The sequence below is a fragment of the Aulostomus chinensis genome, chromosome 1, assembly GCF_037954235.1.
Source record: "Aulostomus chinensis isolate RoL2024-O1b breed Wild chromosome 1, RoL_Achi_v1.0, whole genome shotgun sequence".
NCBI lineage: Eukaryota > Metazoa > Chordata > Actinopteri > Syngnathiformes > Aulostomidae > Aulostomus > Aulostomus chinensis.
In genome coordinates, this window is record NC_141320.1 from 30,969,651 (window position 1) to 31,041,739 (window position 72,089).

General features: G+C 43.1%; 13 non-coding genes across 13 annotated transcripts; 1 reads left to right on the top strand and 12 right to left on the bottom strand.

Moving 5' to 3' along the window:
• Positions 1-24,206: 24,206 nt before the first annotated feature.
• trnae-cuc (transfer RNA glutamic acid (anticodon CUC)) lies at positions 24,207-24,278 on the top strand. Its single transcript has one exon. It is a non-coding gene; the product is annotated as a tRNA-Glu (tRNA).
• An 8,195-nt stretch (positions 24,279-32,473) lies between these two features.
• LOC147271164 (U1 spliceosomal RNA) lies at positions 32,474-32,637 on the bottom strand. The gene has a single exon (XR_015116898.1). It is a non-coding gene; the product is annotated as a U1 spliceosomal RNA (small nuclear RNA).
• Positions 32,638-33,179: 542 nt separating this feature from the next.
• On the bottom strand, positions 33,180-33,370 carry LOC147271165 (U2 spliceosomal RNA). Its single transcript, XR_015117312.1, has one exon. It is a non-coding gene; the product is annotated as a U2 spliceosomal RNA (small nuclear RNA).
• A 586-nt stretch (positions 33,371-33,956) lies between these two features.
• LOC147271166 (U1 spliceosomal RNA) lies at positions 33,957-34,120 on the bottom strand. Its single transcript, XR_015116526.1, has one exon. It is a non-coding gene; the product is annotated as a U1 spliceosomal RNA (small nuclear RNA).
• A 542-nt stretch (positions 34,121-34,662) lies between these two features.
• Positions 34,663-34,853, bottom strand: LOC147271167 (U2 spliceosomal RNA). The gene has a single exon (XR_015117416.1). It is a non-coding gene; the product is annotated as a U2 spliceosomal RNA (small nuclear RNA).
• Positions 34,854-35,439: 586 nt separating this feature from the next.
• LOC147271168 (U1 spliceosomal RNA) lies at positions 35,440-35,603 on the bottom strand. Its single transcript, XR_015116527.1, has one exon. It is a non-coding gene; the product is annotated as a U1 spliceosomal RNA (small nuclear RNA).
• Positions 35,604-36,145: 542 nt separating this feature from the next.
• LOC147271169 (U2 spliceosomal RNA) lies at positions 36,146-36,337 on the bottom strand. Its single transcript, XR_015117329.1, has one exon. It is a non-coding gene; the product is annotated as a U2 spliceosomal RNA (small nuclear RNA).
• A 586-nt stretch (positions 36,338-36,923) lies between these two features.
• LOC147271170 (U1 spliceosomal RNA) lies at positions 36,924-37,087 on the bottom strand. Its single transcript, XR_015116529.1, has one exon. It is a non-coding gene; the product is annotated as a U1 spliceosomal RNA (small nuclear RNA).
• A 542-nt stretch (positions 37,088-37,629) lies between these two features.
• On the bottom strand, positions 37,630-37,820 carry LOC147271171 (U2 spliceosomal RNA). Its single transcript, XR_015117124.1, has one exon. It is a non-coding gene; the product is annotated as a U2 spliceosomal RNA (small nuclear RNA).
• A 126-nt stretch (positions 37,821-37,946) lies between these two features.
• LOC147271172 (U2 spliceosomal RNA) lies at positions 37,947-38,137 on the bottom strand. Its single transcript, XR_015117125.1, has one exon. It is a non-coding gene; the product is annotated as a U2 spliceosomal RNA (small nuclear RNA).
• Positions 38,138-38,723: 586 nt separating this feature from the next.
• Positions 38,724-38,887, bottom strand: LOC147271173 (U1 spliceosomal RNA). Its single transcript, XR_015116530.1, has one exon. It is a non-coding gene; the product is annotated as a U1 spliceosomal RNA (small nuclear RNA).
• A 542-nt stretch (positions 38,888-39,429) lies between these two features.
• On the bottom strand, positions 39,430-39,620 carry LOC147271174 (U2 spliceosomal RNA). The gene has a single exon (XR_015116477.1). It is a non-coding gene; the product is annotated as a U2 spliceosomal RNA (small nuclear RNA).
• Positions 39,621-40,206: 586 nt separating this feature from the next.
• On the bottom strand, positions 40,207-40,370 carry LOC147271175 (U1 spliceosomal RNA). Its single transcript, XR_015116693.1, has one exon. It is a non-coding gene; the product is annotated as a U1 spliceosomal RNA (small nuclear RNA).
• Positions 40,371-72,089: the final 31,719 nt, after the last annotated feature.

The following is a 72,089-nucleotide window of genomic DNA, read 5'->3' on the forward strand; positions in this document are numbered from 1 at the left end:
GCCAAGCCGCTAGGGTGTGTGGCTTTGTCTTTGTATTGTTTACGGGGCTCTGGTCGGATTCCTTGGTTTTCTTCCGGTCACAGACAACAATTGTTGGCAATTTGTTAGTCTTTGTAGTGCCGCGAATACACCTTTCTTCGTCTTGGTCCATTTTTTCTTGACGCTGTCACCTCAGAAACTTTGAAAATGGCGGTGTTGTTGTGCTGCGACTGAACCGGAAATGACGTTTTGAGCGGACCAATTACAGTCCTCGACGGTTACGTCACCCCGCGGCGACGCGTTGCGGAGGCAGGATATTTTGGAGGCGCGTTTAAGGCTTCGGCGTAGGTACGAATACTACTCGACACAGAAGCATAAATCAGGCTTAAATCAGGCTTTATAGTCCAACAGGAAGTTAGCATGTCAGGGATGAGACACCCTGATAGTCCAACAGGAAGTTAGCATGTCAGGGATGAGACACCCTGATAGTCCAACAGGAAGTTAGCATCTCCATGGTTCCCTTGACCAGAAGCCAGTGGGATCGTTCCATTCTGACATCTTGATTGACATTTGTCCTTCTCTTAGCTAAATAGCAGGCAATCATTTGAAAAAAAAAACCTTGATTTACTTTTTGTATTTTGATCTTCAGCTCATTTGCATACTTTTGTTAAAATTCTCCCCTTTTTGTGTTTGTTTGTTTTTTGCTGCTTTTTTTAGCACAAAGTCCACCTGGTGCCTAAAGACCAGTTCAGCATGGACTACGTTGAACCTTCAGTCCGCTGCATCAGCACCCATGGACGTTTCCCCCTTGACAGGTGGGTTCTTGTGAGGAATATTAGTGGGACAGCACTCTTGTTAGAACGGTTCTGATCCACCTCCCCCCCCCCCCTGTAGCTCCTCCTGTGTCCCCTCAGCGCTCTTGTTAGAATGGTTCTGATCCACCTCCCCCCCCCCCCTGTAGCTCCTCCTGTGTCCCCTCAGCGCTCTTGTTAGAACGGTTCTGATCCACCTTCCCTCCCCCTGTAGCTCCTCCTGTGTCCCCTCAGCGGTCTTGTTAGAACGGTTCTGATCCACCTTCCCTCCCGCTGTAGCTCCTCCTGTGTCCCCTCAGCGCTCTTGTCAGAACGGTTCTGATCCACCTTCCCTCCCCCTGTAGCTCCTCCTGTGTCCCCTCAGCGCTCTTGTCAGAACGGTTCTGATCCACCTTCCCTCCCCCTGTAGCTCCTCCTGTGTCCCCTCAGCGCTCTTGTTAGAACGGTTCTGATCCACCTTCCCTCCCCCTGTAGCTCCTCCTGTGTCCCCTCAGCGCTCTTGTTAGAACGGTTCTGATCCACCTTCCCTCCCCCTGTAGCTCCTCCTGTGTCCCCTCAGCGCTCTTGTTAGAACGGTTCTGATCCACCTTCCCTCCCCCTGTAGCTCCTCCTGTGTCCCCTCAGGCTCTTGTTAGAACGGTTCTGATCCACCTTCCCTCCCCCGTAGCTCCTCCTGTGTCCCCTCAGCGCTCTTGTTAGAACGGTTCTGATCCACCTTCCCTCCCCCTGTAGCTCCTCCTGTGTCCCCTCAGCGCTCTTGTTAGAACGGTTCTGATCCACCTTCCCTCCCCCTGAAGCTCCTCCTGTGTCCCCTCAGCGCTCTTGTTAGAAGGGTTCTGATCCACCTTCCCTCCCCCTGTAGCTCCTCCTGTGTCCCCTCAGAGCTCTTGTTAGAACGGTTCTGATCCACCTTCCCTCCCCCTGTAGCTCCTCCTGTGTCCCCTCAGAGCTCTTGTTAGAACGGTTCTGATCCACCTTCCCTCCCCCTGAAGCTCCTCCTGTGTCCCCTCAGCGCTCTTGTTAGAAGGGTTCTGATCCACCTTCCCTCCCCCTGTAGCTCCTCCTGTGTCCCCTCAGCGCTCTTGTTAGAACGGTTCTGATCCACCTTTCCTCCCCCTGTAGCTCCTCCTGTGTCCCCTCAGAGCTCTTGTTAGAACGGTTCTTATCCACCTTCCCTCCCCCTGTAGCTCCTCCTGTGTCCCCTCAGGTTTCCAAACTCCCTCCCACTGGCTGGTGCTGAAGGAGGGCCAGAGCTCCTCCTCCAGGAGCCCATCCTGGCCTCCCCCGCTGCAGCTCCTCCACTGACCTCCCACCAGAGAGATGAGCCCCCTGGTTCAGAGGTGACAGACCACCTCTGGGAGCAGACAACAGAGACCACATCAGGCTGGACTCCGTGCAGGTACGGAGGCTGACGGCTGCTGAGTGAGTGAGTTTACGACGCTCCCACCACTGCTGCTGGATTGATTTAACACATCTGGAATATTTAGATTTATTCTGGGTCAACATCTGCATCTGTTGAAGTCCTCAGTCTCCATGCAGGTGGTGTTGTTCCAGATAAAAGGTCTCAATAACAGCATCACTCCAGGTGAAACCATTCCAAAGAAGGCTAAGTGGAGCTGGCATATCAGCCCCCAATGGAAGCCTGCTGCTGCTGCCAAGCTCTCCATGTCATCATGGAAAAGTTGATTGTTCAACTCAATGTTTTTCCCATTGGGAGGAGATTTGTTGTTCCACCATGAAGTCTTTTCTGGTGATGAGTTTGTGTGTTGTAGTAGCATGAAGATATCTTGTTATCATGATCAACTCATCTGGCCTGGTGGAAGAACGCTGCTGTGTTTGGATTCAGACGAGTCAAATCTGAACCAGGGACTTGTAGTTTTATCCTCGGTCTCCGGACTCATAAAATGGAGACCGGCCCAGTTTGACACTTTTGAACTCCTTCATGATGTTCAAATCTCATGACTGAGATTCGTGATTGGAAACATCGGCGGTTCAGGAAAGAAAACATGTACCATTGAACATCGCTCTCATCCTTCTACTCAGAACGCTGCGGTGGACTCCACCGTGTCCAGGCTTTGGGCAGATACGTCTTCATCCTCCACCACCACCAGCCGCTCCACCCCACCCACCCTGTGCAGGTCTACATTACCAGGGTCGGATCTGGCAGGGTGGAGGATCTTTGATTCATCTTAGCTTTCCTGCTCCGGCTGATTGAGAAACATTAAAATGGAGATGGTTGTTTGCGTCTTTCAGGCCACGCCAACGCCTCCTTCTGTCCCCACGCTTACGGCTGCCGAAATGTGCCGGTGTCTGAAAACCAGATCATTCTGGATGTGCCGGACCACCAGGTCCTCCTCACCTGCAGGTTCCTGCAGGCAGAGCCCTGTGGTGGTAGGTTTCCTGCTCCTCTGCTGGACTGATACCCTCTCCCTTTCCCCACACGTATCTGCTGTTTCTACTCTGTGCCTCCTTCTCCTCTGTCAGGCCTGGACTTCTTCCTTCTGTCTCTCCAGGATCACGTCCTGGTGGTGCCTGAGAGCAGCTCCAGCTCCAGCTCCCTGAACCAAGAACCACTGGAGAAATCTGACCACTTCATCAGCAACTGTGGCCTCAACAGCTTTCATGTCAAGTCGGTGTCTCTCAGCCTGAGTTGGTCCCTGTTCTGTATCCCTGAATGTTCTCGAGGAACTAAACTGGGCCTGACTGGGACGCTTCTGTCTGCTCAGATTTGGGTTGTGAATGCATTCAGATGTCATTTACAAGCATTGGAACTAAAGACCTGAGCCTCAAGAGTATTTAGTTCTTGATTTACTTTCTCTTGCAGGGTTTCATTTTGTGCTAATTTTCTTTTGAAGATCTTTGTTTTTTTGTTGTCCTTCCATTTAGCAAGTTTGGCTAAGAACCGTTTCCCCACTAAACTAATTTTCCTAAAATGTCTCGCTAACGTTTCCTTTTTCTCTGTCGTCCCTCCTGTCCTTCGTCTCCATTCTGTCTCAGCTCAGCTGTGTCTCTTGGGCTCTCTTCAACAACGGCGCCCTGCCATGAGGTTGGAGCTGAGAGTGACACCTGCGAGTCATTTGGTGGTCGGTGCCGCTGCAGGCCCCACGTGATTGGCCGAGACTGCTCCATGTGGGCCGCGGGTTGCTGGGGATTCCCCACTGCAGACGTGAGTGTCAGATTGGATGAATGATGAGTAATAAGGGCTTTTAATGATGAGTGAGAGGACGGACCAAACCAACCTGTCCAACCATCAGAGGACAGTTTGTTGTTCTAGTTTCAACTCTTACTACATTTCTGTAAGCATCATTTCGAGTTTATTAGCAACTATCACTATATTACTGTTAGCATCATTTTGAGATCATTCGCAATTCTTCTGACATCACTGTCGCATTATTTTGAGGTTCGTAGCAACTCGTACTACATGACTGTCAGCATCACTTTGAGGTTGTTCAAAACACTTACTACATTACTGTCAGCATCACTTTGAGTTTATTAGCAACTATCACTACATTACTGTTAGCATCATTTTGAGATGTTGAGCAATTCTCACGACATCACTGTAGCATTAAATTGCGTTCATTCGCAACTCTTACTCAATTACTGTCAGCATCACTTTGAGGTTGTTCGAAACTCTTACTACATTACTGTAAGCATCACTGAGTTTCTTAGCAACTATCACTACATTACTGTTAGCATCATCTTGAGTTCATTAGCAATTCTTCCGACATCACTGTCACATTATTTTGAGGTTCGTAGCAACTTTTACTACATTACTGTCAGCATCACTTTGAGGTTATTCGAAACACTTACTACATTACTGTTAGCATCATTTTGAGTTCATTAGCAATTCTTACTAAATCACCGTCGCATCATTTTGAGATCTTTAGCAATTCTTCCGACATCACTGTCGCATTATTTTGAGGTTCGTAAAACTCTTACTACATGACTGTCAGCATCACTTTGAGGTTGTTCGAAACTCTTTCTACATTACTTGAAGCATCACTGAGTTTCTTAGCAACTATCACTACATTACTGTTAGCATCATCTTGAGTTCATTAGCAATTCTTCCGACATCACTGTCGCAATATTTTGAGGTTCGTAGCAACTTTTACTACATTACTGTCGCATTATTTTGAGGTTCGTAGCAACTTTTACTACATGACTGTCAGCATCACTTTGAGGTTATTCGAAACGTTCACTCCATTACTGTTAGCATCATTTTGAGATCATTTCCAATTCTTCCGACATCACTGTCGCAATATTTTGAGGTTCGTAGCAACTCTTACTACATTACTGTTTCATTATTTTAAGGTTCGTAGCAACTCTTGCTACATTACTGTCAGCATCACTTTGAGTTCATTAGCAACTATCACTACATTACTGTTAGCATCATTTTGAGTTGTTGAGCAATTCTCACGACATCACTGTAGCATTAAATTGCGTTCATTCGCAACTCTTACTCAATTACTGTCAGCATCACTTTGAGGTTGTTCGAAACTCTTACTACATTACTGTAAGCATCACTGAGTTTCTTAGCAACTATCACTACATTACTGTTAGCATCATCTTGAGTCTTTAGCAATTCTTCCGACATCACTGTCGCAATATTTTGAGGTTCGTAGCAACACTTACTACATTACTGTCAGCATCACTATGCGGTTATTCTAAACGTTCACTCCATTACTGTTAGCATCATTTTGATATCATTACCAATTTTTCTGACATCACTGTCGCATCATTTTGAGATCATTAGCAATTCTTCTGACATCACTATCACATTATTTTGAGGTTCGTAGCAACTCTTACTACATTACTGTCAGCATCACTTTGAGTTTATTTGCAACTATCACTACATAACTGTTAGCATCATTTTGAGTTTATGAGCAATTCTCACGACATCACTGTCGCATTGAATTGAGTTCATTAGCAACTCTTACTCAATGACTGTCAGCATCACTTTGAGGTTGTTCGAAACTCTTCCTACATTACTGTAAGCATCACTGACTTGATTAGCAACTACCCCTACATTACTGTTCGCATCATCTTGAGTTCATTAGCAATTCTTCCGACATCACTGTCACATTATTTTGAGGTTCGTAGCAACTTTTACTACATTACTGTCAGCATCACTTTGAGGTTATTCGAAACACTTACTACATTACTGTTAGCATCATTTTGAGTTCATTAGCAATTCTTACTAAATCACCGTCGCATCATTTTGAGATCTTTAGCAATTCTTCCGACATCACTGTCGCATTATTTTGAGCTTCGTAAAACTCTTACTACATGACTGTCAGCATCACTTTGAGGTTGTTCGAAACTCTTTCTACATTACTTGAAGCATCACTGAGTTTCTTAGCAACTATCACTACATTACTGTTAGCATCATCTTGAGTTCATTAGCAATTCTTCCGACATCACTGTCGCAATATTTTGAGGTTCGTAGCAACTTTTACTACATTACTGTCGCATTATTTTGAGGTTCGTAGCAACTTTTACTACATGACTGTCAGCATCACTTTGAGGTTATTCGAAACGTTCACTCCATTACTGTTAGCATCATTTTGAGATCATTTCCAATTCTTCCGACATCACTGTCGCAATATTTTGAGGTTCGTAGCAACTCTTACTACATTACTGTTTCATTATTTTAAGGTTCGTAGCAACTCTTGCTACATTACTGTCAGCATCACTTTGAGTTCATTAGCAACTATCACTACATTACTGTTAGCATCATTTTGAGTTGTTGAGCAATTCTCACGACATCACTGTAGCATTAAATTGCGTTCATTCGCAACTCTTACTCAATTACTGTCAGCATCACTTTGAGGTTGTTCGAAACTCTTACTACATTACTGTAAGCATCACTGAGTTTCTTAGCAACTATCACTACATTACTGTTAGCATCATCTTGAGTCTTTAGCAATTCTTCCGACATCACTGTCGCAATATTTTGAGGTTCGTAGCAACACTTACTACATTACTGTCAGCATCACTTTGCGGTTATTCTAAACGTTCACTCCATTACTGTTAGCATCATTTTGATATCATTACCAATTTTTCTGACATCACTGTCGCATCATTTTGAGGTTCGTAGCAACACTTAGTACATGACTGTCAGCATCACTTTGAGGTTATTCGAAACATTTACTACATTACTGTAAGCATCACTGACTTGATTAGCAACTACCACTCCATTACTGTTAGCATCATTTTGAGTTCATTAGCAATTCTTCTGACATCACTGTCGCATTATTTTGAGGTTCGGAGCAACTCTTAGTACATGACTGTCAGCATCACTTTGAGGTTATTCGAAACGTTCACTCCATTACTGTTAGCATCATTTTGAGTTCATTAGCAATTCTTCTGACATCACTGTCGCAATATTTTGAGGTTCGTAGCAACTTTTACTACATTACTGTCGCATTATTTTGAGGTTCATAGCAACACTTACTACATGACTGTCAGCATCACTTTGAGGTTATTCGAAAGTTTCACTCCATTACTGTTAGCATCATCTTGAGTTCATTAGCATTTCTTCCGACATCACTGTCGCAATATTTTGAGGTTCGTAGCAACTCTTACTACATGACTGTCAGCATCACTTTGAGGTTCTTCGAAACACTTACTACATTACTGCAAGCATCACTGACTTGATTAGCAACTACCACTACATTACTGTTAGCATCATTTTGAGTTCATTAGCAATTCTTCCGACATCACTGTCGCATTATTTTGAGGTTCATAGCAACTCTTACTACATTACTGTCGCATTATTTTGAGGTTCGTAGCAACTCTTACTACATTACTGTCAGCATCACTTTGAGGTTATTCGAAAGTTTCACTCCATTACTGTTAGCATCATTTTGAGTTCATTAGCAATTCTTACTACATCACTGTCGCATCATTTTGAGATCATTAGCAATTCTTCTGACATCACTGTCGCAATATTTTGAGGTTCGTAGCAACTCTTACTACATTACTGTTGCATTATTTTAAGATTCGTAGCAAGTCTTAGTACATGACTGTCAGCATCACTTTGAGGTTATTCGAAACGTTCACTCCATTGCTGTTAGCATCATTTTGAGATCATTACCAATTCTTCTGACATCACTGTCGCATCATTTTGAGATCTTTAGCAATTCTTCCGACATCACTGTCGCATTATTTTGAGGTTCGTAGCAACTTTTACTACATTACTGTCAGCATCACTTTGAGGTTATTCGAAACACTTACTACATTACTGTTAGCATCATTTTGAGTTCATTAGCAATTCTTACTAAATCACCGTCGCATCATTTTGAGATCTTTAGCAATTCTTCCGACATCACTGTCGCATTATTTTGAGGTTCGTAAAACTCTTACTACATGACTGTCAGCATCACTTTGAGGTTGTTCGAAACTCTTTCTACATTACTTGAAGCATCACTGAGTTTCTTAGCAACTATCACTACATTACTGTTAGCATCATCTTGAGTTCATTAGCAATTCTTCCGACATCACTGTCGCAATATTTTGAGGTTCGTAGCAACTTTTACTACATTACTGTCGCATTATTTTGAGGTTCGTAGCAACTTTTACTACATGACTGTCAGCATCACTTTGAGGTTATTCGAAACGTTCACTCCATTACTGTTAGCATCATTTTGAGATCATTTCCAATTCTTCCGACATCACTGTCGCAATATTTTGAGGTTCGTAGCAACTCTTACTACATTACTGTTTCATTATTTTAAGGTTCGTAGCAACTCTTGCTACATTACTGTCAGCATCACTTTGAGTTCATTAGCAACTATCACTACATTACTGTTAGCATCATTTTGAGTTGTTGAGCAATTCTCACGACATCACTGTAGCATTAAATTGCGTTCATTCGCAACTCTTACTCAATTACTGTCAGCATCACTTTGAGGTTGTTCGAAACTCTTACTACATTACTGTAAGCATCACTGAGTTTCTTAGCAACTATCACTACATTACTGTTAGCATCATCTTGAGTCTTTAGCAATTCTTCCGACATCACTGTCGCAATATTTTGAGGTTCGTAGCAACTTTTACTCCATTACTGTCGCATTATTTTGAGGTTCGTAGCAACACTTACTACATTACTGTCAGCATCACTTTGCGGTTATTCTAAACGTTCACTCCATTACTGTTAGCATCATTTTGATATCATTACCAATTTTTCTGACATCACTGTCGCATCATTTTGAGGTTCGTAGCAACACTTAGTACATGACTGTCAGCATCACTTTGAGGTTATTCGAAACATTTACTACATTACTGTAAGCATCACTGACTTGATTAGCAACTACCACTCCATTACTGTTAGCATCATTTTGAGTTCATTAGCAATTCTTCTGACATCACTGTCGCATTATTTTGAGGTTCGGAGCAACTCTTAGTACATGACTGTCAGCATCACTTTGAGGTTATTCGAAACGTTCACTCCATTACTGTTAGCATCATTTTGAGTTCATTAGCAATTCTTCTGACATCACTGTCGCAATATTTTGAGGTTCGTAGCAACTTTTACTACATTACTGTCGCATTATTTTGAGGTTCATAGCAACACTTACTACATGACTGTCAGCATCACTTTGAGGTTATTCGAAAGTTTCACTCCATTACTGTTAGCATCATCTTGAGTTCATTAGCATTTCTTCCGACATCACTGTCGCAATATTTTGAGGTTCGTAGCAACTCTTACTACATGACTGTCAGCATCACTTTGAGGTTCTTCGAAACACTTACTACATTACTGTAAGCATCACTGACTTGATTAGCAACTACCACTACATTACTGTTAGCATCATTTTGAGTTCATTAGCAATTCTTCCGACATCACTGTCGCATTATTTTGAGGTTCATAGCAACTCTTACTACATTACTGTCGCATTATTTTGAGGTTCGTAGCAACTCTTACTACATTACTGTCAGCATCACTTTGAGGTTATTCGAAAGTTTCACTCCATTACTGTTAGCATCATTTTGAGTTCATTAGCAATTCTTACTACATCACTGTCGCATCATTTTGAGATCATTAGCAATTCTTCTGACATCACTGTCGCAATATTTTGAGGTTCGTAGCAACTCTTACTACATTACTGTTGCATTATTTTAAGATTCGTAGCAACTCTTAGTACATGACTGTCAGCATCACTTTGAGGTTATTCGAAACGTTCACTCCATTGCTGTTAGCATCATTTTGAGATCATTACCAATTCTTCTGACATCACTGTCGCATCATTTTGAGATCTTTAGCAATTCTTCCGACATCACTGTCGCATTATTTTGAGGTTCGTAGCAACTCTTACTACATGACTGTCAGCATCATTTTGAGGTTCTTCGAAACACTTACTACATTACTGTAAGCATCACTGACTTGATTAGCAACAACCACTACATTACTGTTAGCATCATCTTGAGATCATTAGCAATTCTTACTACATAACTGTCAGCATCACTTTGAGTTTTTTAGCAACTATCACTAGATTACTGTTAGCATCATTTTGAGTTGTTGAGCAATTCTCACGACATCACTGTCGCATTAAATTGACTTCATTAGCAACTCTTACTCAATGACTGTCAGCATCACTTTGAGGTTATTCGAAACTCTGTCTACATTATTTTAAGCGTCACTGAGTTTCTTAGCAACTATCACTACATTACTGTTAGCATCATCTTGAGATCATGAGCAATTCTTACTACATAACTGTCAGCATCACTTTGAGTTCATTAGCAACTATCACTACATTACTATTAGCATCATTTTGAGGTTAGTAGCAACTCTTACTACATGACTGTCAGCATCACTTTGAGGTTGTTCGAAACACTTACTACATTACTGTAAGCATCACTAAGTTTATTAGCAACTATCACTAAATTACTGTTCGCATCATTTTGAGTTCATTAGCAATTCTTCCGACATCACTTACGCATTATTTTTAGGTTCGCAGCAACTCTTACTACATGACTGTCAGCATCATTTTGAGGTTCTTCGAAACACTTACTACATTACTGTAAGCATCACTGACTTGATTAGCAACAACCACTACATTACTGTTAGCATCATCTTGAGATCATTAGCAATTCTTACTACATAACTGTCAGCATCACTTTGAGTTTTTTAGCAACTATCACTAGATTACTGTTAGCATCATTTTGAGTTGTTGAGCAATTCTCACGACATCACTGTCGCATTAAATTGAGTTCATTAGCAACTCTTACTCAATGACTGTCAGCATCACTTTGAGGTTATTCGAAACTCTGTCTACATTATTTTAAGCGTCACTGAGTTTCTTAGCAACTATCACTACATTACTGTTAGCATCATCTTGAGATCATTAGCAATTCTTACTACATAACTGTCAGCATCACTTTGAGTTCATTAGCAACTATCACTACATTACTATTAGCATCATTTTGAGGTTAGTAGCAACTCTTACTACAAGACTGTCAGCATCACTTTGAGGTTGTTCGAAACACTTACTACATTACTGTAAGCATCACTGACTTGATTCGCAACTATCACTACATTACTGTTAGCATCATTTTGAGTTCATTAGCAATTCTTCCGACATCACTTACGCATTATTTTTAGGTTCGCAGCAACTCTTACTACATGACTGTTAGCATCACTTTGAGGTTATTCGAAACTTTCACTCCATTACTGTTAGCATCATTTTGAGTTCTTTAGCAATTCTTACTACATCACTGTCGCATCATTTTCAGATCATTAGCAATTCTTCCGACATCACTGTCGAATTATTTTGAGGTTCGTAGCAACTCTTACTACATGACTGTTTGCATCACTTTGAGGTTATTCGAAACTTTCACTCCATTACTGTTAGCATCATTTTGAGTTCATTAGCAATTCTTCCGTCATCACTGTCGCAATATTTTGAGGTTCGTAGCAACTCTTACTACATTACTGTCGCATTATTTTGAGGTTCGTAGCAACTCTTACTACATGACTGTCAGCATCATTTTGAGGTTATTCGAAACTTTCACTACATCACTGTCGCATTATTTTCAGATCGTTAGCAATTCTTCTGACATCACTGTCACATTATTTTGAGGTTCGTAGCAACTCTTACTACATGACTGTCAGCATCACTTTGACTTTATTAGCAACTATCACTACATTACTGTTAGCATCATTTTTAGTTGTTGAGCAATTCTCACGACATCACTGTAGCAGTAAATTGAGTTCATTAGCAACTCTTACTAAATGACTGTCAGCATCACTTTGAGGTTGTTCGAAACTCTTACTACATTACTGTAAGCATCACTGAGTTTCTTTGCAACTATCACTACATTACTGTTTGCATCATTTTGAGTTCATTAGCAATTCTTACTACATGACTGTCGCATCATTTTCAGATCATTAGCAATTCTTCCGACATCACTGTCGCAATATTTTGAGGTTCGTAGCAACTTTTACTACATTACTGACGCATTATATTGAGTTTCGTGGCAACTCTTACTACATTATTGTTGCATTATTTTAAGGTTCGTAGCAACTCTTTCTACATTACTTTCAGCATCACTGAGTTTCTTTGCAACTATCACTACATTAATGTTGGCATCATCTTGAGTTCATTAGCAATTCTTCCGACATTACTGTCGCAATATTTTGAGGTTCGTAGCCACTTTTATTACATAACTGTCGCATTATTTTGAGGTTTGTAGCAACTCTCAGTACATGACTGTCAGCATCACTTTGAGGTTATTCGAAACGTTCACTCCATTACTGTTAGCATCATTTTGAGTTCATTAGCAATTCTTAATAAATCACTGTCGCATCATTTTGAGATCTTTAGCAATTCTTCTGACATCACTGTCGCATTATTTTGAGGTTCGTAGCAACTCTTAGTACATGACTGTCAGCATCACTTTGAGGTTATTCGAAACTTTCACTCCATTACTGTTAGCATCATTTTGAGTTCATTAGCAATTCTTCCGACATCACTGTCGCAATATTTTGAGGTTCGTAGCAACTCTTACGACATTACTGTCGCATTTTTTTGAGGTTCGTAGCAACTCTTACTACATGACTGTCAGCATAACTTTGAGGTTATTCGAAACTTTCACTCCATTACTGTTAGCATCATTTTGAGTTCATTAGCAATTCTTCCGACATGACTGTCGCAATATTTTGAGGTTCGTAGTAACTTTTACTACATCACTGTCGCATCATTTTCAGATCATTAGCAATTCTTCTGACATCACTGTCACATTATTTTGAGGTTCGTAGCAACTCTTACTACATTATTGTTGCATTATTCTAAGGTTCGTAGCAACTCTTACTACATTACTGTCAGCATCACTGAGTTTCTTCGCAACTATCACTACATTACTGTTAGCATCATTTTAAGTTCATTAGCAATTCTTCCGACATCACTGTCGCAATATTTTGAGGTTCGTAGCAACTTTTACTACATTACTGTCGCATTATATTGAGGTTCGTAGCAACTCTTACTACATGACTGTCAGCATCACTTTGAGGTTATTCGAAACACTTCCTACATTACTGTAAGCATTACTGACTTGATTAGCAACTATCACTACATTACTGTTAGCATCATTTTGAGTTCATTAGCAATTCTTCCGACATCACTGTCGCATCATTTTGAGATCATTAGCAATTCTTCTGACATCACTGTCACATCATTTTGAGGTTCATAGCAACTCTTACTACATTATTGTTGCATTATTTTAAGGTTCGTAGCAACTCTTCCTACATTACTGTCAGCATCACTTTGAGATCATTAGCAATTCTTCCGACATCACTCTCGCATTATTTGTGTTGTTGAGATATTCTCATGACATCACTGTAGCATTAAATTGAGTTCATTAGCAACTCTTACGAAATGACTGTCAGCATCACTTTGAGGTTGTTCGAAACTCTTACTACATTACTGTAAGCATCACTGAGTTTCTTAGCAACTATCACTTCTTTACTGTTAGCATCATCTTGAGTTCATTTGCAATTCTTCCGAAATCACTGTCGCAATATTTTGAGGTTCGTAGCAACTTTTACTACATTACTGTCGCATTATTTTGAGGTTCGTAGCAACACTTATTACATTACTGTCAGCATCACTTTGAGGTTATTCGAAAGTTTCACTCCATTACTGTTAGCATCATTTTGAGTTCATTAGCAATTCTTACCACATCACTGTCGCATCATTTTGAGATCATTAGCAATTCTTCCGACATCACTGTCGCATTATTTTGAGGTTCGTAGCAACTCTTACTACATTATTGTTGCTTTATTACTACATTATTATTATTATTACTATATGTCTCTCAGCATCACTTTGAGGTTGTTCGAAACACTTACTACATTACTGTAAGCATCACTGAGTTGATTAACAACTATGACTACATTACTGTTAGCATCATTTTTAGTTCATTAGCAATTCTTAATAAATCACTGTTGCATCATTTTGAGATCTTTAGCAATTCTTCCGACATCACTGTCGCAATATTTTGAGGTTCGGAGCAACTCTTACTACATGACTGTCACCATCACTTTGAGGTTATTCGAAACTTTCACCCTATTACTGTTAGCATCATTTTGACATCATTAGCAATTCTTACTACATCACTGTCGCATCATTTTGAAATCATTAGCAATTCTTACTACATAACTGTCAGCATCACTTTCAGTTTATTAGCAACTATCACTACATTACTATTAGCATCATTTTGAGGTTAGTAGCAACTCTTACTACATGACTGTCAGCATCACTTTGAGGTTGTTCGAAACACATACTACATTACTGTAAGCATCACTGAGTTTTTTAGCATCTATCACTACGTTACATTTAGCATCATTTTGAGATCATTACCACTTCTTCTGACATCACTGTCGCATCATTTTGAGATCTTTAGCAATTCTTCTGACATCACTGTCGCATTATTTTGAGGTTCGGAGCAACTCTTCCTACATGACTGTCATCATCACTTTGAGGTTATTCGAAACTTTCACTCCATTACTGTTAGCATCATTTTGAGTTCATTCGCAATTCTTACTACATCACTGTCGCATCATTTTCAAATCATTAGCAATTCTTCTGACATCACTGTCACATTATTTTGAGGTTCGTAGCAACTCTTACTACATTATTGTTGCATTATTTTAAGGTTCGTAGCAACTCTTACTACATGACTGTCAGCACCACTTTGAGTTTAATAGCAACTATCACTACATTACTGTTAGCATCATTTTGAGTTTCATGAGCAATTCTCACGACATCACTGTAGCAATGAATTGAGTTCATTAGCAACTCTTACTAAATGACTGTCAGCATCACTTTGAGGTTGTTCGAAACTCTTACTACATTACTGTAAGCATCACTGAGTTTCTTAGCAACTATCACTACATTACTGTTAGCATCATCTTGAGTTCATTAGCAATTCTTCCGACATCACTGTCGCAATATTTTGAGGTTCGTAGCAACTTTTATTACATTACTGTCACTTTATTTTGAGGTTCGTAGCAACTCTTAGTACATGACTGTCAGCATCACTTTGAGGTTATTCGAAACGTTCACTTCATTACTGTTAGCATCATTTTGAGTTCATTAGCAATTCTTAATAAATCACTGTCGCATCATTTTGAGATCTTTAGCAATTCTTCTGACATCACTGTCGCATTATTTTGAGGTTCATAGCAACTCTTAGTACATGACTGTCAGCATCACTTTGAGGGTATTCGAAACTTTCACTCCATTACTGTTAGCATCATTTTGAGTTCATTAGCAATTCTTCCGACATCACTGTCGCAATATTTTGAGGTTCGTAATAACTTTTACTACATTACTGACGCATTATATTGAGTTTTGTGGCAACTCTTACTACATCATTGTTGCATTATTTTAAGGTTCGTAGCAACTCTTACTACATTACTGTCAGCATCACTGAGTTTCTTCGCAACTATCACTACATTACTGTTGGCATCATCTTGAGTTCATTAGCAATTCTTCCGACATCACTGTCGCAATATTTTGAGGTTCGTAGCAACTTTTATGACATAACTGTCAGCATCACTTTGAGGTTATTCGAAACCTTCACTCCATTACTGTTAGCATCATTTTGAGTTCATTAGCAATTCTTAATAAATCACTGTCGCATCATTTTGAGATCTTTAGCAATTCTTCTGACATCACTGTCGCATTATTTTGAGGTTCGTAGCAACTCTTACTACATGACTGTCAGCATCACTTTGAGGTTCTTCGAAACACTTACTACATTACTGTAAGCATCACTGACTTGATTAGCAACTACCACTACATGACTTTTAGCATCATCTTGAGATCATTAGAAATTCTTACTACATAACTGTCAGCATCACTTTGAGTTCATTAGCAACTATCAGTACATTACTGTTAGCAGTTGTTGAGCAATTCTCAAGACATCACTTTAGCATTAAATTGAGTTCATTAGCAACTCTTACAACATGACGTTCAGCATCACTTTGAGGTTATTCGAAACTTTCACTACATCACTGTCGCATCATTTTCAGATCATTAGCAATTCTTCTGACATCACTGTCACATTATTTTGAGGTTCGTAGCAACTCTTACTAAATGACTGTCAGCATCACTTTGAGGTTGTTTGAAACTCTTACTACATTACTGTAAGCATCACTGAGTTTCTTTGCAACTAACAGTACATTACTGTTAGCATCATCTTGAGATCATTAGCAATTCTTACTACATAACTGTCAGCATCACTTTGAATTTATCAGCAACTTTCACTCCATTACCATTAGCATCATTTTGAGGTTAGTAGCAACTCTTACTACATGACTGTCAGCATCACTTGGAGGTTGTTCGAAACACTTACTACATTACTGTAAGCATCACTGAGTTGATTAGCAAGTATCACTACATTACTGTTAGCATCATTTTGAGTTCATTAGCAATTCTTCCGACATCACTGTCGCAATATTTTGAGGTTCGGAGCAACTTTTACTACATTACTGTTGGGATCATCTTGAGTTCATTAGCAATTCTTCCGACATCACTGTCGCAATATTTTGAGGTTCGTAGCAACTTTTATTACATAACTGTCGCATTATTTTGAGGTTCGTAGCATCTCTTAGTACATGACTGTCAGCATCACTTTGAGGTTATTCGAAACGTTCACTCCATTTCTGTTAGCATCATTTTGAGTTCATTAGCAATTCTTAATAAATCACTGTCGCATCCTTTTGAGATCTTTAGCAATTCTTCTGACATCACTGTCGCATTATTTTGAGGTTCGTAGCAACTCTTACGACATTACTGTCGCATTATTTTGAGGTTCGTAGCAACTCTTACTACATTACTGTAAGCATCACTGACTTGATTAGCAACTACCACTACATTACTGTTAGCATCATCTTGAGATTATTAGCAATTCTTACTACATAACTGTCAGCATCACTTTGAGTTTATTAGCAACTATCACTACATTACTGTTAGCATCATTTTGAGTTGTTGAGCAATTCTCAAGACATCACTTTAGCATTAAATTGAGTCCATTAGCAACTCTTACAACATGACTGTCAGCATCACTTTGAGGTTGTTCGAAACACTTACTACATTACTGTAAGCATCATTTTGAGTTCATTAGCAATTCTTCCGACATCACTGTCGCAATATTTTGAGGTTCGTAGCAACTCTTACTACATGACTGTCAGCATCATTTTGAGGTTATTCGAAACTTTCACTACATCACTGTCGCATCATTTTCAGATCATTAGCAATTCTCCTGACATCACTGTCACATTATTTTGAGGTTCGTTTCAACTCTTACTACATTACTTTCAGCATCACTTTGAGATCATGAGCAACTATGACTACATTACTGTTCGCATCATTTTGAGTTCATTAGCAATTCTTACGACATCACTGTCGCATCATTTTTAGATCATTAGCAATTCTTCCGACATCACTGTCGCATTATTTTGAGGTTATTAGCAACTCTTACTACATCACTGTCGCATTATTTTGAGTTTATTAGTAACTATCACTACATCACTGTAAGCATCATTTTGAGGTTATTAGCAACTATCACTACATTACTGTTAGCATTATTTTGACTTCATTAGCAATTCTTACGACATCACTGTCGCATCATTTTGAGATCATTAGCAATTCTTCAGACATCACTGTCGCATTATTTTGAGGTTATTAGCAACTCTTACTACATCACTGTCGCATTATTTTGAGTTTATTAGTAACTATCACTACATCACTGTAAGCATCATTTTGAGGTTATTAGCAACTATCACTACATTACTGTTCGCATTATTTTGACTTCATTAGCAATTCTTACGACATCACTGTCGCATCATTTTGAGATCATTAGCAATTCTTCAGACATCACTGTCGCATTATTTTGAGGTTATTCGCAACTCTTACTACATTACTGTCCGCATCATTTTTAGGTTACTCGAAACTCTAACAACATGACTGTCAACATCAATTTGAGGTTATTCGAAACCTTCACTACATTACTTTTAGCATCTTTTTTAGTTCATTAGCAATTCTTACGACATCACTGTCGCATCATTTTGAGATCATTAGCAATTCTTCTGAAATCACTGTCGCATTGTTTTGAGGTTATTAGCAACTCTTACTACATTACTTTCCTCATCATTTTTAGGTTACTCGAAACTCTAACAACATGACTGTCAACATCACTTTGAGGTTATTCGAAACTTTCACTACATGACGGTTAGCATCATTTTGAGTACATTAGCAATTCTTACTCCATTACTGTCGCATCATTTTGAGATCTTTAGCAATTCTTCCGACATCACTGTCGCATTTTTTTGAGGTTCGTAGCAACTCTTTCTACATGACATTCAGCATCACTTTGAGGTTTTTCATAAAACTTGCTACATTACTGTTAGCATCATTTTGAGTTTATTAGCAATTCTTCTGACATCACTGTCGCATCATTTTGAGATCATTAGCAATTCTTCTGAAATCACTGTTGCATTGTTTTGAGGTTCGTAGCAACTCTTACTACATGACATTCAGCATCACTTTGAGGTTTTTCATAACACTTGCTACATTACTGTTCGTATCATTTTGAGTTTATTAGCAATTCTTCTGACATCACTGTCGCATTATTTTGAGGTTAGTAGCAACTCTTACTACCTGACTGTCAGCATCATTTTGAGGGAGTTCGAAACACTTACTACATTACTTTAAGCATCACTGAGTTTATTAGCAACTCTCACGACATTACTTTTAGCATCATTTTGAGTTCATTAGCAATTCTTACCACATGACTGTCAGCATCACTTTGAGGTTATTCGAAACCTTCACATTACTGTCGGCATCATTTTTAGATCATTAGCAATTCTTCCGACATCACTGTCGCATTATTTTGAGGTTCGTAGCAAGACTTACTACATTACTGTAAGCATCATTTTGAGTTCATTAGCCATTCTTACTACATCACTGTCGCATTATTTTGAGGTTCGTAGTGTGGCAAGGCGAGCAGTGGGGAACAGTTGCCGACAACGCCACCTGGGGGCTTTCACCCCAGGATATAAACAAAATTTCAAAATGACCAGGCTTCAATTTGAACAAAGGCACACAGTTCGAGAAATACAACAGGAAAGGATCGTGATATCCAATTATAAAATACTTTTATTAGAAAAATAGTTTAAAATGAGCAACAGACTAAATGAATACCAATGGATATAATAAGGAGTGCAAGAGGAATTACCGAAAGGAAAAGGGGACAGGACTTGGGCTTACCACGACAGCGGTAACGAAAAGGGGAGGGATCCAAAAAAGCTACACTGCGCCCGTGACACAGCAAACCAAAAAAACATGAATAAGGAACCACCACCAGGGGGACCGCTGCCGCTCTGGGCCCTCAACACCTGTCAAAGAAAAGAAAAGAACACCATCAAAAACATGAAATCAAGGCAACCCTCACACACGAACCAAATATAGCTACCCCAAATAACCCAACAGAAACTGTTTTAAATCCAAATGATCAAAATGGGGAGCAAAAGGCAATAATAATAATAATAATAATAATAATAATAATAAGGGTTCTAAACAATAAATCAAATGTAACCCACAAAAACTAACAGTAATAATTCAAAGAAAGAAATAACAAATAGAAAAGGAATAAACTCAAGTAATTAAGGAAGTTTCTGCCCCTCTTATAAAAACCAGTCTCCAAGGGGGATGGCTCAGCGCCGATGAGGGTCGGGATGCCCTCTCTTGGTCCACGTTGAGGCTCTTATAAAGGCCGTAGTGCACGGCTTTAACCGCCGTTACTGGGAGCAGCGTCCGTTATGAGCCGAATCAGCAATCGTATAATTTTGAGATCATGAGCAATTCTTCCGACATCACTGTCGCATTATTTTAAGGTTCGTAGCAACTCTTACTACATGACTGTCAGCATCATTTTGAGGGAGTTCGAAACACTTACTACATTACTGTAAGCATCACTGAGTTTATTAGCAACTATCACTCCATTACTGTTAGCATCATTTTGACTCCATGAGCAATTCTTACTACATCACTGTCGCATCATTTTTAGGTTCGTAGCAACTCTTTCTACATGACTGTAGCATCATTTTGAGGGAGTTCGAAACTTTCACAACATTACTGTAAGCATAAACATTTCCTACCGGAGAGCAGAATCGTGGCGTCAGACGAGGCAGGAGGAGGAAGCCCGCAGCCCAGACTACACAAACGATGGCCGGAAGAGGATAATCAGAACACCACAGATCATCGGCAGCTTGATATGAAAGGCAGACAACTACGCGTCTTACCCACAGAAAGCGCACCACGCACACACCGGCCCAAGGGAGACAGCCCAGCTCCCGGTAACACCACACCGCTGGACGGAGCAAAACTGGAGTAAACAGGGGGCCCATGACATAGAATAATGGAGCAGAGCAAGCATGCATACCTTTGTTTGTAACCGATCTGCTGACCAGCGAGACGCCACCACGCACGGCTGTCGGCTCCGTAAAGGAGGGAGAGGAAGTGGAAAGGACGGAGAAGGGTCGGACCAGGTCTACTGCTAGGTGACCACTCACTATCGTCTGCCACACTGCCCCTCACGGTGGGGAGTGTAGCGCTATCCTGCCACAGTACATTTGTTTAATTCTTTTGCTCTTGCACTTTAATTAAAATGGACTTGACTTGAGAACGTTTTGTTTCAAAATATAGATGAATTCCCAGATTTATAGGTAGCATGAGTATGAAGTTGCACTTGCACCCGGTGGGAAAATGTCCTCTGCATTTGACTCTAACTATGTAGGAGCAGTGGTAGCAGTGTCAGCCTGGGGGCTTGGTCAAGATCAATGACAGGAGTAGCAGACAGGTCATATCCATAGCATGCATGTTGTTTGAGAGGAGTAAGGGTACACTGTTGGTCTCTCACCTGATGCGCTGTCATCAGCACAAATGATCTGTTCCTAAACATCAAAATCTACCATCCCCCCTGATTTTTTTTTTACAACTCAAGTACTGGTTAACACTTTAGAAAGCCTTCATTCAGAGCTGTGAAGAACCTTGAACCTGATATCCCAGACATCAAAGTGGGCCACTAACCACTGACCCTGAGATCAAAGTGAGCGCTCTGATCTCAGAGGTCTGGAATATTTCCCATCCCATGGCCCTTCAAATAAGACCCCTGTGTCACTGTCTCAAAGTTTTCAACCGTATTTGTTTGTTAAATTAAAACCAGACGACCACTGTGGTCCTTTTTACACGGTAAGTAAAGCACAGATGCCCTGGTGGACCTGTTTGCACCCTGGACTTTGAATCCAGTGACCTGAGTCCAAGTCTCCGTTCCAGCAGGTTTCCTGCAGCCTTCAGCAGAGCTGCCATGTTTCTCTGTAGAGAACTAAGTGATGCTCTCAGCAGGTTGAGGGCACCACCAACAAGTGAGGTATGAACCTCTGACTTCCTTCTTGTCAAACAGGAAACTCCTAGTACCTCATTTGAGTAAAGTACCTCATATTCCTGACATCCAAGTAGTAGTGAAGTGGAGGAAGAAGGTAGGAGATCTCCAACAGGATTTTTCTTTCCTCTGTCCTCCTTGATCTCATGGATCACCACAGTCAAGGGGAGACTCAAGCTCCCGGATGGATCTGGCACTCAGGAACTGCTGAGTTTTCCAGTGGACTTTGTTCCATCCATGGTTCAGGAACAGGACTCCTCCTGGTTAACCTGGTATCTTTCCACCCAACTGTGGGTTCTTGGAGAATTTTTCATGTCATGTCAAGAAATCAGGCTGGTGGGTTTTTCAATGAGAGAAATTCTGGTAACTTAATTAAGTGGCATGTTTGTTGAAGCATTAATTAACTGATAAATTAAGGAAGGCCTGGCCAGTCTTTGCTCCCAGGTCATACGATGGAGTTAGAAAGTCCTGAATAAATCTGGAGTTCCATGATTTCCTTGTGGTTCTTGTTCCTTTTGCCAATGTAGTCTGGAACAAGAGCAAGATGAACCTCCAAATATCAACAGGTTGATTGCAGGTGATGTCAAGTGGTATTTAGAGGAGCCTCCTCCTTGTGTTTGGTTCCATGGTGGAAGGGTGAGAACTCTGGATCCAGTGATCCCAGTTCAAGTTTTGGTGGGACCTTCCTGTCTGGAATGTGTCCCATGTAACAAACTGATCAAGAGATGTTACGTGGTTCTAATGTTCTGGTTCATTTCTTGTCCTTTAGAAAAATGAAAATCATTTCTTACTGCCATGAACTCAACTCTGCCCTGTGTCACTGTCTAAAAATCATCATTTGTTTGTGAAAAAATCAGGGTAGGTTTGTCAGACTTTGTCAGACCTTTCCCCAAATTATCATTTGTTTGTGGAAATTAGATCCAGAAAACCACTGCAGTCACTCATACATGATTAGTGCCATACTTTGTCTCACACGTTTCATCTTTGATGGTTCCATGGTGGAATGGTGAGCACTCTGGACTGTGAATCCAGTGATCCCAGTTCAAACCTCAGTGGGGCCTCCAGCAGGTCTCTGACAGGTGTTGATAGAGGAGTTGTGGCTGCTGACTACAGTGGAAGACACCATCACCCATGATGTTTCGAAGCTCTCAGCTCCTTCAGTCACATGACTGGGTCATCCTGATTGGATGACATGGACCCACCTGATCCATGTCAGCCTTGTTGGAGCAAAAAAGGTGGATCAGAGGAATCAGTGGATCAAGACTCAGGTGGCAGATGAAGAATCTCTGTATTCACAATGGAGTCAGAGAAATCTTCCAACGTGAGAGAACGTGACAGACCATTTTATACTGAAGACAGGCTGTGTGTGTGTGTGTGTGTGTGTGTGTGTGTGTGTGTGTGTGTCCCTACTGACTGGAAACTGAATAATAACCAGACTGACTTTTGTCATGGACCAAGTCTGGTTGAGTCACTAAATTCATAACTGAAGTGATTATTTAATTAATAAACAGAACATTTGTCTAAAGTCATGATCAAATTCATGTAAAATCTGAGCAACGAGGGTTTGAAAATGTTCCAATGAGCCAAACCAATGTTGACAGTTAAAAGAAGCCAATGTGGGAGGATTCTTTCTGTCTCAGCAGTAAAGACCAATCCCACAGCTCACGTGAAGCATCAGGTCCTCTGTGAGAGGTGGGAATCCAACCAGGGACCTTTAGATCCACACCAATCTTCCCTGACCTCATAGAAACTGGAACCTTTCAACAAATAAATTCAAATTCAACTTAGCAGCAAGTCTAGAAATGTTGCTAACTTGCTAATTCCTGTTAGCTCCAGATCAGACAATGCAGGCTCACCTTCACGCTTGGTTGTACGACCGCCACCAGTTGAAGCTTCTCTGGTTCAACAAACTCTGGGGACTCAAGACACAAGTCAGCACCGGTGCAGGTCCAGATCCAGATGTTAGCTGAGGGGGACAATGGCTTAAGGGAGCTCCAGGGAGTTGGTTTGAACTGGTCCCTCATCTCTGTGAGTAGAAACCATCTGAGGTGGAGGGGGAAGGTCTGCTTTGACCTCCTGATCTCCCAGTAAAGCCAGTATAGATGTTGAGCTTGGAGGAGTTGATGGCCTCCTTCGTCTTCTTGTTGGAGATGTTTGCTAAACTCAGCACCACCACAGATCAGAGGAACGTCCACTTGTCAGCTGGACACTGGAGTTTCTAGTGACCTGCAGGATCTTAGTTGTGGTGGCAGCAGGCCTGTTCCAAGAGCTTTGCTCACATTCCTGATCAGGCTCCATAATGGTTCTGGACCACTGAGTGATAGAAGCTGATCCTGCGGGTGGACTGTCTTTAGGGGGCTGAGGTGTCTGGTGGTCTTGGTGGACCCTCTGTGGTCTCAGCTTGAGATGCAGAGTCCTGTGTTCTTGAGTCATTGTCTATAGTCTCTGTTGTTGGAGAGCTCAGTGTGGTCCCTGATGGTCTAGTGGCTAGGATTCGGCGCTCTCACCGCCGCGGCCCGGGTTCGATTCCCGGTCAGGGAATGAGTTATTTAGAGGTTGAGGGAGAGGTGATCAGGTGGTCCACATGATGGTGGAGGTGATGAACTGTGAGTCCATCATGGCTCCACTCTCACCCCCATTGTAGTGTTCTTGGTTCACTCTACCATGGCCCCATGTTGAAGGGTGACTGTCTCATTCAGGTTCAACCCTTTGTTAGACTCTATTAAGTCACTGACTCCTGCAAGGACAAACTGTAATCCTCCTTAGTCGCTTTGGCTCCTTGCAGCACAGAAAGTCCATTCACTGATGTAGGAACTGGAAAACTTAGAGCTCCAGTCCTCAGTTCCTTGCACCAAAGAAAGGAGGGAAATGCAATCAATGTTGAATTCATTTACATTTCTTATATTTGATCAAAGCTAGAACTTAATAAGCTGCCATCGACCTTGATGACCAACTCCTTCACTGTGTAGTTCAAAGTCCCTGGTTTGATTTGTGTCAGGACTTCAGAAGCTCCAATCCTCTCTAAGTTCTAGTGAGAGTGGAAGAGATTATAAATGAGAGAAGCAGGGCCCTCCCTCAGAACTGAACCAGCTCAGTTGGGAGAGCCTTAGACTGAAGATCTAAAGGTCCCTGGTCCGATCCCAGGTTTCAGCAGAGGAGCAGCATTGACTTTACTTTCCAGTGGAGGAACTGCAGACATGAAGGAAACTAACATCTTGTCCTGTGCATTCTTGTGACATTCAGGACATTTTTGGAGCCTCTTGTTGGATTTTGCCACAGAGAATCAGAGCCAATCAAAAGCATGGTGGACTTCAACATGGAGGACTGAACAAGTCAAGAAAGCATCAGTTTGACCTTCACAGGTGTTTCTGTTCCTGTCTCAATGCTGTAGAAAGAGCCTGAGGAGCTCAGACGGTAGAGCATCAGACTTTTAATCTGAGGGTCCAGGGTTCAAGTCCCTGTTCAGGTGCTGTGGAGGTTCCAGTGTTTGACAACATGGTACTGGATGAAGTTTAGTGTTGAACAAACTGTCAACATTAAAAGTAGAAGTGTTCTTGTCTTGCCACTGTGAGACTGTTGCTAGAAAAGTGACCAATAATAATTTCATGTGGCATGCAATTAACAAAAGACCTACATTGATGGTCGAGGGGGGCTGGAGCCTATCCCAGCATCTACAGGCCAGAGGCGGGGTTCACCCTGGACAGGTCGCCAAAACCATTCACACTCACATCTACAGTCAATTTAGAGTGTCCAATCAGCCTCATCCCAAATTACATGTCTTTGGACGGTCGGAAGAAGCCGGAGTACCCAGAGAGAACCCACGCATGCACGGGGAGAACATGCAGATTCTGCACCCGAGCCTGGACTCAAATCCAGAACCTTCTTGCTGTGAGGCCACAGTGCTGACCCCTAAACCATCATGCTGCCGTGGTCTCATATACTTTTCTAAATTGTGTTTCTTTCATGTCCTCCTGAGATCAAAGACAGAATTCTAGCTACTGTCAAAGCCCTGATGACATCATCAGGAATTCTGGCTTTGATCTGGAGACTCTTGCTTTAATCTGAATTTGATCTGACTAATGTTTTAGTTTAGGTTGCATGATACCGACCACCTCATTTGTCCTGATGGACTGGTGACCTGTCCAGGGTGAACCCTGCCTCTTGAACAGTGTCACCTGGGATCGCCCCCCCCCCCCCCCATGACCCTTAAAGGATAAGAACAGAAAGTGGATGGAGGGATGGACTCAACACTGAAATCAGCTGATCTGATCCACATTCTAATGTTTCCTGTCCCTCTTTAGGAGTCAGTGAGAATAGTAGTGTATATAATAATGTATATCCAACCTTGTAGTATCTTTCCAAAACTTTTAGGATTTCTTCTTGTTTCTACTTGTAGTTTTAGTGTCTGGATCTTTTCTTTTGATGTCCTGCTGTCTGCTCTTTGCTTTTGGAGCTTCCTTCAACAACTACCAGGCCTCCTGGGTACTGTAGGAAACATGGTCAAGTTCTTCTGACTTCTCCAGGAACATCCTGCTCACATTGGTCTGTCTTCATTTTGACTCCTCCCACTGCCACAATGACCAGCCTTTATACTCTTGGTGACTGGGGCCCTGGTTGCTGCAGGCCTCAACACCAGCCTGTGGTTGTGAGCAGGGCAGAACAGAACTGACAGTATCTCCCATGCAGGACCTGGGTCAGCGCCTGGTGCCAGCTGGGGCACCGCTTTAACCTGGACCCCTAGAAGATCTTCTCCAGGAACTGGCCTTTTTGGTTCCATCAAGGCCTGAGAGGATGGTGAAGAGTGATCCACCACCAGGCAGCACAGTCAGCAGCAGCCATTTTGTTCCACTAGAATCAAGTATGATAGTGACAGACTGGTGAGTACTTGCTAACTGACACTTCCTGTTTTTACTGCTATTCTTCCATGAATGTGCTCATGTTGGCTGGTCCCCAACCACAGTTTCAAAGCCATGATGACATCTTTCATCAACAATCAGACTTATTTTTTCTCTATTAGGACAAATAAGGTTCCAACTGACACGGCTGGCCAACGTCCTGGAGTTCATTCAGCCTGGAGAACCAGGTGCTGGTTCCTTCTTTTACCAGGCAGGAACGGGCAGCAGATCCAAGATCAGTAGGTGAAGATGTCTGCTTTGACTGGTAGGAGGAAAGAGAGCAGGAGAGCTGGTCAGAGACAAAGACAGATCATGAAGAAGGAGTGCTGTATTCTGCTAGCACATGCTAGTGACAGTCAGAGATCAGGAGTCTCAGCAGGGAAAGATTCATGTCTTATTTCAGAGGACAATTGGACGTTCACTGGAAGACTGTGAATGTTTGAGGGTCAGAGGAGAAAAGAGGACAAGTGCACCTGTTGTGTGTGATGGGGCACCAGCATGGAGGAAGTTGTCAAACATTTTGAGCGAAAAAGCGTGAATCTTCAAGGAAAGAATTAAAATGATTTAGTTAACAATGAGGTCTCTGTCATAAAACAAAAGGAACAACTGACTCCCTCACCATTTCCACCCTCTTCAACAGATTCACATTTCAAAACAACCAGGTTTATTTTGTTCCCTTCTTTTAGCAGAGGATGGTTTTGATCCATCCACCTCTGGGTTCTGGGCCCAGCACGCTTCCTCTGTAAATCCATATTTTGGGTTCTGGCTTGTTCTGCTTTTCATTTTGTGTTTGTATTAAAGTTCTGTTGCTTAAAAAAAAGAGTTTTTTGCCTTTTTAAAAACACACACACACACACACACACACACACACTACAGCCAAGCATATAGAATGATACAGTCTGAGGTGGTTTTGACTGGTCGGCACCAATGTGCACTGTTTGGCACTGAAGTCATGTGACTGAAGTCATCCAGTCATGTGACTGAAGTCATCCATTCATGTCAGTGATGTCACTCTGCAGGACTGTCACTGCCGTCTCATTCTAGAAAAGAATCCAGACTCCACCTGTGGCTCCATGATAACTGATGGACCTCTGGTTGGAGGCTGGACGATGATGTTTGGTCTGGGGGGGTTAAGATGGTGGGGCTGTTTCAGTTCTAGTGCTGAAGGCTTTCACCATGACAGTCAGACTCTCCTCTGTCCTTCATGGTCCCTCAAATGTGCAGTGTGGACCTCACACACTGAATTTAGCCTGAAAACTCTTCATGAACAGCAGGAGACTCAGAGTCTCTGTGGCGCTCGGCTGTTAACAGAGAGGCTGGTGGTGGGAGCCCCCCAGGGACCAGGACCAGGCTCTACTGGTGCTGAGGACTCAGTTGATCAGCTGCTGAGTTGCTACTTGATGTCAGCATTGGTCTGTTTCATCCTGAGTAGTTTGATCCTAGCAGAGTCGCTGCATCAATGATCTGAATGTGGACGGACAGACTGACCCTCCACAGCAGACGCCTGTCACAGATCTCTGGATGAGACACTTTGAGGTAAAGCCAGGTTCTGCCAGTCCCACTCACATGTTTCAATCACATGTTCAGAGATGGGTTTGTTGTTCCTGAATCCATTTCTTATTTTCTGATCACCTTGTGGATTGTTCATCATTCTCCTCATCACCATACTTTAGGTTGCAGTACGAACACCTGAGTTAGTCTGGGGTTGCAGGAATCATACAGCATCCAGATAATAGCAGGCTGAAACATTTATTTAAAAGAGTTTAACATGGTTACACACACACACACACACACACACACACACACACACACGTGTATCAACATGATGTTCCGAATGTTTCACTGTCTGTGGTTGTCCAGCTCTCCTTGCCTCTTCACTGTCATTGTCAGAACTCGGAGCAGTCTTCCTCTCCAGGTGATGTCTCTGAGTGATGATGATTGCTGTCTGTTCAACCAGCTTCATTTGTTGATATCTGAGAAGGACTGAAGACAGCAAAGTGTGCTGATTGGCCAACAACCCCTCACAGGTCAAAGGTCACTGCTCTGAGGCGGACCAGTTTACTGTAACAGTGGTGGCACCATCCACTGCTGGCGCTCTCTTCAGTGCTTCTTGTTTCTGCCCTTTGTCTGTGAGCTCCTGGAGCAGCTGGGCCGCCCCCCCCCCTTTTCTTTTCTATTCCTCTAATTTATTTTTTGATTTTCTATTTTTGTAATTCATCATCGATCTCGGCTCACGGTCGCTACACTCTTGACCTCCTGTGAGCCTTGAAGAGAGAGAAGCCACCTTTGTGTCGGAGAAGAGCAGCTTAGTCCAGGCAGCCAGCAGCCTGAGACCAGAGGGTAGCCAATCAACGCGCTTCCCTTCTTCATCGAGCGAATCTCAGCGGGAGCCACGGTCGACGAGGTGGAGGCTTTGGAGGCCGTCCTCCCACCAGTTCGTTGGAGAGGCGTCGTACATCGATGGGAGAATCCAGCTGAGAACGTAAGCCGGTTACGTTGGTTTTCACCGATTCAGGCCTGGACTCCTGTGTCGCTGCCAAACTCCGCCTGACTCCGTAGAGCTGGTCAGCCTCCACTCAGTCCTCTTCATTTGGTTGGAGGTCACCATCGTTCATCCTACACACCTTTCCACCTGCCTCTTAGCCGTCTACTTGAAGCTCAGATAAATCCAGGCTAATTCATACCTGCTACTCAATATGGGCCTTAATTACTCTGCTGGAATTATCACTCTGTCTTAAGGGTTTTCTTCATTGTATTAAATCCTCTTTAATTTCCAAGAAGTCTTCCAACTCATTCATTCATGCAAGCCACTGATCCACAAGACCTCATTGATGAGCTTCAACCTGAGACTGAGTGTTTCTCGTTGGACGAGACACCCATTCAATGAGACTCATTGTCAGTCCATTGAAATCTACTGGTGTTCCTGGTGAGTTGATTTAACAACATGAGCTGACAGACTCTACATTCAGGTAGGAACCACCACATCCAGGGGTCTGGACCTTTGAGCAGGCAGAGCCATCAAAGTAGCAGACTAAGCTAGCAGACATTAGCATTGAGAAGAAACTGATACCTGAGCCTACTTTTGGGTCTGGTCAAGTGATGACACAATAATATGACATCATTGTCAGACTGACGCCTGCTCAACACTGACCAAACGCCGCCCTATTGTATTGTGGGAAATTTCTGCTTGGCTCGCGTCCATCAAAACACACAAAGAAATTTCTCCAGAATCAGGATTGACAGTGGATACAATTGATTCCACACTGGTTTCGGGTGCAGGTGTGGAATTTCAGACACAGTCTGTGTTTGTGTTGTTCATTCAGTGATTTTTCTTACAATTCCCAATCAAAGCCCCACATTGCTAATGAACTCAAAATGATGCTAACAGTAATGTAGTGATAGTTGCTAATAAACTAAGTGATGCTGACAGTAATGTAGTAAGAGTTGCTTCGAACCTCAAAGTAATGCGACAGTGATTTCAGAAGAATTGCTAATGATCTCAAAATGATGCGACAGTGATGTCGTAAGAATTGCTAATAAACTCAAAACGATGCAAACAGTAATGTAGTGATAGTTGCTAATAAACTCAGTGATGCTTACAGTCATGTAGTAAGAGTTGCTACGAACCTCAAAATAATGCAAGAATAATGTAGTAAGAGTTGCTAAAAACCACAAAATAATGCGACTGTGATGTCGGAAGAATTGCTCATGATCTCAAAATGATGCGACGGTAATCTAGTAAGAGCTGCTAATAAATTCAAAATGATGCTAACAGTAATGTAGTGAAAGTTTCGAATAACCTCAAAGTGATGCTGACAGTCATGTGGTTAGAGTTTCGAGTAACCTAAAAATGATGCGGACAGTAATGTATTAAGAGTTGCTAATAACCTCAAAATAATGCGACAGTGATTTCAGAAAAATTTCTAATGAACTCAAAATGATGCTAACAGTAACGTAGTGATAGTTGCTAATAAACTCAGTGGTACTTACAATAATGTAGTAAGAGTTTCAAACTCCCTCAAAATGATGCTGACAGTCATGTAGTAAGAGTTGCTACTAAACTCAAAATAATGCGACAGTGATGTCGGAAGAGTTGCTAATGAACTCAAAATGATGCTACAGTGATGTAGTAAGAGATGCTAAAAAACTAAAAATGATGCTGACGGTAATGTAGGAAGAGTTGAAACTAACGTTAAAATTATGCTACACTGTTGTCATAAGAATTGCTAATACACTCAAAATGATGCTTACAGTAATGTAGTAAGTGTTTCGAACTACCTCAAAGTGATGCTGACAGTCATGTAGTCAGAGTTGCTACGAACCTCAAAATAATGCGACAGTGATGTTGGAAGTATTGCTAATGAACTCAAAATGATGCTAACTGTAATGGAATGAAAGTTTCGAATGGCCTCAAAGTGATGCTGACAGTCATATAGTAAGAGTTGCTACAAAACTCAAAATAATGCGACAGCGATGTCGGAAGAATTGCTAATAAACTCAAAATGATGCTGACGGAAATCTAGTAAGAGCTGCTAATGATCTCAAACTGATGCTACAGTGATGTTGTAAGAATTGCTAATGATATCAAAATGATGTGACGGTCATGTAGTAAGAATTGCTAATGAACTCAAAATAATGCCAACAGTAATGTAGCGATAGTTGCTAATAAACTCAGTGATGCTTACAGTAATGTCGTAAGTGTTTCGAACTACCTCAAAGTGATGCTGACAGTCATGTAGTAAGAGTTGCTACGAACCTCAAAATAATGCGACAGTGATGTCGGAAGAACTGCTAAGGAACTCAAAATGATGCTAACTGTAATGTCGTGAAAGTTTCGAATAACCTCAAAGTGATGCTGACAGTCATGCAGTAAGAGTTGCTACGAACCTCAAAATAATGCGACAGTGATGTCAGAAGAATTGCTAATGATCTCAAAATGATGCGACAGTGATGTAGTGAAAGTTTCGAATAACCTCAAAGTGATGCTGACAGTCACCTGGTTAGAGTTGCGAGTAACCTAAAAATGATGCTGAGAGTAATGTAGTAAGAGTTGCTAATAACCTCAAAATAATGCTACAGTGATGTCGGAAGAATTGTTAATGAACTCAAAGTGATGCTGACAGTCATGTAGTGATAGTTGCTAATAAACTCAGTTATGCTTACAGTAACGTAGTAAGTGTTTTGAACAACCTCAAAGTGAAGCTGACAGTCATGTAGTAAGAGTTGCTACTAACCTCAAAATTATACTACGGTGATGTCGTAAGAATTGCTAATGATCTCAAAATGATGCTACAGTGATGCCGGAAGAATTGCTAATGAATTCAAGAATGATGCTGACAGTAATGTAGTGATAGTTGCTAATAAACTCAAAGTGATGCTGACAGTAATTTATGAAGAGTTGCTAAAAACCTTAAAATAATGACACAGTAATGTAGTAAGAGTTGCTATGAAACTAAAAATAATGCGACAGTGATGTAAGAAGAATTGCTAATGATCTGAGATGAGAGTCAGGGTTTTCCAAGTTGATCTCCTCCCACGCATGAATTCTCTCTGGTATCCTTCCACTTACTGCGAAGACGAGCCGTGGATGTATTGTCCTGAGCCCAGGGCTTGTCAGATACCATGACCCTCAACTAAATGTGGCAGAAACCCTGCCCTCTTCATTTAGGGCTGGAAGGTGTGAGAGATACTGGGAGCTCATCGAGGCTACGTCCTCCGCGGTCTCCTCAGGCTGGCCAGCACAAGAGGAGACCGCCAACTGGCCGGGACAGGCGGTCACCGTTGTTGTTGTTGCCGCCGTGGTCGGCCTTTCTTTCTTTCTTTCCTTTTTTCACACGATCACAGGGGAGAGCGCGGACGCAGTCCCCCACTGTCAGAAATTATGCAGTTGAGATTCCCACATTTGGGGAATTCACCAGGGTCATCACAGCCCCAGTGCAATGGCTGAGCCTCACCCGGGGAGAACCACCTTGCTGATCATGGTATCTCCCCTGCCAGGTAAGTATGACTCGCTGAGCTTAGGAACAGACATGAGCTCCAGGGACACAGCCTTCTGACTGACAGGCAGGGAGGCCGACACAGCGCCTGATCTTTCCTACCTTGTGCCAATCTGCCGCGTGCGCAGCCCCCTTTGTTTCTCACAACGATGCCGGATGTCGGATATCCCAAGCCCGGGAAGCTCAGGCACATTGAAGGTTCAGGTCTTTCAGAGTGCATTCCAAAGCCTTTTGGGAAAGGCTCAGAGAGCAGTGCCGTCAGCGGACCTCCATCCTTATCTGGAGTGCAAACGGAGCCACAACTTGACGCCCAGCGGCAGCGCGGGCGGAAATCCAGCCCCGGCCTCATGTGCAGCACTCGAGAGTTGGCCTGAAGAGCACGGGATTTGCTCCTGACAAAAGGGGAGGGGCCCGCACTGTTCCTGGAAGGCCATTGCGGCCGCAGGCTGAGGAAAAGCTGCAGTGCAGGAGGAGAACCCTGGTCCGGCTTTGGGTGGAGCAGGTGAGCGAGTGCCTGGCGGAGGCTTGTTTTATTTCCGACGAGAAATGCGGGGCATTGCACCACTCCTGGGAACACTGCAATACCAGGTTGATGCGTGGAAAGGACGGAGCAAGCTCCCGTTCCATCTCCCTGTTCCAAAAAGCAATTTAATATATGGTTCCCGGATAGGGAACGTACCAGATATTAAACTGATAAGAACAGATACTACACTTGATCTTAGCCAAAAGGCCGAGAAGCAATGCCTGTCAGCCACCCGACGTGAGAGCCAGCACCCCCGGTACAGCCAATCCCGGCCGCGGCTGTGGGCAGGAACTGCAACATTTTGGGTGGCGACACAAAATGCAGTGCCATAAACACTACATCTGGCACACTGGTTGTCCCCACTGCTATCCAAAGCAAAGGCAATCGGTGCCTTCACCCTGCTATGCTAGTGGGGCGACTCAAAGTAAAACAAAGCGGTGTTCAAAGCCACAAGCCAGCGACTCATCCTGGAGTCGGGGTTTTCCAAGTTGATCTCCTCCCACGCATGAATTCTCTGGTATCATTCCACTTACTGCGAAGACGAGCCGTGGATGTATTGTCCTGAGCTCAGGGCTTGTCAGATACCATGACCCTCAACTAAATGTGGCAGAAACCCTGCCCTCTTCATTTAGGGCTGGAAGGTGTGAGAGATACTGGGAGCTCATCGAGGCTACGTCCTCCGCGGTCTCCTCAGGCTGGCCAGCACAAGAGGAGACCGCCAACTGGCCGGGACAGGCGGTCACCGTTGTTGTTGTTGCCGCCGTGGTCGGCCCTTCTTTCTTTCTTTCCTTTTTTCACACGATCACAGGGGAGAGCGCGGACGCAGTCCCCCACTGTCAGAAATTATGCAGTTGAGATTCCCACATTTGGGGAATTCACCAGGGTCAGCACAGCCCCAGTGCAATGGCTGAGCCTCACCCGGGGAGAACCACCTTGCTGATCATGGTATCTCCCCTGCCAGGTAAGTATGACTCGCTGAGCTTAGGAACAGACATGAGCTCCAGGGACACAGCCTTCTGACTGACAGGCAGGGAGGCCGACACAGCGCCTGATCTTTCCTACCTTGTGCCAATCTGCCGCGTGCGCAGCCCCCTTTGTTTCTCACAACGATGCCGGATGTCGGATATCCCAAGCCCGGGAAGCTCAGGCACATTGAAGGTTCAGGTCTTTCAGAGTGCATTCCAAAGCCTTTTGGGAAAGGCTCCGAGAGCAGTGCCGTCAGCGGACCTCCATCCTTATCTGGAGTGCAAACGGAGCCACAACTTGACGCCCAGCGGCAGCGCGGGCGGAAATCCAGCCCCGGCCTCATGTGCAGCACTCGAGAGTTGGCCTGAAGAGCACGGGATTTGCTCCTGACAAAAGGGGAGGGGCCCGCACTGTTCCTGGAAGGCCATTGCGGCCGCAGGCTGAGGAAAAGCTGCAGTGCAGGAGGAGAACCCTGGTCCGGCTTTGGGTGGAGCAGGTGAGCGAGTGCCTGGCGGAGGCTTGTTTTATTTCCGACGAGAAATGCGGGGCATTGCACCACTCCTGGGAACACTGCAATACCAGGTTGATGCGTGGAAAGGACGGAGCAAGCTCCCGTTCCATCTCCCTGTTCCAAAAAGCAATTTAATATATGGTTCCCGGATAGGGAACGTACCAGATATTAAACTGATAAGAACAGATACTACACTTGATCTTAGCCAAAAGGCCGAGAGGCGATTGCTTTCAGCCACCCGACGTGAGAGCCAGCACCCCCGGTACAGCCAATCCCGGCCGCGGCTGTGGGCAGGAACTGCAACATTTTGGGTGGCGACACAAAATGCAGTGCCATAAACACTACATCTGGCACACTGGTTGTCCCCACTGCTATCCAAAGCAAAGGCAATCGGTGCCTTCACCCTGCTATGCTAGTGGGGCGACTCAAAGTAAAACAAAGCGGTGTTCAAAGCCACAAGCCAGCGACTCATCCTGGAGTCGGGGTTTTCCAAGTTGATCTCCTCCCACGCATGAATTCTCTGGTATCATTCCACTTACTGCAAAGACGAGCCGTGGATGTATTGTCCTGAGCTCAGGGCTTGTCAGATACCATGACCCTCAACTAAATGTGGCAGAAACCCTGCCCTCTTCATTTAGGGCTGGAAGGTGTGAGAGATACTGGGAGCTCATCGAGGCTACGTCCTCCGCGGTCTCCTCAGGCTGGCCAGCACAAGAGGAGACCGCCAACTGGCCGGGACAGGCGGTCACCGTTGTTGTTGTTGCCGCCGTGGTCGGCCCTTCTTTCTTTCTTTCCTTTTTTCACACGATCACAGGGGAGAGCGCGGACGCAGTCCCCCACTGTCAGAAATTATGCAGTTGAGATTCCCACATTTGGGGAATTCACCAGGGTCAGCACAGCCCCAGTGCAATGGCTGAGCCTCACCCGGGGAGAACCACCTTGCTGATCATGGTATCTCCCCTGCCAGGTAAGTATGACTCGCTGAGCTTAGGAACAGACATGAGCTCCAGGGACACAGCCTTCTGACTGACAGGCAGGGAGGCCGACACAGCGCCTGATCTTTCCTACCTTGTGCCAATCTGCCGCGTGCGCAGCCCCCTTTGTTTCTCACAACGATGCCGGATGTCGGATATCCCAAGCCCGGGAAGCTCAGGCACATTGAAGGTTCAGGTCTTTCAGAGTGCATTCCAAAGCCTTTTGGGAAAGGCTCCGAGAGCAGTGCCGTCAGCGGACCTCCATCCTTATCTGGAGTGCAAACGGAGCCACAACTTGACGCCCAGCGGCAGCGCGGGCGGAAATCCAGCCCCGGCCTCATGTGCAGCACTCGAGAGTTGGCCTGAAGAGCACGGGATTTGCTCCTGACAAAAGGGGAGGGGCCCGCACTGTTCCTGGAAGGCCATTGCGGCCGCAGGCTGAGGAAAAGCTGCAGTGCAGGAGGAGAAGCCTGTTCCGGCTTTGGGTGGAGCAGGTGAGCGAGTGCCTGGCGGAGGCTTGTTTTATTTCCGACGAGAAATGCGGGGCATTGCACCACTCCTGGAAACACTGCAATACCAGGTTGATGCGTGGAAAGGACGGAGCAAGCTCCCGTTCCATCTCCCTGTTCCAAAAAGCAAATTTAATATATGGTTCCCGGATAGGGAACGTACCAGATATTAAACTGATAAGAACAGATACTACACTTGATCTTAGCCAAAAGGCCGAGAAGCGATGCCTGTCAGCCACCCGACGTGAGAGCCAGCACCCCCGGTACAGCCAATCCCGGCCGCGGCTGTGGGCAGGAACTGCAACATTTTGGGTGGCGACACAAAATGCAGTGCCATAAACACTACATCTGGCGCACTGGTTGTCCCCACTGCTATCCAAAGCAAAGGCAATCGGTGCCTTCACCCTGCTATGCTAGTGGGGCGACTCAAAGTAAAACAAAGCGGTGCTCAAAGCCACAAGCCAGCGACTCATCCTGGAGTCGGGGTTTTCCAAGTTGATCTCCTCCCACGCATGAATTCTCTGGTATCATTCCACTTACTGCGAAGACGAGCCGTGGATGTATTGTCCTGAGCTCAGGGCTTGTCAGATACCATGACCCTCAACTAAATGTGGCAGAAACCCTGCCCTCTTCATTTAGGGCTGGAAGGTGTGAGAGATACTGGGAGCTCATCGAGGCTACGTCCTCCGCGGTCTCCTCAGGCTGGCCAGCACAAGAGGAGACCGCCAACTGGCCGGGACAGGCGGTCACCGTTGTTGTTGTTGCCGCCGTGGTCGGCCTTTCTTTCTTTCTTTCCTTTTTTCACACGATCACAGGGGAGAGCGCGGACGCAGTCCCCCACTGTCAGAAATTATGCAGTTGAGATTCCCACATTTGGGGAATTCACCAGGGTCAGCACAGCCCCAGTGCAATGGCTGAGCCTCACCCGGGGAGAACCACCTTGCTGATCATGGTATCTCCCCTGCCAGGTAAGTATGACTCGTTGAGCTTAGGAACAGACATGAGGTCCAGCGACACAGCCTTCTGACTGACAGGCAGGGAGGCCGACACAGCGCCTGATCTTTCCTACCTTGTGCCAATCTGCCGCGTGCGCAGCCCCCTTTGTTTCTCACAACGATGCCGGATGTCGGATATCCCAAGCCCGGGAAGCTCAGGCACATTGAAGGTTCAGGTCTTTCAGAGTGCATTCCAAAGCCTTTTGGGAAAGGCTCCGAGAGCAGTGCCGTCAGCGGACCTCCATCCTTATCTGGAGTGCAAACGGAGCCACAACTTGACGCCCAGCGGCAGCGCGGGCGGAAATCCAGCCCCGGCCTCATGTGCAGCACTCGAGAGTTGGCCTGAAGAGCACGGGATTTGCTCCTGACAAAAGGGGAGGGGCCCGCACTGTTCCTGGAAGGCCATTGCGGCCGCAGGCTGAGGAAAAGCTGCAGTGCAGGAGGAGAACCCTGGTCCGGCTTTGGGTGGAGCAGGTGAGCGAGTGCCTGGCGGAGGCTTGTTTTATTTCCGACGAGAAATGCGGGGCATTGCACCACTCCTGGAAACACTGCAATACCAGGTTGATGCGTGGAAAGGACGGAGCAAGCTCCCGTTCCATCTCCCTGTTCCAAAAAGCAATTTAATATATGGTTCCCGGATAGGGAACGTACCAGATATTAAACTGATAAGAACAGATACTACACTTGATCTTAGCCAAAAGGCCGAGAAGCGATGCCTGTCATTGCGGCCGCAGGCTGAGGAAAAGCTGCAGTGCAGGAGGAGAACCCTGGTCCGGCTTTGGGTGGAGCAGGTGAGCGAGTGCCTGGCGGAGGCTTGTATTATTTCCGACGAGAAATGCGGGGCATTGCACCACTCCTGGAAACACTGCAATACCAGGTTGATGCGTGGAAAGGACGGAGCAAGCTCCCGTTCCATCTCCCTGTTCCAAAAAGCAATTTAATATATGGTTCCCGGATAGGGAACGTACCAGATATTAAACTGATAAGAACAGATACTACACTTGATCTTAGCCAAAAGGCCGAGAAGCGATGCTTGTCAGCCACCCGACGTGAGAGCCAGCACCCCCGGTACAGCCAATCCCGGCCGCGGCTGTGGGCAGGAACTGCAACATTTTGGGTGGCGACACAAAATGCAGTGCCATAAACACTACATCTGGCAAACTGGTTGTCCCCACTGCTATCCAAAGCAAAGGCAATCGGTGCCTTCACCCTGCTATGCTAGTGGGGCGACTCAAAGTAAAACAAAGCGGTGTTCAAAGCCACAAGCCAGCGACTCATCCTGGAGTCGGGGTTTTCCAAGTTGATCTCCTCCCACGCATGAATTCTCTGGTATCATTCCACTTACTGCGAAGACGAGCCGTGGATGTATTGTCCTGAGCTCAGGGCTTGTCAGATACCATGACCCTCAACTAAATGTGGCAGAAACCCTGCCCTCTTCATTTAGGGCTGGAAGGTGTGAGAGATACTGGGAGCTCATCGAGGCTACGTCCTCCGCGGTCTCCTCAGGCTGGCCAGCACAAGAGGAGACCGCCAACTGGCCGGGACAGGCGGTCACCGTTGTTGTTGTTGCCGCCGTGGTCGGCCTTTCTTTCTTTCTTTCCTTTTTTCACACGATCACAGGGGAGAGCGCGGACGCAGTCCCCCACTGTCAGAAATTATGCAGTTGAGATTCCCACATTTGGGGAATTCACCAGGGTCAGCACAGCCCCAGTGCAATGGCTGAGCCTCACCCGGGGAGAACCACCTTGCTGATCATGGTATCTCCCCTGCCAGGTAAGTATGACTCGCTGAGCTTAGGAACAGACATGAGCTCCAGGGACACAGCCTTCTGACTGACAGGCAGGGAGGCCGACACAGCGCCTGATCTTTCCTACCTTGTGCCAATCTGCCGCGTGCGCAGCCCCCTTTGTTTCTCACAACGATGCCGGATGTCGGATATCCCAAGCCCGGGAAGCTCAGGCACATTGAAGGTTCAGGTCTTTCAGAGTGCATTCCAAAGCCTTTTGGGAAAGGCTCCGAGAGCAGTGCCGTCAGCGGACCTCCATCCTTATCTGGAGTGCAAACGGAGCCACAACTTGACGCCCAGCGGCAGCGCGGGCGGAAATCCAGCCCCGGCCTCATGTGCAGCACTCGAGAGTTGGCCTGAAGAGCACGGGATTTGCTCCTGACAAAAGGGGAGGGGCCCGCACTGTTCCTGGAAGGCCATTGCGGCCGCAGGCTGAGGAAAAGCTGCAGTGCAGGAGGAGAACCCTGGTCCGGCTTTGGGTGGAGCAGGTGAGCGAGTGCCTGGCGGAGGCTTGTTTTATTTCCGACGAGAAATGCGGGGTATTGCACCACTCCTGGAAACACTGCAATACCAGGTTGATCCGTGGAATGGACAAAGCAAGCTCCCGTTCCATCTCCCTGTTCCAAAAAGCTATTTAATACATGGTTCCCGGATAGGGAACGTACCAGATATTAAACTGATAAGAACAGATACTACACTTGATCTTAGCCAAAAGGCCGAGAAGCGATGCCTGTCAGCCACCCGACGTGAGAGCCAGCACCCCCGGTACAGCCAATCCCGGCCGCGGCTGTGGGCAGGAACTGCAACATTTTGGGTGGCGACACAAAATGCAGTGCCATAAACACTGCATCTGGCGCACTGGTTGTCCCCACTGCTATCCAAAGCAAAGGCAATCGGTGCCTTCACCCTGCTATGCTAGTGGGGCGACTCAAAGTAAAACAAAGCGGTGTTCAAAGCCACGAGCCAGCGACTCATCCTGGAGTCGGGGTTTTCCAAGTTGATCTCCTCCCACGCATGAATTCTCTGGTATCATTCCACTTACTGCGAAGACGAGCCGTGGATGTATTGTCCTGAGCTCAGGGCTTGTCAGATACCATGACCCTCAACTAAATGTGGCAGAAACCCTGCCCTCTTCATTTAGGGCTGGAAGGTGTGAGAGATACTGGGAGCTCATCGAGGCTACGTCCTCCGCGGTCTCCTCAGGCTGGCCAGCACAAGAGGAGACCGCCAACTGGCCGGGACAGGCGGTCACCGTTGTTGTTGTTGCCGCCGTGGTCGGCCTTTCTTTCTTTCTTTCCTTTTTTCACACGATCACAGGGGAGAGCGCGGACGCAGTCCCCCACTGTCAGAAATTATGCAGTTGAGATTCCCACATTTGGGGAATTCACCAGGGTCAGCACAGCCCCAGTGCAATGGCTGAGCCCCACCCGGGGAGAACCACCTTGCTGATCATGGTATCTCCCCTGCCAGGTAAGTATGACTCGCTGAGCTTAGGAACAGACATGAGCTCCAGGGACACAGCCTTCTGACTGACAGGCAGGGAGGCCGACACAGCGCCTGATCTTTCCTACCTTGTGCCAATCTGCCGCGTGCGCAGCCCCCTTTGTTTCTCACAACGATGCCGGATGTCGGATATCCCAAGCCCGGGAAGCTCGACCGATGCCGTTTTCAAGGCTCACCTTGTCGCTCGGTGAACCAGCGTGGCCTCGAGCCGCATTAGAATTGCTAATGAACTCAAAATGATGCTAAAAGTAATGTTGTGAAAGTTTCGAATAACCTCAAAGTAATGCTGACAGTCATGTAGTAAGAGTTTCTATGAACTTCAAAATAATGCGACAATGATGTCGGAAGAATTGCTAATAATCTCAAAATAATGCGACAGTGATGTCGGAAGAAATGCTAATGAACTCAAAATGATGCTGACGGTAATTTTGGAAAAGTTGAAACTAACCTCAAATTGATAATACAGTGATGTCGTAAGAATTGCTAATAAACTCAAAATGATGCTAACAGTAATGTAGTGATAGTTGCTAATAAACTCAGTGATGCTTACAGTAATGTAGTAAGTGTTTCAAACAACCTCAAAGTGATGCTGACAGTCATGTAGTAAGAGTTGCTACTAACCTCAAAATAATGCAAAAGTAATGTAGTAAGAATTGCTAATGAACTCAAAATGATGCTGACAGTAATCTAGTGAGAGCTGCTATTAACCTCAAAATGATTCTGACAGTAATGTAGTGAGAGCTGCTAATAACGTAAAAATAATGCAACAGTAAAGTAGAAAGAGTTGCTACGAACCTCAAAATAATGCGATAGTGATGTCGGAAGAATTGCTAATGATCTCAAAATGATGCGACAGTGATGTAGTAAGAATTGCTAATGAACTCAAAATGATGCTAACAGTAATGGAGTGAAAGTTTTGAATAACCTAAAATTGATGCTGACAGTAATGTAGTAAAAGTTGCTACGAACCTCAAAATATTGCGACAGTGATGTCGGAAGAATTGCTAATGAACTCAAAATGATGTTAACAGTAATGTAGTGATAGTTGCTAATTAAATCAGTGATGCTTAAAGTAATTAGTCAGTGTTTTGAACAACCTCAAAGTGATGCTGACAGTCAGTTAGAAAGAGTTGCTTAAAATAATGCAACAGTAATGTAGTAAGAGTTGCTAACAACCTCAAAATAATGCGACAGTGATGTCAGAAGAATTGGTAATAACCTCAAAATGATGCTGAAAGTGATGTCGGAAGAATTGCTAATGAACTTAAAATGATGCTAACTGTAATGTAGTGATAGTTGCTAATCAACTCAGTGATGCTTACAGCAATGTAGTAAGTGTTTCGAATAACCTCAAAGTGATGCTGACAGTCATGTAGTAAGAGTTGCTACGAAACTCAAAATAATGCTACTGTGATGTCGTAAGAATTGCTAATAAACTCAAAATGATACTAACAGTAATGTAGTGAAAGTTTCGAATAACCTCAAAGTGATGCTGACAGTCATGTGGTTAGAGCTGCGAGTAACCTAAAAATGATGATGACAGTGATGTCGTAAGAATTGCTATTGAACTCAAAACGATGCTAACAGTCACGTGGTGATGGATGCTAATAAACTCAGTGATGCTGACAGTAATGTAGTAATAGTTGCTAATAACCTCAAAATGATGCGACAGTGATGTCGTAAGAATTGCTAATGAACTCAAAATGATGCGACAGTGATGTTGTAAGAATTGCTAATGAACTCAAAATGATGCTGACGGTAATCTAGTAAGAGTTGCTAAAAAACTCACAATAATGCGAAAGTGATGTCGTAAGAATTGCTAATAAACTCAAAATAATACTGACATTATTGTAGTAATAGTTGCTACGAACCTCAAAATGATGCTACCGTGATGTTCTAAGGATTGCTAACAAACTGAAAGTGATGCTGACAGTAATGTAGTGAAAGTAACGAATAACCACAAAGTGATGCTGACAGTCTTGTAGTAATATTTGCTACGAACCTCAAAACGATGCTACAGTGATGTAATTAAAGTTACTAATGATCTCAAAATGATGCTGAGAGTGATGTCGTAAGATTTGCGAATAACCTCAAAAAATGCTACAGTGATGTAGGAAGAGTTGCTAACGACCTCAAAAACAATGCTACAGGGATGTAGGAAGAGTTGCTAATAACCTCAAAATAATGCAACAGAGATGTCGTAAGAATTGCTAATGAAATCAAAATAATGCTCACAGTAATGCAGTGAAAGATTCGAATAACCTCAATGATAATAATGAACTCAAAATGATGCTGACAGTGATGTAATGAGGGTATCTACTAATTTCAAAAAGATGCGAAAGTGATGTCATGAGAGTTGCTTCTAACCTAATAAATGATGCGAAAGTGATGTGGTGAGAGTTGCTACTATCCTCAAAATGATGCTACAGTGATGTAGTGAGAGTTTCGATGAACCTCAAAATGATGCTCCAGTGATGTACTGAGAGTTGCTGAAAACCTTAAAATGATGCTGACAGTCATGTAGTGAGAGTTGCTACTATCCTCCAAATGATGCTCCAGTGATGTAGTGAGAGTTTCGATGAACCTCAAAATGATGCTCCAGTGATGTACTGAGAGTTGCTTAAAATCTCAAAATAATGCGACAGTGATGTGGTGAGAGTTGCTTCTGTCACGACCCGGCTCAGAAATCGTGACATCGAAGGAGGGAGACGCAGACTAAACGTGAAACACAACTAATAATTTATTATTAGTAACGCAAAATCAACACAAGGCAAACCATAACGTACAGTGGAGTGTGGTTATCAGTAGTGTCAGTGGTGAGTGCGAGTGTGTGCATGAGTGTACAGGGGGTGTATGTGTGCGGTGTGATGGATGCAGAGAACTAAACAAGACATAACTCAAGAAACACAACCATCGCTCCGACGTGGGCCAGGAGGAGTGAGCGAGAGACAACCGGCCAGGTTGATCGCCTGCTTTATAGCTGGGAGACGCCGGGCCCAGGTGCTCCCAATTAGTCAGCAGCTCCGCCCCATGAAGCTCGAACCTGAGAAGGGAAGGAAGTCAAAAATAATGCAACGCCCCCATGCCCGTGACCGTGGGGACGTGACACTACGAACCTCAATATGATGCTCCAGTAATGTAGTGAGAGTTGCTACTAATCTAAGAAATGATACTCCAGTGATGTAAAAAGAATTGCTACAAACCTAAGAAATGATGCAACAGTGATTTAGTGAGAGTTGCTTAAAACCTCAAAATGATGCTACAGTGATGTAGTGAGAGTTGCTACGAAGCTCAAAATGATGCTACAGTGATGTCGTAAGAGTTGCTAAAAATCTCAAAATGATGCTTCAGTGATGTTGTGAGAGTTGCTAAAAACCTCAAAATGATGCTCCAGTGATGTAGTGAGAGTTGCTTCAAACCTTAAAATGATGCTGACAGTCATGAAGTGAGAGTTGCTACTTTCCTCAAAATGATGCTACAGTGATGTAGTAAGAGTTGCTAAAAATCTCAAAATGATTCTTCAAGTGATGTGGTGAGAGTTGCTTAAAACCTCAAAATGATGCTGTCAGTAATGTAGTGAGAGTTGCTACGAACCTCAAAATGATGCTACAGTGATGTGGTGAGAGTTGCGAAAAACCTCAAAATGATGCTACAGTAATGTAGTGAGAGTTGCTACGATGCTCAAATGATGCTACAGTGATGTAATAAGAATTGCCACTAACCAAACAAATGATGCTACAGTGATGTAGTGAGAGTTGCGAAAAACCTCAAAATGATGCCACAATAATGTAGTGAGAGTTGCGACTAACCTCAAAATGATGCTGATAGTGATGTCATGAGAGTTGCTACGAACCTCAAAATGATGCTGAAGTGATGTAATGAGACTTGCTACTAACCTAAGAAAGGATGCTACAGTGATGTGGTGAGAGTTCTACGAACCTCAAAATGATGCTGACAGTAATGGAGTGAGAATTGCTACGAACCTTTAAATGATTCGACAGTGGTGTAGTAAGAGTTACTACTATCCTCAAAATGATGCTTCAGTGATGTAGTAAGAGTTGCTACTACCCTAAGAAATGATGCTCCAGTGATGTGGTGAGAGTTGCTAAAAACCTCAAAATGATGCTGACAGTAATGTAGTGAGAGTTTCTGCTAAACTCAAAATAAGGCTACAGTGATGTAGTGAGAGTTTCAACTATTCTCAAAATGATTCTTCAGTGATGTAGTGAGAGTTGCTACTAACCTCAAAATGATGTTACACTGATGTGGTGAGAGTTCTACGAACCTCAAAATGATGCTCAAGTGATGTAATGACAGTTGCTACTAATTTAAAAATGATGCTAAAGTGATGTAATGAGAGTTGCTCCGAACCTAAGAAATGATGCGACAGTGATGTAGTGAGAGTCACTAGGAAGCTCAAATTGATGCTGACAGTAATGTAGTGAGAGTTGATTAAAACCTAAAAATTGATGCTAAAGTCATGGAGTGAGAGTTGCTACGAACCTCAAAATGATGCAGTGATGAAGTAAGAGTTGACACTATCCTCAAATTGATGCTTACAGTAATGTAGTGAGAGTTTCTTCTTAACTGAAAATAAAGCTACAGTAATGTAGTGAGAGTTTCTTCTTAACTGAAAATAAAGCTACAGTGATGTAGTGAGAGTTTCTTCTTAACTGAAAATAAAGCTACAGTGATGTAGTGAGAGTTTCTTCTCACATAAGAAATGATAACCAAGTGATGTAATGAGAGATGCTACGAACCTAAGAAATGATGCTACAGTGTTGTAGTGAGAGTTGCAACTAATGTCAAAATGATGCTAAAGTGATGTAATGAGAGTTGCTAATAACCTCAAAATGATGCTACAGTGATGTAGTAAGAGTTGCTCATGACATCAAAATGATGCTACAGTGATGTGGTGAGAGTTGATAGTAATTTCAAAATCATGCCAAAGTGATGTAATGAGAGTGGCTACTTACTTAAGAAATGATGCTACAGTGATGTGGTGAGAGTTGCTACGAACCTAAAAAATGATGCTACAGTCATGTAGTGAGAGTTGCTAAAAACCTCAAAATGATGCTGACAGTGATGTAATGAGAGTTGCTACTAACCTAAGAAATGATGCCACAGTGATGGGGTGAGAGTTGCGACTAATCTCAAAATGATGCTAAAGTGATGCAGTAAGAGTTGCTTAAAACCTTAAAATGATGCTGACAGTCATGTAGTGAGAGTTGCTTAAAATCTCAAAATGATGCCACAGTGATGTGGTGAGAGTTGCTACTATCCTTCAAATGATGCTACAATGATGTAGTGAGAGTTGCTTAAAATCTCAAAATGATGTGACAGTGATGTGGTAATAGTTTCAAAAAACTCAAAATGATGCTCCAGTGATGTAGTCAGAGTTGCTACGAACCTCAAAATGATGCTGACAGTCATGAAGTGAGATTTGTTACTATCCTCAAAATGATGCTACAGTGATGTGGTGAGAATTGCTAAAAATCTCATAATGATGCGAAAGTGATGTGATGAGAGTTGCTCAAAACCTCAAATGATGCTGTCAGTAATGTAGTGAGAGTTGCTACGAACCTCAAAATGATGCTCCAGTGATGTAGTGAGAGTTGCTACGAACCTCAAAATGATGCTACAGTAATGTAGTAGGAGTTACTAAAAATCTAAAAATGATGCTGAAGTGATGGGGGGAGAGTTTCTAAAATCCTCAAAATGATGCTACAGGATGTAGTGAGAGTTGCCACGAACCTCAAAATGATGCTACAGTAATGTAGTGAGAGTTGCTACGAAGCTCAAAATGATGCAACAGTAATGTGGTGAGAGTTGCTTAAAACCTCAAAATGATGCTACAGTAATGTGGTGAGAGTTGCTTAAAACCTCAAAATGATGCTACAGTGATGTAGTGAGAGTTGCTACGGACCTGAAAATGATGCTCCAGTGATGCAGTAAGAGTTGCTTAAAACCTCAAAATGATTCTACAGTGATGTGGTGAGAGTTTCTTAAAATCTCAAAATGATGCGACAGTGATGTGGTAAGAGTTGCGAAAGACCTCAAAATGATGCTGACAGTAATGTGGTGAGAGTTGCTAAAAATCTCAAAATGATGCTAAAGTGATATAGTGAGAGTTGCTACGAACCTCAAAATGATGCTCCAGTGATGTGGTGAGAGTTGCTACTATCCTCCAAATGATGCGACAGTGATGTAGTGAGAGTTGCTTAAAATCTCAAATGATGCAACAGTGATGTAGAGAGAGTTGCTACGATCCTCAAAATGATGCTACAGTAATGTATTAGGTTGCTAAAACCTCAAAATGATGCTACAGTGATGTAGTGAGAGTTGCTACGAACGTCAAAATGATGCTCTAGTGATGTGGTAAGAGTTGCTAAAAATCTCAAAATGATGCTAAAGTGATGTGGTGAGAGTTGCTAAAATCCTCAAAATGATGCTACAGTGATGTAGTGAGAGTTGCCACGAACCTCAAAATGATGCACCAGTAATGTAGTGAGAGTTGCTCCGAACCTAAAAATGATGCGACAGTAATGTGGTAAGAGTTGCTAAAAATCTCAAAATGATGCTAAAGTGATGTGGTGAGAGTTGAAAAAAAAAATCAAAATGATGCTGTCAGTAATGTAGTGAGAGTTGCTACGACCCTCAAAATGATGCTACAGTGATGTAGTGAGAGTTGCTAAAAACCTCAAAATGATGCTACAGTGATACAGTGAGAGTTGCTACTCATCGAAGAAATGATGCTAAAGTGATGTAGTGAGAGTTGCTTCAAATCTCAAAATGATGCTACAGTGATGTGGTGAGAGTTTCTTAAAATCTTAAAATGATGCTACAGTGATGTGGTGAGAGTTGCTACGAACCTCAAAATGATGCTCCAGTGATGTGGTGAGAGTTGCTTCTATCCTCCAAATGATGCTACAGTGATGTAGTGAGAGTTGCTTAAAATCTCAAATGATGCTACAGTGATGTAGTGAGAGTTGCTACGGACCTCAAAATGATGCTCCAGTGATGCAGTAAGAGTTGCTTAAAACCTCAAAATGATGCTGATAGTAATGTAGTGAGAGTTGTTAAGAACCTCAAAATGATGCTACAGTGATGTGGTGAGAGTTGCTACGAACCTCAAAATGATTCTACAGTGATGTAGAGAGAGTTGCTATGATCCTCAAAATGATGCTACAGTAATGTATTAGGTTGCTAAAAACCTCAAAATGATGCTACAGTGATGTAGTGAGAGTTGCTACGATCCTCAAAATGATGCTACAGTAATGTATTCGGTTGACTAAAAACCTCAAAATGATGCTCCAGTGATGCAGTAAGAGTTGCTTAAAACCTTTAAAAATGATGCTGACAGTCATGTAGTGACAGTTGCTACTATCCTCCAAATGATGCTACAGTGATGTCGTGACAGTTGCTAAAAATCTCAAAATGATGTGACAGTGATGTGGTGAGAGTTCTACGAACCTCAAAATGATGCTCAAGTGATGTAATGACAGTTGCTACTAATTTAAAAATGATGCTAAAGTGATGTAATGAGAGTTGCTCCGAACCTAAGAAATGATGCGACAGTGATGTAGTGAGAGTCACTAGGAAGCTCAAATTGATGCTGACAGTAATGTAGTGAGAGTTGATTAAAACCTAAAAATTGATGCTAAAGTCATGGAGTGAGAGTTGCTACGAACCTCAAAATGATGCAGTGATGAAGTAAGAGTTGACACTATCCTCAAATTGATGCTTACAGTAATGTAGTGAGAGTTTCTTCTTAACTGAAAATAAAGCTACAGTAATGTAGTGAGAGTTTCTTCTTAACTGAAAATAAAGCTACAGTGATGTAGTGAGAGTTTCTTCTTAACTGAAAATAAAGCTACAGTGATGTAGTGAGAGTTTCTTCTCACATAAGAAATGATAACCAAGTGATGTAATGAGAGATGCTACGAACCTAAGAAATGATGCTACAGTGTTGTAGTGAGAGTTGCAACTAATGTCAAAATGATGCTAAAGTGATGTAATGAGAGTTGCTAATAACCTCAAAATGATGCTACAGTGATGTAGTAAGAGTTGCTCATGACATCAAAATGATGCTACAGTGATGTGGTGAGAGTTGATAGTAATTTCAAAATCATGCCAAAGTGATGTAATGAGAGTGGCTACTTACTTAAGAAATGATGCTACAGTGATGTGGTGAGAGTTGCTACGAACCTAAAAAATGATGCTACAGTCATGTAGTGAGAGTTGCTAAAAACCTCAAAATGATGCTGACAGTGATGTAATGAGAGTTGCTACTAACCTAAGAAATGATGCCACAGTGATGGGGTGAGAGTTGCGACTAATCTCAAAATGATGCTAAAGTGATGCAGTAAGAGTTGCTTAAAACCTTAAAATGATGCTGACAGTCATGTAGTGAGAGTTGCTTAAAATCTCAAAATGATGCGACAGTGATGTGGTGAGAGTTGCTACTATCCTTCAAATGATGCTACAATGATGTAGTGAGAGTTGCTTAAAATCTCAAAATGATGTGACAGTGATGTGGTAATAGTTTCAAAAAACTCAAAATGATGCTCCAGTGATGTAGTCAGAGTTGCTACGAACCTCAAAATGATGCTGACAGTCATGAAGTGAGATTTGTTACTATCCTCAAAATGATGCTACAGTGATGTGGTGAGAATTGCTAAAAATCTCATAATGATGCGAAAGTGATGTGATGAGAGTTGCTCAAAACCTCAAATGATGCTGTCAGTAATGTAGTGAGAGTTGCTACGAACCTCAAAATGATGCTCCAGTGATGTAGTGAGAGTTGCTACGAACCTCAAAATGATGCTACAGTAATGTAGTAGGAGTTACTAAAAATCTAAAAATGATGCTGAAGTGATGGGGGGAGAGTTTCTAAAATCCTCAAAATGATGCTACAGGATGTAGTGAGAGTTGCCACGAACCTCAAAATGATGCAACAGTAATGTAGTGAGAGTTGCTACGAAGCTCAAAATGATGCAACAGTAATGTGGTGAGAGTTGCTTAAAACCTCAAAATGATGCTACAGTAATGTGGTGAGAGTTGCTTAAAACCTCAAAATGATGCTACAGTGATGTAGTGAGAGTTGCTACGGACCTGAAAATGATGCTCCAGTGATGCAGTAAGAGTTGCTTAAAACCTCAAAATGATTCTACAGTGATGTGGTGAGAGTTTCTTAAAATCTCAAAATGATGCGACAGTGATGTGGTAAGAGTTGCGAAAGACCTCAAAATGATGCTGACAGTAATGTGGTGAGAGTTGCTAAAAATCTCAAAATGATGCTAAAGTGATATAGTGAGAGTTGCTACGAACCTCAAAATGATGCTCCAGTGATGTGGTGAGAGTTGCAACTATCCTCCAAATGATGCTACAGTGATGTAGTGAGAGTTGCTTAAAATCTCAAATGATGCAACAGTGATGTAGAGAGAGTTGCTACGATCCTCAAAATGATGCTACAGTAATGTATTAGGTTGCTAAAACCTCAAAATGATGCTACAGTGATGTAGTGAGAGTTGCTACGAACGTCAAAATGATGCTCCAGTGATGTGGTAAGAGTTGCTAAAAATCTCAAAATGATGCTACAGTGATGTAGTGAGAGTTGCCACGAACCTCAAAATGATGCACCAGTAATGTAGTGAGAGTTGCTCCGAACCTAAAAATGATGCGACAGTAATGTGGTAAGAGTTGCTAAAAATCTCAAAATGAAGCTAAAGTGATGTGGTGAGAGTTGAAAAAAAAAAATCAAAATGATGCTGTCAGTAATGTAGTGAGAGTTGCTACGACCCTCAAAATGATGCTCCAGTGATGTAGTGAGAGTTGCTAAAAACCTCAAAATGATGCTACAGTGATACAGTGAGAGTTGCTACTCATCGAAGAAATGATGCTAAAGTGATGTAGTGAGAGTTGCTTCAAATCTCAAAATGATGCTACAGTGATGTGGTGAGAGTTTCTTAAAATCTTAAAATGATGCGACAGTGATATGGTGAGAGTTGCTACTATCCTCCAAATGATGCTACAGTGATGTTGTGAGAGTTGCTTAAAATCTCAAAATGATGCGACAGTGATGTGGTGAGAGTTGCTACTATCCTTCAAATGATGCTACAATGATGTAGTGAGAGTTGCTTAAAATCTCAAAATGATGTGACAGTGATGTGGTAATAGTTTCAAAAAACTCAAAATGATGCTCCAGTGATGTAGTCAGAGTTGCTACGAACCTCAAAATGATGCTGACAGTCATGAAGTGAGATTTGCTACTATCCTCAAAATGATGCTACAGTGATGTGGTGAGAATTGCTAAAAATCTCATAATGATGCGAAAGTGATGTGATGAGAGTTGCTCAAAACCTCAAATGATGCTGTCAGTAATGTAGTGAGAGTTGCTACGAACCTCAAAATGATGCTCCAGTGATGTAGTGAGAGTTGCTACGAACCTCAAAATGATGCTACAGTAATGTAGTAGGAGTTACTAAAAATCTAAAAATGATGCTGAAGTGATGGGGGGAGAGTTGCTAAAATCCTCAAAATGATGCTACAGGATGTAGTGAGAGTTGCCACGAACCTCAAAATGATGCTACAGTAATGTAGTGAGAGTTGCTACGAAGCTCAAAATGATGCAACAGTAATGTGGTGAGAGTTGCTTAAAACCTCAAAATGATGCTACAGTAATGTGGTGAGAGTTGCTTAAAACCTCAAAATGATGCTACAGTGATGTAGTGAGAGTTGCTACGGACCTGAAAATGATGCTCCAGTGATGCAGTAAGAGTTGCTTAAAACCTCAAAATGATTCTACAGTGATGTGGTGAGAGTTTCTTAAAATCTCAAAATGATGCGACAGTGATGTGGTAAGAGTTGCGAAAGACCTCAAAATGATGCTGACAGTAATGTGGTGAGAGTTGCTAAAAATCTCAAAATGATGCTAAAGTGATATAGTGAGAGTTGCTACGAACCTCAAAATGATGCTCCAGTGATGTGGTGAGAGTTGCTACTATCCTCCAAATGATGCGACAGTGATGTAGTGAGAGTTGCTTAAAATCTCAAATGATGCAACAGTGATGTAGAGAGAGTTGCTACGATCCTCAAAATGATGCTACAGTAATGTATTAGGTTGCTAAAACCTCAAAATGATGCTACAGTGATGTAGTGAGAGTTGCTACGAACGTCAAAATGATGCTCTAGTGATGTGGTAAGAGTTGCTAAAAATCTCAAAATGATGCTAAAGTGATGTGGTGAGAGTTGCTAAAATCCTCAAAATGATGCTACAGTGATGTAGTGAGAGTTGCCACGAACCTCAAAATGATGCACCAGTAATGTAGTGAGAGTTGCTCCGAACCTAAAAATGATGCGACAGTAATGTGGTAAGAGTTGCTAAAAATCTCAAAATGATGCTAAAGTGATGTGGTGAGAGTTGCTACGACCCTCAAAATGATGCTACAGTGATGTAGTGAGAGTTGCTAAAAACCTCAAAATGATGCTACAGTGATACAGTGAGAGTTGCTACTCATCGAAGAAATGATGCTAAAGTGATGTAGTGAGAGTTGCTTCAAATCTCAAAATGATGCTACAGTGATGTGGTGAGAGTTTCTTAAAATCTTAAAATGATGCGACAGTGATATGGTGAGAGTTGCTTCTATCCTCCAAATGATGCTACAGTGATGTAGTGAGAGTTGCTTAAAATCTCAAATGATGCTACAGTGATGTAGTGAGAGTTGCTACGGACCTCAAAATGATGCTCCAGTGATGCAGTAAGAGTTGCTTAAAACCTCAAAATGATGCTGATAGTAATGTAGTGAGAGTTGTTAAGAACCTCAAAATGATGCTACAGTGATGTGGTGAGAGTTGCTACGAACCTCAAAATGATTCTACAGTGATGTAGAGAGAGTTGCTATGATCCTCAAAATGATGCTACAGTAATGTATTAGGTTGCTAAAAACCTCAAAATGATGCTACAGTGATGTAGTGAGAGTTGCTACGATCCTCAAAATGATGCTACAGTAATGTATTCGGTTGACTAAAAACCTCAAAATGATGCTCCAGTGATGCAGTAAGAGTTGCTTAAAACCTTTAAAAATGATGCTGACAGTCATGTAGTGACAGTTGCTACTATCCTCCAAATGATGCTACAGTGATGTCGTGACAGTTGCTAAAAATCTCAAAATGATGTGACAGTGATGTGGTAATAGTTTCAAAAAACTCAAAATGATGCTCCAGTGATGTAGTAAGAGTTGCTACGAACCTCAAAATGATGCTGACAGTCATGAAGTGAGATTTGCTACTATCCTCAAAATGATGCTACAGTGATGTAGGAAGAGTTGCTAAAAACCTCAAAATGATGCTGCAGTGATGTAGTGAGAGTTGCTACTAATCTAAGAAATGATGCTAAAGTGATGTGTTGAGAGTTGCTTCAAATCTCAAAATGATCCTCCAGTGATGCAGTAAGAGTTGCTTAAAACCTTAAAATGATGCCACAGTGATGTGGTGAGAGTTGCTACTAACCTAAAAAATGATGCTAAAGTCATGTAGTGAGAGTTGCTAAAAACCTCAAAATGATGCTGACAGTGATGTAATGAGAGTTGCTACTAACCTAAGAAATGATGCCACAGTGATGGGGTGAGAGTTGCTACTAATCTCAAAATGATGCTAAAGTGATGTAATGAGAGTTGCTACTAACCTAAGAAATGATGCTACAGTGATGTGGTGAGAGTTGCTTCAAACCTAAGAACTGATGCCACAGTGATGTAGTGATAGTTGCTAAAAACCTAAAAATGAGGCTCCAGTAATGTGGTGAGAGTTGCTACTATCCTCAAAATGATGCTAAAGTTATATGGTGAGAGTTGCTACTAATCTCAAAATGATGCTACAGTGATGTGGTGAGAGTTGCTACAAACCTAAGAAATGATGCCACTGTGATGTAGTGATACTTGCTACTAATCTCAAAATGATGCTAAAGTGATGTTGTGAGAGTTGCTATGTACCTAAGAAATGATGCTACTGTGATGTGGTGAGAATTGTTACCGACCTCAAAATGATGCTAGAGTGATGTAGTGAGAGTTGCTACTAATCTCAAAATGATGCTAAAGTGATGTTGTGAAAGTTTTTATGTACCAAAGAAATGATGCTACAGTGACGTGGTGAGAGTTGTCACCGACCTCAAAATGATGCAAGAGTGATGTCGTGAGAGTTGCTCCTAACCTAAAAATGATGCTTACAGTGATGTCGTGAGAGTTGCTACTATCCTCAAAATGATGCTGAAAGTGATGAAGTGAGAGTTGCTACAAACCTCAAAATGATGGTGACAGTCATGTAGTGAGAGTTGCTAGGAACCTCAAAATGATGCTACAGTAATGTGGTGAGAGTTGCTTAAAACCTCAAAATGATGCGACAGTGATGTAGTGAGAGTTGCTACGGACCTGAAAATGATGCTCCAGTGATGCAGTAAGAGTTGCTTAAAACCTCAAAATGATGCTACAGTGATGTGGTGAGAGTTTCTTAAAATCTCAAAATGATGCGACAGTGATGTGGTAAGAGTTGCGAAAGACCTCAAAATGATGCTGACAGTAATGTGGTGAGAGTTGCTAAAAATCTCAAAATGATGCTAAAGTGATATAGTGAGAGTTGCTACGAACCTCAAAATGATGCTCCAGTGATGTGGTGAGAGTTGCTACTATCCTCCAAATGATGCTACAGTGATGTAGTGAGAGTTGCTTAAAATCTCAAATGATGCAACAGTGATGTAGTGAGAGTTGCTACGATCCTCAAAATGATGCTACAGTAATGTATTAGGTTGCTAAAACCTCAAAATGATGCTACAGTGATGTAGTGAGAGTTGCTACGAACGTCAAAATGATGCTCCAGTGATGTAGTAAGAGTTGCTTAAAACCTTAAAATGATGCTGACAGTCATGTAGTGAGAGTTGCTACTATCCTCAAAATGATGCTAAAGTGATGTGATGAGAGTTGCTAAAAATCTCAAAATGATGCTGTAAGTAATGAAGTGAGACTTGCTACGAACCTCAATAATGCTACAGTAATGTTGTAAGTGTTGCTAAAAATCTCAAAATGATGCTAAAGTGATGTGGTGAGAGTTGCTAAAATCCTCAAAATGATGCTACAGTGATGTAGTGAGAGTTGCCACGAACCTCAAAATGATGCACCAGTAATGTAGTGAGAGTTGCTCCGAACCTAAAAATGATGCGACAGTGATGTGGTAAGAGTTGCTAAAAATCTCAAAATGAAGCTAAAGTGATGTAGTGAGAGTTGCTAAAAACCTCAAAATGATGCTACAGTGATACAGTGAGAGTTGCTACTCATCGAAGAAATGATGCTAAAGTGATGTAGTGAGAGTTGCTTCATATCTCAAAATGATGCTACAGTGATGTGGTGAGAGTTTCTTAAAATCTTAAAATGATGCGACACTGATATGGTGAGAGTTTCTACTATCCTCCAAATGATGCTACAGTGATGTAGTGAGAGTTGCTTAAAATCTCAAATGATGCTACAGTGATGTAGTGAGAGTTGCTACGGACCTCAAAATGATGCTCCAGTGATGCAGTAAGAGTTGCTTAAAACCTCAAAATGATGCTGACAGTCATGTAGTGAGAGTTGTTAAGAACCTCAAAATGATGCTACAGTGATGTGGTGAGAGTTGATAGTAATTTCAAAATCATGCCAAAGTGATGTAATGAGAGTTGCTACTTACTTAAGAAATGATGCTACAGTGATGTGGTGAGAGTTGCTACGAACCTCAAAATGATGCTAAAGTAATGTGGTGAGAGTTGCTACGAACCTCAAAATGATTCTACAGTGATGTAGTGAGAGTTGCTACGATCCTCAAAATGATGCTACAGTAATGTATTAGGTTGCTAAAAACCTCAAAATGATGCTACAGTGATGTAGTGAGAGTTGCTACGATCCTCAAAATGATGCTACAGTAATGTATTCGGTTTTCTAAAAACCTCAAAATGATGCTCCAGTGATGCAGTAAGAGTTGCTTAAAACCTTTAAAAATGATGCTGACAGTCATGTAGTGAGAGTTGCTACTATCCTCCAAATGATGCGACAGTGATGTCGTGAGAGTTGCTAAAAATCTCAAAATGATGCTGCAGTGATGTCGTGAGAGTTGCTACTAATCTAAGAAATGATGCTACAGTGATGTGGTGAGAGTTGCTACTCACCTTAAAATGATGCTGACAGTGATGTCGTGAGAGTTGCTAAAAACCTCAAAATGATGCTACAGTGATGTAATGAGAGTTGCTACTAACCTAAGAAATGATGCCACAGTGATGGGGTGAGAGTTGCTACTAATCTCAAAATGATGCTAAAGTGATGTAATGAGAGTTGCTACTAACCTAAGAAATGATGCTACAGTGATGTGGTGAGAGTTGCTACTAACCTCAAAATGATGGTGACAGTCATGTAGTGAGACTTGCTGCTAACCTTAAAATGATGCTGACAGTGATGTCGTGAGAGTTTCTTTGAACCTCAAAATGATGCTACAGTGATGTAATGAGAGTTGCGACAAACCTAAGAAATGATGCCACAGTGATGTAGTGATAGTTGCTAAAAACCTCAAAATGAGGCTCCAGTAATGTCGTGAGAGTTGCTACTATCCTCAAAATGATGCTAAAGTTATATGGTGAGAGTTGCTACTAATCTCAAAATGATGCTGAAAGTGATGTCGTGAGAGTTTCTACGAACCTCAAAATGATGCTACAGTGATGTAATGAGAGTTGCTACAAACCTAAGAAATGATGATACAGTGATGTGGTGAGAGTTGCTACTATCCTCAAAATGATGCTAAAGTTATATGGTGAGAGTTGCTACTAATCTCAAAATGATGCTGAAAGTGATGTCGTGAGAGTTTCTACGAACCTCAAAATGATGCTACAGTGATGTCGTGAGAGTTGCTCCTGACCTAAAAATGATGCTTACAGTGATGTCGTTAGAGTTGCTACTATCCTCCAAAATGATGCTTCAGTAATGTAGTGAGAGTTGCTACTATCCTCAAAATGATGCTGAAAGTGATGAAGTGAGAGTTGCTACAAACCTCAAAAGGATGCTGACAGTGATATAGTGAGAGTTGCTAAAAACCTGAAAATGATGCTACAGTGATGTGGTGCAAGTTGCTACTAATCTCAAAATGATGCTACAGTAATGTAATGAGAGTTGCTACTTATTTCAAAATGAGGCTCCACTGATGTAATGAGAGTTGCTACTAACCTAAGAAATGATGCTACAGTAATGTAGTGAGAGTTACTACTAAATTAAAAATAATGGTGACAGTCATGTAGTGAGACTTGCTCCTAACCTTAAAATGATGCTGACAGTGATGTCGTGAGAGTTTCTACGAACCTCAAAATGATGCTACAGTGATGTAATGAGAGTTGCTAGTAACCTAAAAATGAGGCTCCAGTGATGTCGTGAGAGTTGCTACTATCCTCAAAATGATGCTAAAGTAATATAGTGAGAGTTGCTACGAACCTAAAAATGATGCTACAGTGATGTAATGAGAGTTGCTACTAACCTAAGAAATGATGCTACAGTGATGTCGTGAGAGTTGCTACTAACCTGAAAATGATGGTGACCGTCATGTAGTGAGAGTTGCTAAAAACCTCAAAAGGATACTGACAGTAATGTAGTATCCTTGCTAAAAACCTGAAAATGATGCTGACAGTGATGTAATGAGAGTTGCTATGAACCTAAGAAATGATGCTACAGTGATGTGGTGAGAGTTGCTACTATCCTCCAAATGATGCTAACAGTCATGTGAGCTTCATCAAGACCCAGGCCTCTATTTGTGGTCATGCATCATTGTTGCTGACCAATGGTCCAACTTCATCAGTCAGTCAGTCAGAGACATTAGCATTTGTCGGCCTGGCCTGCTGCCAAAGACTAACACTGCTTTAGTTGATTTACCTGTGCAGCCATGTCACACTCCTCTCGGCCACCTCCAAGGTCAGACGTCAGGTTAAACCAGCCAATGGCGGAAGAATCACTCTCAGAATCTGAAGCGCTCATAGCTGCAGGGTTTTTCCACACAGCTTCTGTTGAGAGACAAAGTCCATCACTTGATTAACTCTCACCAACAGAAATGTGCAGTTTTCCACTCAGGACAGCTGCTGCATGCTGCTGTTTGTAAAAAGAAGGTCCAGTGGATCCGTTCAGTTCTACATTATTCAGCAGAGAGATGTCACCATTGAATAATGACCATATTTCCTAAAATTATAGCTCAACCACAGAGGGACCAGGCTACTAGAATGACCTCTGTTTACTAGAAGTGCTTCTCCTATGGTGGTGAACTCCTCAGCTGTCAGTGGAGTCAAATCTGTCTTAGAGAGGCCAGAGGTTCCCACACTGGTTCCCTCTCATCATGCAGCCCTGACAGCTGTGTGTGCTGTTCCAGCGTGTTGGCACCTCACTGATGAGTTTCAGGGTTGGCCCTCCCATCTGTTGCTGCACCTGAGCCAGCTTCTCCTTGGCTGTAGTGCTGATCTGAAGGATGTGACAGTGTTCCTGGCTTTGTGTCTGATGATGGAAGTGGGGATCTGATCACAGGATTTTCTGACTCCTAGATTCAGACGATGTGCAGTGCAGACTGAGTGGTGAATTTGGAGCTGTCTAGTGGATGCTGTCATGTTTGGTGCTGCGTCGCTCACAAGACACTTGACTTTGTTGGTGATGGCCCAGTCCTCCATCAGGCCTCTTTGGACTGGGGCCAAACTGTCAGCAGGGTGACTTTGTGGAAAGTCTTGCACTCCCAACACATTCATTCTCACTAATGCAGTGACAGGTCAGAGCCAAGGGAGCCTCCATGTCCACAGATGTCCACATGGCAGCTGGACTTCCTTTTTCACTCCTTCCCGTTCCTCCTGGTACTTTTTGGCCACCGTTTGTTTGATGGTCTGAAAATGACACCCAGAGTAAATCAATACATTGAAATTAGAGATGAAATAAACTGGAGATATCAACGACTGCTTTAGATCATTTCCACACAAACCTTTCTGGTTGGCAAACATATGAGGCTCAAGGACCTGAACCAGTTCCCTGAACCCTTCCCTCTCAACAGTGCTGAGGGGCTGGCAGTCCTTCAGGATGAAATTCAGCAGAGCCTCATCCAGCATCTGCTTCCTGGAAGCTGGATGGTTAAAGATGAAGGAGAGAAGAAATGAAGAGGAATTAATGATCAATGAAGCAACTGTGAGTCAGTTGGAGAGTGGCTGTATACCTGAGTTCATCCTGGTGGATCTGGGACTTCATTCTCATGCCTGGCCCCATCATGCCTCAGCACTGAAGAGGTGCTTTTGTTGAGATGAGACGCTTCTGTCCAACAAATGCCACATTCAACCTGCAGAAAAGAACATGAGTACTCAGCTAAAAGTTCCTTTCTTCATGGTGACTGGTGTTTCTTAGTCTTAGACCACCAGGTTTCCAATGAGGTGTATCGGATACGTTGTTGTGTGCCGCTGAAATCCGTCCAATTCCGGCGTTGTTTCCTCATGAAATATGTTTGCCTTAAAGCTCATTAAAGTGTTGAACCACAATATCGTTCACCATAACTTAGTCAACTTCAAGATAACCTACTTCTACATTCCAGTCCCGGCTGCTCCTGTTCTGCTGCAGTCCAGAAAACAACAACCCGATACAATTGGCGCTCCTTCCCACAGCTCCGGCCCGGATCCGCATGATTCCGCTGACTGACTGTGAGACGCGCTCCCTCCAGAGTGGCACAGCCCGATGGGGGTCCTTATCTGGCACGGGGGCGTAAAACAGGTGCGACTGGAAAGCCTGGTTTATTCTGCGTCGAGGGAACGCGTTGCTCTGCAATTCACCGCCAAGCCGCTAGGGGGTGTGGCTTTGTCTTTGTATTGTTTACGGGGCTCTTGTCGGATTCCTTGGTTTTCTTCCGGTCACAGACAACAATTGTTGGCCATTTGTCAGTCTTTGTAGTGCCGCCAATAATCCTTTCTTCGGCTTGGTCCATTTTTTCTTGACGCTTTCACCACAGAAACTTTGAAAATGGCGGTGTTGTTGTGCTGCGACTGAACCGGAAATGACGTTCTGAGCGGACCAATTACAGTCCTCGACGTTGACGTCACCACGCGTTTACGCGACACGGAGGCAGGATTTTGTTGGGGTTTGCGTCGACGCGACGCAGAAGCATAAATCCGGCTTTCGTGGTTTAGAATCTCACGCCAAGCCGGAGAACCAGGTCTTGAATCAGTCACGTGGTCACTGCCGGTCGGCGAGGCTTTGGACGTCACTAAATACGTCATCGATAACCGTTTTTCAAAACGAAATCCTGGATCACTCCACTCATCACTACCGCTGCTACCAGGTTAGCGAGTCTGGAGTGGCACAGAGAACAGAGCTTGGACTCTGCTCGTTTTGAAGAAGAAGAAGAAGAAAAGAAGCGGAAGGCCTCGGTCTTTGTCTCCTGAAGGCTGAGTGGCGCCGGTAGAACCTCAACATGTGCGCCACGCAGCTGCTGCGGGTGTCGGTCCAGGAGCGGATCCTCGCCGCCGCTGAAGACTTCCTGCTGCAGCTGGGAGAAGGAGACTCAGCGGCTGGAGTCCCGGTGCTGAGAGCGCTGCTCACCGAGCGGCTGGCGGCGGCCGCGGAGCAGATCGTGGCTCTGCTGGAGGAAACCGTGGCGGAGTACGAGCGGGAGAACCACCGGCAGAGGTTGCTGCTCGATGCCGTGCTGAAGCCCCGAGTCAGGCTGGACAGAGCAGGTGAGTCCCCCCACACTGACCAGGAGAACCGAGAGACCGCAGTCCTGCCAGCAAGTGTCTCCGGTCTGGTTGTGTCCGTAATCCGGGTCATTGTGCTCAGACCGTCTGAGCAGGAGTGGAACAACGTAGAAGTGTTTCGTAGTTGACGGCTATTCGGTGTTGGTGGAGCCTTAAAACCTCACCTGGCTCGGGACACGCTGGGCGCCATCTTGGCTGCTTCCTGACCAACAAGTAGATGGCGCTGTTTGGTTTCCAGGCTGCGTCCTTCCCGCCGTAGTTCTACTGCTTTTTGTATTTGTTTGGAAGAAAAAAACAAAACTAAGAAACACGGAGAAACATCTCATAGGTTACACGTTACAAATTTTGTCCCAGCCAGAGTTTTCCTCAATTACTGGAAAGGAAAGGGACATTTCCTGATTATTTTTAATAAACTAATCTTCGACCTTGGCTGACTGCATGTTGCTGTGTTTGGGTGGACTGACATGTTTAGCATCAGTACAGGTTCCCTCTGGTTCTAGGGACTGAACTCTCATTCTCCTACAGGGTCTCATTCTAGAAATGAACATTCTGACTAGCAGATGTGATCATGAATGGACAAAACCATTCAGCAGAGGGGACCTATGACCTTTGACCTGGGTGACACAACGTTGATCCAAGCATCTGAAGCCAGCGTTTCTGTTCCCAGTTTGCTGACTGGTCCTCAGTAGCAGGACGTCTCTTTTCATTGAGTTGATTTCTGTTTCTGTCTGTTGCTCCGCTGTTTCAGAGTCAAATGAAGAGATTTCTGATGTTGCTGTTTGTGTCCTGCAGATGTGGAGCAGCTGCTGGTGATTAAAGAAGAGGTTCCCCCTGAGCTGCAGGACCCAGAGCCCCCCCACATTAAAGAGGAGTGGGAGGAGCTGTGGACCAGTGAGGAGGGAGGGCAGCTTCAAGGGCAGGAGGAGGCTGATATCACCACGTTCCCCTTCACTCTGGTTCCTGTGAAGAGTGAAGGGGACGAAGAGAAACCTCAGTTCCCACATCTTCATCAGAGTCTAACTGAGGAGAACTTGAAAGAAGAGTCTCTGAGCAGCAACCCAATTCATCCTCTGAAAACAGAAGCTGATGGAGAAGAGTGTGGAGGACCAGAACCAGAACCAGAACCAGCCAGCAAGGTAGATCCAGATCCACTTGTACAACCCCAGACTGAAGACCAGATGTCAGACTCTTCTGAAGCTGAGACTGAAGTCAGTGAGGATGATTGGGTCAGACCTGATAACACGGCCACTTCTGAGCACAAGGAACCCTTTGGCTCAAGGAGGAATATGCTTCAGAAATTGAGCCCAGGACAGGAAGCGAGTCATTGCAGCTCAAAAGAGCAAAAACTAAAGACTGGAAGAGAATCAGAGATCATCAGGAACGTGACCTTTGGTCCTTCTGAATCTGAGACAGAAGTCAGTGAGGATGAGCGTCCCTTTAGGTGCTCAAAGTGCAGTAAAGGTTTTAGTTACAGAAGGAATTTGGATGTACACATGAAAACACACACTGGAGAAAAACCATACCCCTGCTCAGTTTGCGGCACAGGGTTTTCAGAAAATGGATATCTAAAAAGACACATGAAGAGAACACATACTGGAGAGAAACCATTCCCATGCTCAGTTTGTGGCACCACATTTGCAGAAAAGTCAAGTGTGAAAAGACACATTAGGAGAGCCAATACTGGAGAGAAACCATTCCCATGCGCAGTTTGCAGCACAAGATTTTCAGAAAGGGATTGTCTGAAAAGACACATTAGGAGAGCCCATACTGGAGAGAAACCATTCCCCTGCTCAGTTTGCGGCACAAGATTTTCAGAAAGGGGTTGTCTGAATAGACATATGAGAAGACATACTGGAGAGAAACCATTCGGCTGCTCAGTGTGTGGCAAAACATTCTCAGAACAGGGACATCTGAAAAGGCACCTGAACGTGCACACTGGGGAGAAACCATTTCCCTGTGCACTTTGTGGCAAAAGATTCTCACAAAAGGGAAATCTGGGAAAGCACATGAAAACGCACACTGGGGAGAAACCATTCCCCTGTGCATTTTGTTGCAAAAGATTTTCAGAAAAAGGATGTCTGAAAAGACACATGAGGAGAACACACACTTGAGAGACATTTGTCTTGCTGAATTAGTTGCAAAAACTTCCTAGATGAGGAAAACATGAAACAACACAACAGAAAAATGTCCTTTGTCCATTCTGTGTTGGTGTGACTCAAACTGAGTAGATAATGCAATTTATCATGGTCGTTCAGACCCAACTTGGAGGTTCTGGTTTTAGAAAGCGTTTTTCAGATAATGCAGCAGGAAATGAACTCAGTTAACCTGACATAATGGAGCCATCATTGGATATGACGGTGAGAGGGCTGATCTTATTTTCTCTGAGGTCACCATGGAAAGATCCACCTGGTACCACTTACTGATCTTTATATTGACGTATTGATCACTGATCAAACACTGAATTATCTTTGAGTGTCTTCAGACTATCTTACATGAGTGTATGTTATTGTTACGATGGTTTCTCTTCCTGGTTCCTGTCAATACATGTGCAGCTGTCAAGTCTTTAATCACTTGTTGGTGCAGCCTGATAATAAAGAATTACAAAAGTCCAGCCTAGATGGAACTCATACATGGAGTTTTAGACAACTGCTGGCCTTCATCCAGCTTTATTGATAAATATAATTGAGTATCATCTGTGTAACAATGGAAATTTATGGACTGTTTCCCAATAATATGACCTAAAGGAAGCATACATAAAGTGAAGAGTATTGGCCCCAGCACTGAACCTTGAGGAACACCGTGTTTAACTTTGGTTTGTATAGAAGATTTATCATGAACGTCTACAAACTGAAATCAACCTGATGAATACGATTGAAACCACTTTAATGTTCCCTGAATGCACAGTTTAATCGTAATAATGGTACACTTCAGAATTAACGACAGCACATATACATTTGTTGTGTATGTACGCTGAACTTGAACAGTCCGTTGTCCCAATGGAGGCAAGTGAGAGTGAGGCCTGCAGCCAGACTACAAGGTCGGCTACAAGAAGGAGTTCTCCTGGAGGATAAACAATGGGGCAGCCGATAAGGAAGCTGTGGGTTTGGGCGGAGGAGCACACATTCCAATCTGTCTTCTCTTTCAGTCCAATCCAAATTGTAAAGTTAAATTTCTGGTCTTCAACATCACTCTCCTCTTTGCAGAGCGGCCAACTGCTCCGAGATGGTTTCCATCCTGGGTTTCAGTTCAAGAGTCTGTTGTTGCCCCGCTCTGCCAACCTCAGTCATTGCGTTGTCAATGACTGAGGTTGTGTGAGCTGCACATCACATCAAGTGTTGATGCCCACCAAGGGGTGTCTTTTCAAAAAGAGGAATATTACGCCTCCATTTCACACAGACGAGACGGCAAATTTGGCACATTTTCTGTCTAAAAAGGGCTGGAGAGAGATGGAGGTGAGGGAGGAGAGGAGACAGAGAGGTGGGGAAGAGAAGAGAGAGAGACCAGACATTATGTTTGCTGCTCCATTTTGATTGTTGCTCTCCAGCTTCAGCTCAATAAAAACCTCTTCATCACATCAGTCCCATGTGGAGCTGCGTTGTTCCAACAACACTGAGCTCTCAGCTCATAGCAGTTCTACAATAAAGGTTCCAACACAACGTTCCATTGATCCATGAACAAAGCAGGCAGTGAGACCATGATGATGTCACATCTGTCCACTGTCCAGATGTCAGAGCTGAAAATGATAGGATGCCATGTTCCCTTCAACAACAGTCCAGCAGAAAGCCACCATGAAGACCTGAGGAGGAGCAAGGCAGCTCACCACAGTCAGGAACTCCCAGTCACCTCAACAAGATTTCTGTCCACTCACGTTCAACCAGACCAGCAGATCACCTGCATCCCCACTGCCTCACCACCAGAGGGTAGTAGAACATCAACTATAGAGGCTCCCACTGAGGAATGAACACCACCACCAGCAGACCGCTCTCCCTCCCTGACAGCATTTAAAGGAGATGAATGATGGATCATCAAACTCCACCATTCACTGTGACTCAGGGCCGCTCCCTCTGCTCTGACTCTCTTTGATTGTTTGTCTTTGTTTTATTCAATCAAGTTGTTCCTCATCTCTCTCTTCTTGCTGCTCTACCCCCCCCCCCCCATGTGATGTCTACTACCTCCTCCTTCTTGATGACACTCATTGTGAGGTCTCTTCATCAGCCCTCCTCTGCTTTCTGAGCCACAAACAGTTTTTCTGAGTCGCTAAAACCCCGAACTCCATCTTGAACCCAGACTCTCAGAAGCCTGACCACATTTACTGAACTGGTCCCTCTTTGGTGAAACCATCACCACGTTTCTGAAGGCTCTGAATGTCCTGATGCTGATGTCATTCTGCTTCCTCTGACACAGGCAGGTTTGGTCCGTTCTGGCACTGTGACATCAAAGACTAAATTCTGAGATCAAGAAGAACATTTACAAAACATGAACAAAACTTGATGACAGAATTCTTTGTCCTCCTCCATCACCGCGATGCCATCGATGGTCCGTTACTGTTGCAGTGCAGTAACATCATGAGTTGTGTCAAACCATCTCTGTCAGCTCTGCGAGTGTCTGGAGTGACGTCTCCAAGGACACTTGCTGCCAGGACTACAGAGTAAACATCAACATCTGTTTGCATCTGGCTTCAACTGTACTTTTCCTCTAGGTTCAACTTTGCTAGGTTACAGTGACTTGTGTACAGAGTAGTGACTTGATCAGCTGGTGGTGATGATGTAGCTTTAGGATGCTAACACAGTTGTTACTCAGGGCACCGCTGGTTGTGATTTAGAGTCCAATGAGAAACGCTCAGTCTCAGGTTCCAGCTTGTCAGTGAGTTCTTTGAGGGTCAGAGGCTTACATACAAATATAAAAACCAGTTGAAACACTTCCTGGAATTTTAAGAGGATTGAATACAAACAAGGAAGCACGTAAGACAGAGGAATAATACCAGTAAAGCAATGAAGGCACATGGAGGATCAGACATGAATCATAAGATTTATCTGAGACTCAAGTGGACGGCAAAGGTAGCAGGTGAGAAGGTGTTCAGGATGAAGGGTCAGTGACCTCCAAACAAAGAAAACTCCTGAATGGAGGTTGAGCAGAGTCTGAGGAGTCAGGTGGAGCTGGCAGTGAGACAGGAGTTGAGGCCTGAACAGATGCAGCACTGGTCTTTGTTACTGTGACAGCACGACAACCAACAGGACCTGCTTACGTTCTCAGCTGGATTGTTCTCATCAATGTACGGAACCTCTCCAACGACCTGGTGGGGGGACGGCCTACCAAGCCTCCACCTCAACGACCGTGGCTCCCACTGGGATCCGCGATGCTCTTCTCAGGCACAAGGTGGCTTCTCTCCACTGGTCAGGATGGAGATTCAAGGCTCACGGGAGGTCAACAGTATTGTGACCGTGAAAAGGGGGAGAGGAGAAGTTCTGTTTAAAGTTAAAGAACAAAGAAACAAAAAAGTAAGCAGAAGAGAAAGAAAAGGGGAGAGACGGACCAGCAGCTCTAGGAGCTCATGGAAAAATAAGAAGCGCTGAAGAGCCTGAATCCAACCCAACTGTAACGGATGGTGTCGTGACTATTATAATAAACTGGTCTGCCGTGGGGGTGACCTTTGACCTGTGTGGGGCTGCTGGCCAATCAGCACCCTTTGCCGTCCTCAGTACTTCTCAGATATTCCTGTATTAAACAGGTAAACAGAGGGCAGTCATGCATCCCTCAGATCCTCCAGAGCAGGGGTTTTCAGTTAAAATTCTCCTGGGTCCAGTTTTCAAACCTCTTCAAGCTTGGGTCTGGAGGCCTAGCACAGTTTTTCATGACTGCTGATTTCAGTGATGGGCCCACGCCTGCGTGTTAGCCAGCAGTCGAGCTGTGCTTTATGATCCAGGGGCATCTTTAGCCGATGGAGGTAGACTTTAAGCCTGTTGTATCAGTGTCTGTTTGGTCAACAATGAACTTTCAGATCGAATGAAGTCGCCGGCATTTCAATAATAGTCGTATTTATTGTCTGCTTTTATTCCACATTAACCTTAAACCTATTGTCCAGCAGGGGTCAACATAAAGAGAAGAGTGTATATGACTATGTGAGTGTGTGTGTGTGTGTGTGAGTGTGTGTGTGTGTGTGTGTTTTGAAGACGACTTCTTGACTCCAATTTTGTTGTCACTCTTCTCTTAATTTTCAGTTTCACTCATTAAAATGAAGCAGCTTTGACGTGTTTACTTCTCTTGTACGTCAACAACTTTGGTCTTTAAGCTCCTGACAAACACACCACACGTCACTCACTCTATAGATTAAATCTGCTGATAACACAAAACACGTGACCCTGTGACCCTGCATGACGTTTTGCTCCAACTTTCCAGAACTAATAGGAGGAACAGCATGGATCGTTCTGAGCAAGAACTCTGACATCACCATCATCATGAACAAGAAGGCAGTCGGACTCAACTTCAACAAATCTGAAATGTCCCCTTAAGCTCCTGCTACTTTGAACTGATGCCCAAACCTTCAGTTTCCATTCATCACTCAGAACCTCTCACAACCCCAGAAGAACAAGCAAAGGTTTGGAGCAGTAAAGCCTTCAATAATGACATCATCATGTTTGAGGGTTTTCTTCCCTCAAACTGTTTCTACCAACACAACAGAATCCTGGAAATATTTCAGGTGTTGACCTCCCAGCAGCCTGAAGGTCAACCTGCATTATCTGTTATGTTGCTGAGCAGAGGAGGGAGCTCAATGGTACAGCGCTAGCTTAGCATGTGAGAGGTGGTGGGATCGGTGCCCTCGTTCTCCAGAAGACTTCAGCTTGTTCTGTTGTTGAGCTCTGATGAAACCACTGACTTTGAACCACACACAAAGTGAAGGAGTGACTTAAGATTGATGGCACCTGAGGAACTTCTAGGTTTCCTAAAATCAACTGGAAATTCATTCACCAGTTAAACAGTGACTCTACCAGAGGGGGTGTAGCTCAGTAGTAGAGCGCATGCTGAGCATGTATGAGGCCCTGGGTTCAATCCCTGGCATCTCCAGCTGGTCCTTTGTAGCCTTCATCTTGTCAGCTAAAGTGATCCTTAAATGTGACAACAGTCGATTCACTATCAGAAGACATCTTCTACATGTTCAAGGTGGGCGAACTGTCCACAAATGTTCAAAATTACTTTTGAAAATGAAAACATAGATCAAACCTGCCCTGTCAATCACCCACAATGGGCGGGTCATCCCACTCCCTATCAGGTTCCCCTCTCCGCGACCCAGGAGGCTCCCTCTCCCTATCAGGACTAGAAATCCATTGGGGTCTCCCTGCTCAGGTAGGAGTCCTGCCCACAACGTTAAGCTGTTGATGTTCTAGAGGAGACAACATCTGATCTTTGTTAGATCCACCAGTCAAAGGTTTTCTTTAAAGGCTGTAGCAGCTGAGAATGAGGGAGAGAGAGAATTAATAACCATCTTAGTGAGGACATTTTGAAACATGATGACATTTTATTGACTTGTAGCACTGCAAAAATCATCTCCCCTCCAAAAACCCTCTTCTCCAACTCTGTACTCAAGTTGTCTCCTCATCAGGCACCACAGGATCCAGGACGTTCAGTCAAAAAATCATTAGTGATTTTAAAAATGGCCATCAGACACAAAATAAGACTTCAAACAGGTTTACAACTTTATTTGATGTTGACACATTTTGTCCATTTTGCCTCCACACTGTCCTTCATCCCATCATTTAACATCAGGACTGCTCCCAGATCAGCTCCATGACCTCATCCCCGACATCACACATAGAATTCAGACATCAAACACAGAATTCAGAGATCAAACACAGAATTCAGAGATCAATCAATGTGAGGAACCAGCGTCTCATGTGAAGATGCTTCTGAACTCATGAAGTGAAATCCTACCAAATAGAGATGAGTGAGTCCACCTCGACCTGAACAAGAGAGAAATGAAGGACAAGTGTTACTAAGAAATAAAGGAGTTGTTATGTAATTGTTATTTATTTCCAGGCCAGGTGAGGGTTGGATTTTATTGGTTCATGTTGAAGTGAACTGACAGTGGGACTGTGGACCTGGGCTGAAGTCCAGCTCACTGCTGGTTTAATAAAACCACCTGATTGTTTTTCCTATCAGCTCTGATCTGATGGAAGAAACAAAAAGCCAAACTTCATTCGTCCGTGTCCAAACTCCACGTCTGTTGATGTGCAGCACTCCAGTTATTTGTTTCTTTCCAGACAGAAGCAGGTTGGTGGAGGAATAAAACCTCAACAGTGAACAAACAGCAATGAGAGAAGTGAATCCTGCACTCAGAGAAGTTGTGTCTGCACTCGCCAACCAAGAAACGCGTCTATCTTCTGTGTGACTGAGGCAGCTGCTGAGAGCTGCGTTTCTCAGCTGTGTGGGGGCGGGACTCTGTGTGTGATTGACAGGTCAACTGTCTGCCAGACAATGTTGTGGGGCACAAACACAAAATGCGAGGTGCCATTTCCATTCTGGGTCAATCAGCTCTGGGACCGTTTTGTCTTTTGAATGAAGAAATGCATTAATTTCAGGTAGCAGCTTGTAAAAATGCCCCGGCTCAACCACCAGACCTCTGTGTACACTGTCAAGAAAAAAAACTAGAAAAAAAACAGTAAAAAGTCAGTCAGCAGAGTTTCCAGACGAATACCGTCAAATTACAGTAATGAACTGTTCCACAAAATTACATGGAAGAAACTGTAAAAATACACAGCAGGTTTCACAGGCCGGACTCATTAAATTACAGTCCATTTAGTGTTGATAAATGTGCATTCAACTGCAGGAAAACAGGCCCATCATGGAAAAACACATGAAGAACAAGGACCTTTCAGGTTCTTCTCTAAGTTCAGGGCTCTGACTGGTTCATTTATGAAACAAACCAGTCTATGAGCAGGAATTTCCCATTAAAAAGTTCATTTGACAGTGGAAAAGCAAGCATAGTCCATCAAAATAGCCAAGTTTAAGGTCAATCACTGTCAATTGAAGCTATTTAGTTGTTACTTTATGAAACTGAGCCAACTTTCTACAGTGATTTCCTGTTAGATTCTGCTTTCTCCAAGTATAAAAACTACAATAATGTATAAACACAGAATCTGTACTTGGAACAATAGAGAATTTCTACATATTTACAGTATCAGTCCATCACTTTAGAGGATTAGAATGTAAAATAATCATTGGACAATGGAAATCATTTATCCTTTAACAAAACAACTTCAGTGCAGAGTTGATAACTGCACTTCAAACTTTGAACTGGTGTCCACATCAATGTGGAATTTGAGGAGGCCACAGCCACCAAATTTCCCAGAGTTCTTGACTATTTGCAGTCTCTTCCCTTGGAGAAGTCAAGTGGAACTACAAGACAAGGAGCAGAAATCCAAGCTGCTGGTGGACCACGTGGTGCTGTGTTGATGCTACTTTCACACTCAAAGGGGATCGTGCAGGAATGTTCCACACGGTTGACCAAACTTCCATTGCAGAAGAGATTCAGGCAGTTCCACCCACGCCATGCATCCTTGTATGCTGTAAGTGTGAGGCAATACAATACAGTATGTTTCAGTGACATACATTTAGACAGAAGACCTGGGTTTATTGGGGGATGTTTATTGACATGCCAATTGGATTGTGGTGCCAATATGGCTGACTTGGTCGGTGTAAATCTTATCATCACAAAACAAAGTACACACAAATGTTCAAATTACTTTTCTAGACTTTAGTCCCCAAAGGAATTTCAGGCACCTGAAAGTGACTTTCATAAATCTGTGTGTGTGTGTGTGTGTGTGTGTACAGTACATGTCCCCAAAATGGACAATAAAATTATTGGTCCCCAATCTCAAGGATAAAATGATGCTCCAGTGATGTAGTGAGAGTTGCTACAAACCTCAAAATGATGCTGTCAATAATAAAGTAAGACTTGCGACTAAGATCAAAATGATGCTAAAGTGATGTAATGAGAGTTTCTTCTCAACTAAGAAATGATGCTCCAGTGATGTAGTGAGAGTTGCTACGATCCTAAAAATGATGCTGTCAGTGATGTAGTAAGAGTTGCTACTAACCTCAAAATGATGCTACATTGATGTAGTGATAGTTGCTAAAAATCTCAAAATAAGGCTACAGTGATGTGGTTAGAGTTGCTAAAAACCTAAGAAATGATGCTACAGTGATGTAGTGAGAGTTGCTACTAACCTCAAAATGATGCTAAAGTGATGTAATGAGAGTTGCTACTAATCTCAAAATGATGCTACAGTGATGTAGTGATAGTTGCTAAAAATCTCAAAATAAGGCTACAGTGATGTGGTTAGAGTTGCTAAAAACCTAAGAAATGATGCTACAGTGATGTGGTGAGAGTTGCTACTAATCTCAAAATGATGCTAAAGTGATGTGGTGAGAGTTGCTACGTACCTCAAAATGATGCTACAGTGATGCAATGACAGTTTCTAATAACCTAAGAAATGAAGCGACAGTGATGTAGTGAGAGTTGCGACTAACCTCAAAATGATGCTTATAGTGATGTCGTGAGAGTTGCTATTAAACTCAAAATGATGCAAAAGTGATGTAATGAGGGTTGCTAAAAACCTCAAAATGATGCTCCAGTGATGTAGTGAGCTGCTTAAAACCTCAAAATGATGCTACAGTGATGTAGTGAGAGTTGCTAGAAACCTCTAAATGATGCTACAGTGATGTAATGAGAGTTGCTATGAACCTAAGAAATGATGCGACAGTGATGTGGTGAGAGTTGCTACTAATCTCAAAATGATGCTTCAGTGATGTCATGAGAGTTGCTACATATTTCAAAATGATGCTAAAGTGATGTAATGACAGTTGCTCAAAACCTAAGAAATTATGCTACAGTGATGTGGTGAGTTGCTCCGAACCTCAAAATGATGCTACAGTGATGTAGTGAGAGTTGCTACGAACATCAAAATGATGCTGACAGTAATGTGGTGAGAGTTTCTATGATCCTAAAAATGATGCTCCAGTAATGTATTAAGTTGCTAAAAACCTCAAAATGATGCTACAGTGATGTAGTGAGAGTTGCTACGAACCTCAAACTGATGCTACAGTGATGTGGTGAGAGTTGCTACGAACCTCAAAATGATGCTGTCAGTAATGTAGTGAGAGTTGCTACAACCTCAAAATGATGCTGCAGTGATGTATTTAGTGTTGGTAAAAACCTCAAAATGATGCTCCAGTGATGTAGTGAGAGTTGCTACTATCTTCCAAATGATGCTACAGTGATGTAGTGAGAGTTGCTACGAACCTCAAAATGATGCTGACAGTCATGAAGTGAGATTTGCTACTATCCTCAAAATGATGCTACAGTGATGTAGGAAGAGTTGCTAAAAATCTCAAAATGATGCTGTCAGTGATGTGGTGAGAGTTGCTAAAAACCTCAAAATGATGCAAAAGTGATGAATTGAGAGTTGCTACGAACCTAAAAATGATGCTCCAGTAATGAAGTGAGAGTTGCTACGAACCTATAAATGATGCTAGAGTGATGTGGTAAGAGTTGCTTTAAACCTCAAAATGATTCCACAGTCATGTAGTGAGAGTTGCTTAAAACGTTAAAATGATGCTGACAGTTATGAAGTGAGAGTTGCTACTAACCTCAAAATGATGCTCTTGTGATGGATTTAGAGTTGCAAGAAACCTCAAAATGATGTTACAGTAATATTGTAAGAGTTGCTACGAACCTCAAAATGATGCTACAGTAATGTATTAAGTTGCTAAAAACCTCAAAATGATGCTACAGTGATGTGGTGAGAGTTGCTTAAAATCTCAAAATGATGCTACAGTGATGTGGTGAGAGTTTCTTAAAATCTCAAAATGATGCTACAGTGATGTGGTGAGAGTTTCTTAAAATCTTAAAATGATGCTACAGTGATGTAGTGAGAGT